Raw genomic sequence first — 72,089 nt, 5'->3', positions numbered from 1 at the left:
GAAATTATGCTGAATTTGTTTAAATAGACAGCCTGTGTGTGTATGTGAAACTGACTGTAACCAGACTACCATCCATGAACACTGCAAAGCACAGATATACTGTAAATACAATGGGGAGAACAAGTATTTGATACACTGCCGATTTTGCAGGGTTTCCTACTTACAAAGCATGTAGAGGTCTGTAATTTTTATCATAGGTACACTTCAACTGTGAGAGACGGAATCTAAAACAAAAATCCAGAAAATCACATTGTATGATTTTTAAGTAATTAATTTGCATTTTATTGCATGACATAAGTATTTGATCACCTACCAACCAGTAAGAATTCCGGCTCTCACAGACCTGTTAGTTTTTCTTTAAGAAGCCCTCCTGTTCTCCACTCATTACCTGTATTAACTGCACCTGTTTGAACTCGTTACCTGTATAAAAGACACCTGTCCACACACTCAATCAAACAGACTCCAACCTCTCCACAATGGCCAAGACCAGAGAGCTGTGTAAGTTCAAGATGACGGCCAATCACCCTCGGTCTGGGGCTCCATGCAAGATCTCACCTCGTGGGGCATCAATGATCATGAGGAAGTTGAGGGATCAGCCCAGAACTACACGGCAGGACCTGGTCAATGACCTGAAGAGAGCTGGGACCACAGTCTCAACGAAAACCATTAGTAACACACTACGCCGTCATGGATTAAAATCCTGCAGCGCACGCAAGGTCCCCCTGCTCAAGCCAGCGCATGTCCAGGCCCGTCTGAAGTTTGCCAATGACCATCTGGATGATCCAGAGGAGGAATGGGAGAAGGTCATGTGGTCTGTTGAGACAAAAATAGAGCTATTTGGTCTAAACTCCACTCGCTGTGTTTGGAGGAAGAAGAAGGAAAAGTACAACCCCAAGAACACCATCCCAACCATGAAGCATGGAGGTGGAAACATCATTCTTTGGGGATGCTTTTCTGCAAAGGGGACAGGACGACTGCACCGTATTGAGGAGAGGATGGATGGGGCCATGTATCGCGAGATCTTGGCCAACAACCTCCTTCCCTCAGTAAGAGCATTGAAGATGGGTCGTGGCTGGATATTCCAGCATGACAACGACCCGAAACACACAGCCAGGGCAACTAAGGAGTGGCTCCGTAAGAAGCATCTCAAGATCCTGGAGTGGCCTAGCCAGTCTCCAGACCGGAACCCAATAGAAAATCTTTGGAGGGAGCTGAAAGTCCGTATTGCCCAGCGACAGCCCCGAAACCTGAAGGATCTGGAGAAGGTCTGTATGGAGGAGTGGGCCAAAATCCCTGCTGTAGTGTTCAAACCTGGTCAAGACCTACAGGAAACGTATGATCTCTGTAATTGCAAACAAAGGTTTCTGTACCAAATATTAAGTTCTGCTTTTCTGATGTATCAAATAGTTATGTCATGCAATAAAATGCAAATGAATTACATAAAAATCATACAATGTGATTTTCTGGATTTTTGTTTTAGATTCCGTCTCTCACAGTTGAAGTGTACCTATGATAAAAATTACAGACCTCTACATGCTTTGTAAGTAGGAAAACCTGCAAAATCGGCAGTGTATCAAATACTTGTTCTCCCCACACTATACATATAGATTTAAATGCTCAACTGCTCTGATATGCTGTATATCTACTGTCTCGAGGACCTAGATACCACATTGGGCTAGCTGTTGCTTAAAACGTTATTTACAAATGTTCGCTTTCTACAGTATAGCTATTTTGCTTATAGGATAATGATTTATATTTACATAAAATAAACATGCTTTGAACTGATTCGTTTTATAGAATGAAAATAAATGTTCTTGTTCTGTCTGTTAAAACTGCCAAGCATGCATATTTTATGGACTATAAAGTGTAATAGTTTATTGTATTCATAAATATTTATATTTTAACTCAGTTGCATTTGTATGTACATAGTGCAAGTGGAGCTTTGCTTTGCTTGTAAGATTTTATTTTCATGTTTTTAATTTACAGTTGGACTATGCATGTAATTTAATATTTGTAAAGCTTCCATAGGGACTGTTTTCACCTTTAAATACTACTGCTTTTGTGATGTACACTTCTGTAACAATAAAAAATAAAATGTCTTTATTTTATTTAACCTTTATTTTATCAGGGAGTCATACTGTGACCAATGTCTATTATACAGATTAGCCCTGAATTACATAAATTACAGAAAATACACTCATCAATATAAATACAAAATGCAAGCAGAAAGAAAAACTGTCATAAAAAACAAAAAAACACAACAAATCAAATGCGCCGAATACAAAAGGTGTAGACATTACAGTGAAATGCTTACTTACAAGCCCTTAACCAACAATGCAGTTTTTAAGAAAATAAAAAATCATTAAAGAGCAGCAGTAAAATAAAATAACAGTAGGGAGGCTATATACAGCGGGTACTGGTACATTTACATTTTACATTTACGTCATTTAGCAGACGCTCTTATCCAGAGCGACTTACAAATAGGTGCATTCACCTTATAGCCAGTGGGATAACCACTTTACCATTTATTTATTTTTTTATTTTTTTGGGGTAAGATAGGGGTAGAAGGATTACTTTATCCTATCCCAGGTATTCCTTAAAGAGGTGGGGTTTCAAATGTCTCCGGAAGGTGGTGAGTGACTCCGCTGTCCTGGCGTCGTAAGGGAGCTTGTTCCACCATTGGGGTGCCAGAGCAGCGAACAGTTTTGACTGGGCTGAGCGGGAACTATGCTTCCGCAGAGGTAGGGGAGCCAGCAGGCCAGAGGTGGATGAACGCAATGCCCTCGTTTGGGTGTAGGGATTGATCAGAGCCTGAAGGTACGGAGGTTCCGTTCCCCTCACAGCTCCGTAGGCAAGCACCATGGTCTTGTAGCAGATGCGAGCTTCAACTGGAAGCCAGTGGAGTGTGCGGAGGAGCGGGGTGACGTGAGATAACTTGGGAAGGTTGAACACCAGACGGGCTGCGGCATTCTGGATGAGTTGTAGGGGTTTAATGGCACAGGCAGGGAGCCCAGCCAACAGCGAGTTGCAGTAATCCAGACAGGAGATGACAAGTGCCTGGATTAGGACCTGTGCCGCTTCCTGTGTAAGGCAGGGTCGTACTCTCCGAATGTTGTAGAGCATGAACCTACAGGATCGGGTCACCGCCTTGATGTTAGCGGAGAACGACAGGGTGTTGTCCAGGGTCACGCCCAGGCTCTTCGCACTCTGGGAGGAGGACACAACGGAGTTGTCAACCGTGATGGCGAGATCATGGAACAGGCAGTCCTTCCCCGGGAGGAAGAGCAGCTCCGTCTTGCCAAGGTTCAGCTTGAGGGGGTGATCCTTCATCCATACTGATATGTCTGCCAGACATGCAGAGATGCGATTCGCCACCTGGTTATCAGAAGGGGGAAAGGAGAAGATTAGTTGTGTGTTGTCAGCGTAGCAATGATAGGAGAGGCCATGTGAGGATATGACAGAGCCAAGTGACTTGGTGTATAGCGAGAATAGGAGAGGGCCTAGAACTGAGCCCTGGGGGACACCAGTGGTGAGAGCACGTGGTGCGGAGACAGCTTCTCGCCACGCCACTTGGTAGGAGCGACCGGTCAGGTAGGACGCAATCCAAGAGTGAGCCGCGCCGGAGATGCCCAGCTCGGAGAGGGTGGAGAGGAGGATCTGATGGTTCACAGTATCAAAGGCAGCAGACAGGTCTAGAAGGACAAGAGCAGAGGAGAGAGAGTTAGCTTTAGCAGTGCGGAGAGCCTCCGTGACACAGAGAAGAGCAGTCTCAGTTGAATGGCCAGTCTTGAAACCTGACTGGTTTGGATCAAAAAGGTCATTCTGAGAGAGATAGCAAGAGAGTTGGCTAAAGACAGCACGCTCAATAGTTTTGGAGAGAAAAGAGAGAAGGGATACTGGTCTGTAGTTGTTGACATCAGAGGGATCGAGTGTTGGTTTTTTGAGAAGGGGTGCAACTCTCGCTCTCTTGAAGACGGAAGGGACATAGCCAGCGGTCAAGGATGAGTTGATCAGCGAGGTGAGGTAAGGGAGAATGTCACCGGAGATGGTCTGGAGAAGAGAGGAGGGGATAGGGTCAAGCGGGCAGGTTGTTGGGCGGCCTGCCGTCACAAGTCGCAAGATTTTATCTGGAGAGAGAGGGGAGAAAGAAGTCAAAGCATAGGGTAGGGCAGTGTGAGCAGGACCAGCAGTGTCATTTGACTTAACAAACGAGGATCGGATGTCGTCAACCTTCTTTTCAAAATGGTTGACGAAGACATCCACAGAGAGGGAGGATGGGGGGGGGGGGGGGATTCAGCAGGGAGGAGAATGTGGCAAAGAGCTTCCTAGGGTTAGAGGCAGATGCTTGGAATTTAGAGTGGTAGAATGTGGCCGTAGCAGCAGAAACAGATGAAGAAAATGTAGAGAGGAGGGAGTGAAAAGATGCCAGGTCCGCAGGGAGTCTAGTTTTCTTCCATTTCTGCTCAGCTGCCCGGAGCTCTGTTCTGTGAGCTCGCAATGAGTCATCAAGCCACGGAGCTGGAGGGGTGGAGGATAGGACATAGAGAGTCAAAGGATGCAGAAAGGGAGGAGAGGAGGGTTGAGGAGGCAGAATCAGGAGATTGGAGGGAGAATGATTGAGCAGAGGGAAGAGATGATAGGATGGAAGAGGAGAGAGTAGCGGAAGAGAGAGAGCGAAGGTTGCGACGGCACATTACCATCTGTGTAGGGGCAGAGTGAGGAGTGTTGGAGGAGAGGGAGAGAGAAAAGGATACAAAGTAGTGGTCGGAGACTTGGAGGGGAGTTGCAGTGAGATTATTAGAACAACAGCATCTAGTAAAGATGAGGTCAAGTGTATTGCCTGCCTTGTGAGTAGGGGGGGACGGTGAGAGGGTGAGGTCAAAAGAGGAGAGGAGTGGAAAGAAGGAGGCAGAGAGAAATGAGTCAAAGGTAGACGTAGGGAGGTTGAAATCCCCCAGAACTGTGAGGGGTGAGCCATCCTCAGGAAAGGAACTTATCAAGGCGTCAAGCTCATTGGTGAACTCTCCAAGGGAACCTGGAGGGCGATAGATGACAAGGATATTAAGCTTAAATGGGCTAGTGACTGTGACAGCATGGAATTCAAATGAGGAGATAGACAGATGGGTCAGGGGAAAAATTTAGAATGTCCACTTGGGAGAGATGAGGATTCCTGTGCCACCACCCCACTGACCAGATGCTCTCGGGGTATGCGAGAACACATGGTCAGACGAGGAGAGAGCAGCAGGAGTAGCAGTGTTTTCAGTGGTAATCCATCTTTCCGTCAGCGCCAAGAAGTCGAGGGACTGGAGGGTAGCATAGGCTGAGATGAACTCTGCCTTGTTGGCAGCAGAACGGCAGTTCCAGAGGCTGCCTGAGACCTGGAACTCCACGTGGGAGGTGCGTGCAGGGACCACCAGGTTAGAGAGGCAGCAGCCACGCGGTGTGAGGCGTTTGTGTAGCCTGTGCGGAGAGGAGAGAACAGGGATAGGCAGAGGCATAGTTGACAGGCTGCAGCAGATGGCTACAATAATGCAGAGGAGATCGGAATGAAATGAACTAAACATCTGGTACAGAGTCAATGTGCTGGGGCACCGGTTAGTCGAGGTAATTGAGGTAATATGTACATGTAGGTAGAGTTACAGTGACTATGCATAAATAATAAACAGAGTAGCAGCAGCGTAAAAGAGGGGGGTGGGGGGAGCAATGCAAATAGTCCGGGTAGCCATGATTAGCTGTTCAGGATTCTTATGGCTTAGGGGTAGAAGCTGTTAAGAAGCCTTTTGGACCTAGACTTGGCGCTCCGGTACCGCTTGCCGTGCGGTAGCAGAGAGAACAGTCTATGACTAGGGTGGCTGGAGTCTTTGATCATTTTTGGGGCCTTCCTCTGACACTGCCTAGTACATAGGTCCTGGATGGCAGGAAGCTTGGCCCCAGTGATGTACTGGGCTGTACACACTACCCTCTGTAGTGCCTTGCAGTCGAAGGCTGAGCAGTTGCCATACCAGGTGGTGATGCAACCAGTCAGGATGCTCTCGATGGTGCAGCTGTAGAACTTTTTGAGGATCTGAGGACCCATGCCAAATATTTTCAGTCTCTTGAGGGGGAATAGGCTTTGTCGTGCCCTCTTCACGACTGTCTTGGTGTGTTTGGACCATGATAGTTTGTTGGTGATGTGGACACCAAGGAACTTGAAGCTCTCAACCTGTTCCACTACAGCCCCGTCGATGAGAAAGTGCTCAGTCCTCTTTTTTTTTTCCTGTTTTTTTCCGAATCTCCTTTTTCTTGATCACATTGAGGGAGAGGTTGTTATCCTGGCACCACACGGCCAGGTCTCTGACCTCCTCCCTATAGGCTGTCTCATCATTGTCGGTGATCAGGCCTACCACTGTTGTGTCGTCGGCAAACTTAATGATGGTGTTGGAGTCGTGCCTGGCCATGCAGTCATGGGTGAACAGGGTGTACAGGAGGGGACTGAGCATGCACCCCTGAGGGGCCCCCGTGTTGAGGATCAGCGTAGCAGATGTGTTGTTACCTATCCTTACCACCTGGGGGCGGCCCGTCAGGAAGTCCAGGATCCAGTTGCAGAGGGAGGTGTTTAGTCCCAGGGTCCTTAGCTTAGTGATGAGCTTTGAGGGCACTATGGTGTTGAACACTGAGCTGTAGTCAATGAATAGCATTCTCACGTAGGTGTTCCTCTTGTCCAGGTGGGAAAGGGCAGTGTGGAGTGCAATAGAGATTGCATCATCTGTGGATCTGTTGGGGCGGTATGCAAATTGGAGTGAGTCTAGGGTTTCTCGGATAATGGTGTTGATAATAAGACCATCAATCAGCTTTATGAATTGCCCTAGAGGCACCAAAACATACAATTTAAGAACATTTTGAAGATTGTTCCACAAATAAGGTGCAAGAAAACTAAAAGCTGATTTACCTACAGTGCCTTGCAAAAGTATTCATCCCCCTTGGCTTTTTTCATATTTTGTTGCATTACAACCTGTCATTTAAATAGATTTTTATTTGGATTTCATGTAATGGACATACACAAAATAGTCCAAATTGGTGACATGAAATGAAAAAAATAACTTGTTTCAAAAAATTCAAAAAAATAAATAACGTAAAAGTGGTGCGTGCATATGTATTCACCCCCTTTGCTATGAAGCCCCTAAATAAGATCTGGTGCAACCAATTACCTTCAGAAGTCACATAATTAGTTTTAAAAAGTCCACCTGTGTGCAATCTAAGTGTCACATGATCTGTCAAATGATCTCAGTATATATACACCTGTTCTGAAAGGCCCCAGAGTCTGCAACACCACTAAGCAAGGGGCACCACCAAGCAAGCGGCACCATGAAGACCAAGGAGCTCTCCAAACAGGTCAGGGACAAAGTTGTGGAGAAGTACAGATCAGGGTTGGGTTATAAAAAAATATCTGAAACTTTGAACATCCCACAGAGGACCATTAAATCCATTATTAAAAAATGGAAAGAATATAGCACCACAACAAACCTGCCAAGAGAGGGCCGCCCACCAAAACTCACGGACCAGGCAAGGAGGGCATTAACCAGAGAGGCAACAAAGAGACCAAAGATAACCCTGAAGGAGCTGCAAAATTCCACAGTGGAGATTGGAGTATCTGTCCATAGGACCACTTTAAGCCGTACACTCCACAGAGCTGGGCTTTACAGAAGAGAGGCCAGAAAAAAGCCATTGCTTAAAGAAAAAAATAAGCAAACACGTTTGGTGTTCGCCAAAAGCCATGTGGGAGACTCCCCAAATATATGGAAGAAGGTACTCTGGTCAGATGAGACTTGAATTTAGCTTTTTGGCCATCAAGGAAAACGCTATGTCTGGCGCAAACCCAACACCTCTCATCACCCGGAGAACACCATCCCCACAGTGAAGCATGGTGGTGGCAGCATCATGCTGTGGGGATGTTTTTCATCGGCAGGGACTGGGAAACTGGTCAGAATTTAAGGAATGATGGATGGCGCTAAATACAGGGAAATTCTTGAGGGAAACCTGTTTTAGTCTTCTAGAGATTTGAGACTGGGATGGAGGTTCACCTTCCAGCAGGACAATGACCCTAAGCATACTGCTAAAGCAACACTCGAGTGGTTTAAGGGGAAACATTTAAATGTCTTGGAATGGCCTAGTCAAAGCCCAGACCTCAATCCAATTGAGAATCTGTGGTATGACTTAAAGATTGCTGTACACCAGCGTAACCCGCTGGAGCAGTTTTGCCTTGAAGAATGGGCAAAATCCCAGTGGCTAGATGTGCCAAGCTTATAGAGACATACCCCATGAGACTTGCAGCTGCAATTGCTGCAAAATGTGGCTCTACAAAGTATTGACTTTGGGGAGGTGAATAGTTATGAACGCTCAAGTTTTCTGTTTTTTTGTCTTATTTCTTGTTTGTTTCACAATAAAAAATATTTTGCATCTTCAAAGTGGTAAGCATGTTGTGTAAATCAAATGATACAAACCCCCAAAAAATCAATTTTAATTCCAAGTTGTAAGGCAACAAAATATGAAAATGAATACTTTCGCAAGCCACTGTAACTCCGTAGAGACCAAAGGAATTTCCAGAGTTAGCCATCCCTTTACTGAAGCGGCAGCTGCGTTCATATAGATGTCGCCATAGTCTAGGACCGATGGGAACGTCGACTGAATAATCTACTTTCTACTATTTAGCGAGAGGCAGGACCTATTTCTATAGAAGAAGCCCATTTTTATTCTCAGCGTCTTAACTAACTCATCAATATGCTTTTTAAAAAGACAGATGCACAGATTTTTGTAAGCAGGGACACAGTCAATATGGACACCATACAAAGTAGATATGCTTAAATCATCAGTTATTTTGATGCGCTCTAGAGAACAACATATACTTAGTTTTACCTGCATTCAATACTAATTTCAGGTCAATAAAGTTTTTCTGTAATACAATGAAGGCAGACTGTAGTTCAGGTAAAGCCTGGTTAACCGTCGTGGCAATAGCATACACAACAGTATCCTCGGCATAAAAGTGCAGACAAGTCGATATTGTTAATGTAAATAGTAAAAAGTACAGGACCCAGAATCGACCCCTGCTAGACACCTTTCATAATATCCAGGAGACCTGCTTTAACACCATCAGTAGATACACATTGAGTTCTATCTAGCAGTAAGTGATCAACAGTATAGAAAGCCTTTGACAGGTCAATGAACATCATTTATAACTAGGGATGCAGCAAAGATAGTGCTATGACCTGGTCTAAAACCCGACTGATGTACATTTAGAATACATTTAAAAGATAAAAAAGATCTTAGCTGAGAATTAATCAAGGATTCTAATATTTTAGCTAGGCAAGAAAGTTTAGAAATAGGGAGATAATTATTTAGGTCATCACCTTTGTGAAGGTGGAGTACATGGGCTGCCTTCCAAACCTTGGGGATAGTACCAGATATAATCGTCAGGTGAAAAATATGGGTTAATGATTCAGCAATCAAGGGGGCAGAGAGCTGCAGCAAAAATGGATCAAGCATATCAGCCCCAGTGGATTCTTTTTAAGGCAAGGCATATAGCACATCACAGATAGTAAATTGTTGAAATGAAAACAAAGATTCACTAGAAGTTGACGGGTTAACCGTAGAGTCAGCTAGAGGCTGGCAGAGGGAAAAGCAGTCGATTGTGTCACGACTTACGCCGAGGCTGCCCCCCCTCCTGGTTCGGGCAGGCTTCGGCGTTCGTCGTCACCGGAGTACTAGCTACTGTCGATCCCATTGTCAATCACACACACCTGGTGCTCATTCCCCTAATTAGTATGTGTATAAGTGTTCCCTCTGTCCCCCTTGTCTTTGTGAGTGATTGTTTTGTTGTGAGAGCGTGTAGCTCGGTTGAGCTACATTTCACTGTGTTATTGCCAAGGTGGATGTTTTCCCTTGTTTTCCCTTGTATAGTTTCGTTTGACGCTTGGGCCGTTTGATTTATGCAAACGGATTAAACTCTGGACTTCCTGAGCCTGACTCCTTCTTTCACACCTCGTCACAGAATCACTCACCTGATCTGATATGGAGTCAGCAGGAGAAGACCGCATGCCTGGAGTTGTGGCAAGGGTCCAGGAGCATTCCTCGATGTTGGCCAGCTTGGGGGAAGCGATGGATCGGGTTCTTCAGGTGGTAGAACGCCTGGAGAGGAGAGGATCCGATCTATCGAGACCAGCTGGTCAACCGGATCCAGCCACCTACACCCCAGCCCCTGGAGGGATCCAGATATCTCGGCCACCGGCGTTTGATGGGACGGCAGCGCGATGTAAGGGATTCCTACTCCAACTGGAGTTGTATTTCTCCAGCATCAGGCCGGAGCCCCGGGAGCGGGAGAAGGTATCCGTCCTCGTTTCCTGCCTTTGTGGGAGAGCCCTGGAGTGAGCCAACGCGGTGTGGAACGAGGGAGGTACCACATTGGAGAACTACGGGGAGTTTGCTCGCCTCTTTCGGGGACGAGGAACGCTCAGGACTACGCGCTGGAGTTCCGGGTGGAACGAGCGGCCCCTGATCGACCATTTCCGGTGCCACCTAAGGGAGGACGTCCTGACGTCCTGACGGGATGCCATGCTATCATTCTCCCAACTGGTGGACATGGCCATCTGGCTGGACAATCTGCTAGCAGCCAGAGGACGTCCTGGTAGGGGTCTGCCTGTTCCCACTCCGGACGACTCTGACCCCGAGCAGATGGAGCTGGGCGTAGCTGCCGGTCGAGAGAGCGCAGGAGGACAGCGACAGTGCCACTCTGGTGGCACGAAGGGACAATCCACTTCACGTCGCAGTCAACGTTCTTTTGGGTCTGGAGGCGGTAGGCAGGGTACTCACACATCACCCCAGGTAACGAACACCCAAATGTGTTCAGAGCCCTTTGCGGCTCACTGTACTTTATCTATCTCCTTTCCCGATCACTTGGTAGGTTCCCAGTGTAAGGCGCTAGTCGATTCAGGCGCAGCTGGGAATTTTATGGACAGGGCATTTGCACACCGTCAAGGCATTTCATTGGTTCCCCTAACCATTCCACTCCCCATCAGAGCACTTGATAGTCGACCATTAGGGTCCGGGTTGGTTAAGGAAGTTACGGTACCCGTCACCATGATTACGCAGGTGACGCATGTTGAGCAGATCACCTTTATGATTATTGAGTCTCCTGCTTACACTGTAGTCTTGGGTATCCCATGGTTAGTCCTTCAATACCCCAACTTCTCATGGCCACAGAGGGTTCTTACGGGGTGGTCGCGTGAGTGTCCGGGTAGGTGTCTAGGTGTTTCCGTTGGTGCGACCACGGTGGAGAGTCCAGACGGTACCCCCACCGTGCGCATTCCCCCCGAAAACCATGATATGGCGCTCGCGTTTTCCAAGACGCAAGCGACTAAATTACCACCTCATCGGGAGGGGGATTGCGCGATAAACCTTCGGGTAGACGCTGTACCTCCCAGGAGTCATGTGTATCCCCTGTCACAGGCTGAAATGGAGGCTATGGAAATATGCGTCACCGAGTCCCTGCGCCAGGGGTATATACGTCCCTCCACTTCACCTGCCTCCTCGAGTTTCTTCTTTGTGAAGAAGAAAGATGGCGGTTTACGTCCGTGCATTGATTATCGACCACTGAATAATGTGACGGTACGATTTAGTTATCCTCTTCCCTTCATTCCTTCAGTGATTTAATCAATGTATGGGGCCCGTTTTTTCACCAAATTAGACTTCAGGAGTGCCTACAACCTGGTGCATATTCGGGAGGGGGATGAGTGGAAAACAGCATTCAGCACAACCTCGGGGCATTATGAATACCTGGTGATGCCCTACAGTTTGATGATGAATGCTCCATCCGTTTTCCAGTCCTTTGTGAACGAGGTGTTTCGGGACATGCTTGGTCACGGTGTTGTGGTCTACATCGATGACATCCTGGTGTATTCCGCTACACGAGCCGAGCATGTGTCCCTGGTTCGCAAAGTACTGGTCCGACTGCTGGAAAATGATCTTTATGCCAAGGCAGAGAAGTGTGAGTTTTTCCAGCAGTCAATCTCCTTCCTTGGATATCGCATTACCACCACAAGTGTGGAGATGGAGGAAGACCGCATTGCAGCCGTGCGTAATTGGCCGACTCCAACCACGGTAAAGGAGGTGCAGCGCTTCCTTGGCTTTGCCAACTACTATCGAAGGTTTATTCGGGGCTTTGGCAAGGTCGCAGCTCCCATTACCTCCTTGTTGAAGGGTGGGCCGTCCCGGCTCCGCGGGTCTGCTGAGGCTGATTTGGCCTTCAGTAGATTGCGGGGTCTGTTCACCTCAGCCCCGGTACTGGCTCACCCCGATCCATCACTACCGTTCGTAGTGGAGGTGGATGCGTCCGAGGTAGGGATAGGAGCTGTCTTATCCCAACGCTCGGGCACGCCACCCAAGCTCCGCCCCTGTGCCTTCTTTTCTATGAAGCTCAGCTCGGCGGAGCAGAACTACAGCGTTAGTGATCGGGAGCTGCTGGCTGTTGTGCGAGCTTTGACGGTGTGGAGACATTGGCTCGAAGGGGCAAAACACCCTTTCCTCGTCTGGACAGACCACCGTAACCTGGAGTACATTCGGGCAGCGAGGAGGCTGAATCCTCGCCAGGCCAGGTGGGCCCTCTTCTTCACCCAGTTTGATTTCACACTCTCATACATTCCGGGTACGAAGAACGTGAAGGCAGACGCACTGTCTCGGCTGTATGACACAGAGGAGAGGCCCAGAGACAACACCCCCATACTCCCGGCCTCATGCATTGTGCCGCCGGTAGTATGGACGATGGACGCAGATATAGCGCAGGCATTATGCACAGATCCATCTCCACCGCAGTGTCCAGCTGGGCTGCAGTACGTGCCTGCGCTTATCCGTGATCGTCTGATCTACTGGGCACACACGTCACCCTCCTCTGGTCATCCAGGTATCGGTCGTACAATGCGCTGCCTGACCGAGAAGTACTGGTGGCCTACCTTGGCTAAGGACGTGAGGGTTTATGTTTCCTCATGCTCAGTGTGCACCCAGAGTAAGGCACCTAGGCACCTCCCAGCGGGTAAGCTACAACCTTTACCAGTTCCACAAGGACCATGGTCTCACCTGAGTATTGATTTTCTCACTGATCTTCCCCCCTCCCAAGGTAACACCACTATCCTGGTCGTTGTGGACCGCTTTTCAAAGTCCTGCCGCCTCCTTCCTCTGCCCAATTCTCCCCACGGCCCTACAAACTGCGGAGGCTCTGTTTACTCACGTCTTCCGGCACTACGGGGTACCAGAGGATATGGTGTCCGACCGAGGTCCCCAGTTCACGTCTAGAGTCTCGAAGCCGTTCATGGAACATCTGGGGGTCTCGGTCAGCCTGACCTCTGGTTTTCACCCCGAGAGAAATGGGCAGGTGGAAAGGGTGAATCAAGATGTGGGTAGGTTCCTGCGGACCTACTGTCAGGACCAGCCGGGGGAGTGGTCGGTGTTCCTGCCATGGGCAGAATATGCTCAGAACTCTCTCCGCCACTCCTCCACTAACCTAACACCCTTCCAATGTGTTTTGGGTTACCAACCGGTCCTGGCACCATGGCCCCAGAGCCAGACCGAGGCTCCCGCGGTGGATGACTGGTTTCGGCGTGCGGAGGAGACTTGGGACGCTGCCCACGTTCGCCTCCAGCGCGCCATGCGTCGTCAGAAGGCCAACACTGACCACCACCGCAGGGAGGCCCCGGTGTTCGTACCGGGGGATCGGGTCTGGCTCTCGACCCGGAATCTGCCCCTCCGCCTGCCCTGCCGGAAGCTGAGCCTGCGGTTTGTGGGGCTGTTTAAAGTCCTGAGGAGAATAAACGAGGTGACATACAGGTTGTTACTCCCCCCTGATTACCGTATTAACCCCTCGTTTCATGTGTCTCTCCTTAGGCCGTAGGTAGCTAGTCCGCTCCAGGAGTCTGAGGTACGGACATTGAGGGGGCCCCGGCGTACTCGTCCGTTTCCCTTGTATAGTTTCGTTTGACGCTTGGGGGCGTTTGATTTATGCAAACGGATTAAACTCTGGACTTCGGTATTTTACCTCCTGCGCCTGACTCCTTCTTTCACACCTTGTCACAGATTGACTGACCAGGGTTAATATACCACAGTTTCTGTCAAATAAAAAGCCTGCAGAGATAAAATGATGATTAAAAGCATCACTTATCCCATTCTCAGTTATGATGCCAGAGTAAGAAAGAACTTGCTTAGGCAGGGAAGAAGAGGAATTTGTACGCTTCAGTGCATTTACATTTTTCCACAATTTTGAAAGATCACCAGAAGATTCAGATAGAGCTTAAAAAGTAGCTTGATTTAGCTTTCTTAATCGAGATAGTACATCTGTTTCTCAGTTGTCTGAAAAATTGCCAGGTCACTGCCCTGCCTCAGGATCAGAACAAGTATTATGAAAGGAGCAAAGACCAGGTAAAAAGTTAGAGGAACACAATCTTCTGAAAACCTAACCCTGGGATAGATTGTTTTTTAAACTGTATTTGAAACTTTATTTTAAATGTACATTTCTATCTTGTTAATTCCTGTAGGAGCCACAATCAAGACCGGTGCCACTAAGACCAGAGCAAGGATATATAAAGTCAGTCAAATTCAGTCACAGAGGAATAAAATATACTAATTTCACCCAAAATAACATAATTGCTGTAGTTATTTTTTGTTGCTCTGTTTGAAGATATCCTTTGCATCAGAGACAGTCTGGATGAGAGCAAATATCTGATGTGTCAGAGTCTGCTACACTGGATGTTTGCTTACAAACCTCATTACTGGCCGCCTCCTCTCTGATGCTCTCCTCTGGATATCCTCCTGTCCAGTAGACATTAAAGCAACCTGGAGCTTCTATATCATGTGCCGTTTCCGGTGTTCTGTTGGATTTGGGTTGACTTTAGACATTCCTATGGGGCTAGTTAGGGACCATCGGTAAATTACACAATGTACATGGGACAATATGTTAAAATTCCAATAGCTCTAAATGTCAATTACTTAACCTCAAAACAACTATAAATTGTAGAAATTCACATACAAATATTGAAAGCATTTAATTAGAAAACTAAAAGGTGTGCAGCATGAAAATATTGTCTCATTTACATTGTGTAATTATCCAAAGTCAAACTAACTTTGCCACAGTCGCACACCAACTTGTTGAAGTTAATTGGAGAAATAATTTGGCTAACTTTTCCCACCTGCGAACACACACAAGAGACACACACATCAAACCCTGAAACCAACTCACGTTTGAATTTATTCATGGCCGCTAGCATTTCTTAACGGGCCTGATTTAAAATGAGGACAAATCAGGAAGTGCAGGAAGTGCAGTCACCCTTTAAGTGTTCAGGAATTCTTCGCTGCTCTGTATGCATTTCATGAATTTGTTAACGGCAAGATTGACTCAGTGAAAGCCTTTATCAAAAAGAAAAAAGTGAGCATATCAATTGATTTGTAATTTGAATTGTAAGATCTTCTCAAAGGTGCTCTCAATAGTTTATTAGATAGTAAAAATTGACACCTGGACCTTTTCACACGCTTCCTTTTTGGGATCTCTCACAACTCTAGCCTGGACCTCCTTCAACACATTCTGGGAAAGACACCCATTAGTTGAGAATGCAACAAAAAGTTGATCGGATATATCAAGATGTTGAAAAGGAAGGACCCCACTGGGCACATATGTCAGTTCAACGTCTAGTTTTGATTTACATTTGGTTGAGTTGTCAACTAACGTGAATTCAACCTGAAATCATGAAAAAAGTAATTGTCATTGGATTTAGATTAAATATTGTGTGGAAAAAAAGACACAATTCCCTTATGTTGACTTTTTACAAATCCAATCAGTTGACCACATTGATTCAAAGTCATCACATTGTCACGCCCTGGCTCTGGGGACTCTTATATGTTGAGCCAGGGTGTGTAGGGTCTATGTTTTGTGTTCTATGTTCAGTTTCTAGTTCATGTGTTTTCTAGGTTGGCCGGGGTGGTTCTCAATCAGAGGCAACGAGAATCAGCTGTTGCTTGTTGTCTCTGATTGGGAACCATACTTAGGCAGCCTGTTGTGCTCTTGTGTTTTGTGGGATCTTGTTCCGTGTAGGTTTGTGTATGACCGAGGACTTTTCGTTTTGTTGTTTTTGTATTTTGTATCGTGTTGCTAGTACACTATTAAAAGAGATGTACGCATATCACGCTGCGCCTTGGTCCGTTCATTATGACGATCGTGACACACATTTAATTATTTTGTTGAAATTACGTGGAAACAACGATGATTCAACTATTTTTTGCCCAGCGGGATCTCTCTCCAGAGAGATGCATCAACCTGATCCACTGTTTGCTTCAACTGAAGGACCACGCTTCACAGGAGAGGCATTTACTTTTAAATTTTTAAATTTTAGTCATTTAGCAGACGCTCTTATTCAGAGCGACTTCCAGTAGTGAGTGCATAATTTTTTTCCATACTGGTCCCCCGTGGGAATCGAACCCACAACCCTGGCGTTGCAAGCACCATGCTTGAACGTTTATTGGGCCGAAATGCCTTCTGGAACATGTGAACATTCATGTGCCTTAATATCAAACTTGTATGCCATCTGTAAATACGAAAAAAATTGTTAAAAATTACTAATCTAGTTGGTTTGGCCACGGAAAAAAGACAGGAACCTTCCCGCCTGTCATGATTGGCTGAGATAATGGATGGGTTGGACATGCTGAGAGATGAGTTCGGATTGGTCTGCCATGTAGCATGCTTCTGTCTATAACGTGAGCTGCTCAGTACGTGAAGATAATCCTTGCTACCGCAGCTTTTTTGAAAGCTATAATGTTACCCATGGACTCTTAAGGCTTAAGAGGGTGTGAACGATGCTGAATGTGTGTAGAAAAAGAAGAGCTCTCTAGTAGGTGTACCAAAACATTTAAGGCCCATTTTCTCAAAAGTTTATCAACTTTCAAAGCAGAATTACTTTCCCATTGTTCCTCAACTGCAGTGTATGATATACAATTTTTTAGCTCTGAGTCTAAAATGTTATCCAATGTAAAAAACACAATTTAAAATGTTGCTACATGAGACCGTATCGAGGCAGTGGGTCACATATGTACCTGATGCCTTTCATGAAGGTTTTCGATTGTGATTTTCTTTTTCATAATCGAAAACCTTCATAAAAGGCATTGTGTATAAATTAGTTAATCCATGAATACGAATATAATTTTACATATACAATGCATTTGGAAATAATTCAGACCCCTTGACGTTTTTCACATTTTGTTACGTTACAGCCTTATTCTAAAATGGATTAAATTGTGTTTTTCCCCATCAATCTACACACAATACCCCATTACGACAAAGCAAAAACAGGTTTTTAGAAATGTGTGCAATATTATAATTTTTTTTATTTTTTTATATGACATTTACATAAGTATTCAGACCCTTTACTCAGTACTTTGTTGAAGCACCTTTGGCAGCAATTACAGCCTTGAGTCTTCTTGGGTATGACGCTACAAGCCTGGCACACCTGTATTTGGGGAGTTTCTCCCATTATTCTCTGCAGCTCTTCACAAGCTCTGTCAGATTGGATGGGGAGCGTCGCTGCACAGCTATTTTCAGGTCTCTCCAGAGATGGTCGATCGGGTTCAACTCCGGGCTCTGGCTGGGCCACTCAAGGACATTCAGAGACTTGTCCCGAAGCCACTCCTGCGTTATCTTGGCTGTGTGCTTAGGGTCGTTGTCCTGTTGGAAGGTGAACCTTCGCCCCAGTCTGAGGTCCTGAGCGCTCTGGAGCAGGTTTTCATCGAGGATCTCTCTGTACTTTAGTCCGTTCATCTTTCCCTCGATCCTGACTAGTCTCCCAGTCCCTGCCGTTGAAAAACATTCCCACAGCATGATGCTGCCACCACCATGATTCAAAGTAGGGATGGTGCCAGGTTTCCTCCAGACGTGACTCTTGGCATTCAGGCCAAAGAGTTCAATCTTGGTTTCATCAGACCAGAGAATGTTGTTTCTCATGGTCTGAGTCCTTTAGGTGCCTTTTGGCAAACTCCAAGCGGGCTGTCATGTGCCTTTTACTGAGGAGTGGCTTCCGTCTGGCCACTCTACCATTAAGGCCTGATTGGTGGAGTGCTGCAGAGATGGTTGTCCTACTGGAAGGTTCTCCCATGGCCACAGACAAACTCTGGAGCTCTGTCAGAGAGACCATCGGGTTCTTGGTCACCTCCCTGACCAAGGCCCTTCTCCACTGATTGCTCAGTTTGGCCAGGAGGCCAGCTCTAGGAAGAGCTCTGGAGCAGGTTTTCATCAAGTAATTGATTCTGTCTATATAAGGTCCTATAGTTGACAGTGCATGTCAGAGCAAAAACCAAGCCATGAGTTCGAAGGAATTGTCCATAGAGCGCAGAGACAGGATTGTGTCGAGGCACAGATCTGGGGAAGGGTACCAAAAAATGTCTGCAGCATTGAAGGTCCCCAAGAACACAGTGGCCTCCATCATTCTTAAATGGAAGAAGTTTGGAACCACCAAGACTCTTCCTAGAGCTGGCCGCCCGGCCAAACTGAGCAATCAGGGGAGAAGGGCCTTGGTCAGGGAGGTGACCAAGAACCTGATGGTCTCTCTGACAGGGCTCGAGAGTTCCTCTGTGGAGATGGGAGAACCTTCCAGAAGGACAACCATCTCCACAGCACTCCACCAATCAGGCCTTTATGGTAGAGTGGCCAGACGGAAGCCACTCCTCAGTAAAAGGCACATGACAGCCCGCTTGGAGTTTGCCAAAAGGCCCCTAAAGGACTCTCAGACCATGAGAAACAAGATTCTCTGGTCTGATGAAACCAAGATTGAACTCTTTGGCCTGAATGCCAAGCGTCTGGAGGAAACCTGGCACCATCCCTACGGTGAAGCATGGTGGTGGCAGCATCATATTGTGGGATGTTTTTCAGCGGCTGGGAGACTAGTCAGGATCAAGGGAAAGATGAATGTAGCAAAGTACAGAGAGTTCAATCTTGGTTTCATCAGACCAGAGATTCTAGCAAATTAGTAAGAACGTCTCACCCCATGTTCAAGAATGGCCTTTTTCCCTTTTTTCAGATTACAACCTCTCACTTTCGGTTATTTGAAAATGAAATAATCTCCAAAATATAGCTATTTTTAAAACAAGCCATAGAATGTTGGTTGCAATTTCAGTTTAATCAACCAGAAAAGACAGAACAAATAATACATTAAATATTGTGGTTAAACTCAAATATACTAATTTATTTTAAAAAACATACATTTTCAATGAAAGGTTTAAAAAATATATAATCTTTGTAAATTATATCATCAATAGGACTGGTGAAGTTATGACACGCATGCAAAAATATATGGAAATGTCTGCTCTATCCAAAATTACAACCAAATAATTGCAGCATTACCGCAAAAATGGAAGAGGCAAGTGGAAGGGGGAGAAAGTAAGGAACTTTTCTGTTGGCCCTGCATTAAAGACCAACATTTGTTAAAGAAAATTGTGATAAATAAAAAAGTATACCAGTTTCATTTAAGGACCAAACAATGTACAGCTGTGCCATATAGATTGCAAAATAGTTGGGAAGGGATTTTTGATGTACAGAATCCATGGCACATGGTTTATGAACTGATACACAAAACAACACTGTATTCAAAACTTAGTTTTTCTATTTAAATTATTATACAAAATTCTTGCAACCAATAGAATGTTATATATATGGGGGATACAACCTTCCCAGCTCTGCAGATTTTGCTGCGAAGACACAGAGTCATTAGATCATTTATTTTGGTACTGTCCATATGTAGCTTGTTTTTGGTCACAGGTCCAGGAATGGCTGAAGAATAGCAATATTTACCTGGAGCTAACTCTGGAGATAGCACTACTGGGTGATTTGAAAAGTCATAGTCAATCGATCAATTATATAATAATACTTTTAGCAAAAATGTTTATCTTTAATTTACAATCTGTAGAAACTATGAGAATAGAAAGGTTCAGAACTTTTGTGAAACATCACAGCACAGTTGAGGAATATATGGCAAATAGAAATCCAATATGGATGGTGTTAAGAGATAGATGGGAGGGGTTGAATGGAGCTGAAGGGTGGGACTAATAACATTAAGATATCTAATGTAAAATATACTGTGTCCGTAAAATATATATAGATTCCGAACTTTTGTGAAACAGCACAGTTAAAAATGAGGGTAGAGGAAGGACAGGACTAAAAACAAACAAAATATAACTATTGTAAAATAGATTGTGTCCGTAAATGTATATAGTATGTATAAGCTGGAAGTAGAAGCCTAAGTGTTGTTGTTCATTAGTTTACTCCAATTAGGGGAGGGGTGGTAGGGTTAGTGGAAAATAATAAAGGAAAATATATTTAAAATATATATATTGATAGATAGATACAGTACCAGTCAAAAGTTTGGACACACCTACTCATTCAATGGTTTTTCTTTATTTTTACTATTTTCTACATTGTAGAATAATAGTGAAGACATCAAAACTTTTAAATAACACATATGGAATCATGTAGTAACCCCCCAAAAAAATTAAACAAATCAAAATATATGTTATATTTGAGATTCTTCAAATAGCCACCCTTTGCCTTGATGACAGCTTTGCACAGTCTTGGCATTCTCTTTTAGATCTGACACCCCTATTAGCTCAACAGTCATCTGCCCCTGCACCTGCATCCACAAGCGGCTCCTGACATTATACCTAAAGCGGACATTGCCATTGACTGCACAGAGTCGCATTAACAGAAATCTCATGCAGCCCTGTTTACAAGTTTGAACACTGGAATGTGAGATGTAATCTACACCTTGATTAGGCTGATAGAAATCCTCATTATATCGTTGAAGGATTTTGAATTTGAGCGTCATTATTTCTATATAGCCTACACTTTCTAATTCTGAACTTGTAACGTGAGTAGCATGGGTGTGACTTCGTGACAATGATCAAGAGCAGCTGCTTACCGATTTGACAGATCCAACGCAGTTATACCTCAGACACTGCCAAAACATGATTATTGTCAGTTAAGAAGATTGGGCCTCTCTCTTTTAGATCTGCCACCCCCATCAGCTCAGCTGCAGTCACAGCAGTCCTCTGCTGTGGTATTTAATTTACCGGCTGCACCAGTTCCTACCACACTGGCCGTGAAGGGAGAAACTTTTGAGGATTCCCAGATGGATACAGGTCATTCAGAATTATATTACATACGCTCACTCACTCACACCAACAGATGTGCACACACAAACATGTTGTTGAGCTGTATACTTACTGTCACTTTGTGTATCTCTCTTTCAGCTCTGCCATGCACTACACCACTGCCTGACAGCCTCACCCAGAAGTGTATACACTGGGCCTATCAAGACTGACAAAGCAGAGATGGGTGGCTGACAAGGAAAAATATAACACAACATGCACACACACTCTCTCTCTCTGTCTCTGTCTCACACACACACATTATCCCCAATGTAAATACATTGTAATTACTTGTATGCTCCAACAGGCCAGGTCGCAGTTGTAAATGAGAACTTGTTCTCAACTGGCTTACCTGGTTAAATAAAGGTGAAATAAAAAAACAATACTTTATTTTAAGATTGGAGATATCTACGCCTACATATCCATTATCAATATCTACATAATTACTCTAAATATATATCAAATCAAAGTGTGATTGATAATATTGTAAAATTGTATTGCTTAATGTGTACAGTTTCAGGAAATTCTGTGTGCTTTTTTCTGAGTTGAAAAATGCCTCACTCTCACTCTCTCACACACATTGTTTATTTTATGTATGCTCCATGTTATTTTAGAATCGTGTGCAATAAAGTACATTCACAGTTAAAGCAACAGTTTGGTTTATTGGATATTTCTCTGATTAAAATGAATGACCAAAAGGAAGTCTGCAGTGCAACCCTCTGGGAGTGTGTGCAGGTTCTGTCATCTGGAGCTGAAACAGGGCCCCAACAGCTCTAACATACAGTGCATTCGGAAAGTATTCAGACCCCTTAACTTTTTGTTACGTTACAGCCTTATTCTAAAAATGGATTAAAAAATAATAATCCTCAGCAATCTACACACAATACCCCATAATGACAAAGTGAATATAGGTTTTTAGAATAAATAAAAAAACAGAAATACCTTATTTAGATAAGTAATCAGACCCCAGCATTGAAGGTCCCCAAGAACACGGTGGCCTCCATCATTCTTAAATGGAAGAAGTTTGGAACCACCAAGCAAAGTACAGAGAGATCCTTGATGAAAACCTGCTCCAGAGCTCTCAGGACCTCAGACACGGGCGAAGGTTCACCTTCCAACAGGACAACGACCCTAAGCACACAGCCAAGACAACGCAGGACTGGCTTCTGGACAAGTCTCTGAATGTCCTTGAGTGGCCCAGCCAGAGCCAGGACTTAAACCTGATCGAACATCTCTGGAGAGACCTAAAAATAGCTGTGCAGCAACGCTCCCCATCCAACCTGACAGAGCTTGAGAGGATCTGCAGAGTAGAATGGGAGAAACTCCCCAAATACAGGTGTGCTAAGCTTGTAGCGTCATACCCAAGAAGACTTGAGGCTGTAATCGCTGCCAAAGGTGCTTCAACAAAGTACTGAGTAAAGGGTCTGAATACTTATGTAAATGTCATATTTCCGTTTTTTCTTTTTAATAAATTAGCAAAAATGTCTAGAAACCTGTTTTTGCTTTGTCATTATGGGGTATTGTGTGTAGATTGATGAGGGAAAAAAAACAATTTAATCAATTTTAGAATAAGGCTGTAACCTAACAAAATGTGGAAAATGTCAACGGGTCTGAATACTTTCCGAAGGCATTGTATGTACAGGGTTCCCAGGAGTGGTAAGCAAATATGTTTATTGTCCTGCAAAAGTATTTATAATGTACCAAGGCCATTCCCTGGCTACCCATCCACATCGCTCCGGCCAAACTGACGTTTATTCTCCACAATGAATGTATGTAGCGATTAAAATTCAGTGTGAGTCATCAGGCAACCAAGGCCAAGGAATGGAGAGAGAGAGATGACCTGGAGGGAGTTCCAGACATCAGCTTTTTATGAAGCAGAAAAGCAGAGATGGGTGGCTGACGAGGAAAAAATTAAATACAACATGCACACACACACACACTCCTATCTCTCTCACACAGTCTGTAAATATGTAAATACATTTAAGATATCTAAGCCTACAACTCTCTAGAGTGCAGTAAAAAAGGCTTATCATTAATATCATTAATAACTGACACAATTCTATAATGAATACATATAATAATAATACATCATAGAGTGACCAATAGTTACTGTATTGTGATTGTTTAGTGTTTTAATTACTCAACAAGTAGTGCCCCAAAGTTGGATCGAACCATGTCTCAAAAGCAGCAGAAAAGGTAACAACAATTTCTGTTACGGCTATACACATCTGGCAGTTGCTTTAATCGACATCAGTGCACATGGAACAGTTGTTGGGGGTTAACTGCCTTGCTCAAGGGCAGAATGGCAGATTTTTCCACCTTGAAGGCTTAGGGATTCGAACCAGCAAACACGTCATTGGGTCTAACGGTCATCTCGCGCCGAACTGCGTATTTATTTATTCTAAAAACCAAAAACAACTTTATATCGAAGGAGTACAGTTGAGTTGATTTGACAGCCTGCACGGTTTGTTACTTTCACAAGGTTGGAGTAAAAACATGTTCAACTACTTAAGACATTGGCTCGAATCTAGGATTTGCCTTTAGATTTCAAGAAAATTAACAACTAAGGAATAATTTTTCTCTTCTCTTATTGACTTCCCAAATCCAGGCCTGGTCTGCTTGGTCTCGCGATGTTACGCCTCTGGTTTAGAAACGGTGGTTAAACGATATATTTTATTCGTTCAAATAGCTCAGTTTTTACCCCACCCAGTTGGTGGCGGCAATACACCTTTCTGGATGTAGTCCGTCAATAAAACCTTAAAGAAGAAGAAGATGAAGACCGTTATGACTAGAGGTGAGGCTAAATGTAAGATCAGAGCCTTTTTGATAGATGTGGCAGGAGAGATAGGACTCTGAGCCCAAGGGACGGCATTTCTATGCCCTCCAGACCAACATTCAAAGGTCAGTTTAGGAAGGAATCCTGTAGCTCAGTTGGTAGAGCATGCCGCTTGCAACGCCAGGGTTGTGGGTTCGATTCCCACGGGGGGCCAGTATGATAAAGGTGTGCACTCACTAACTGTAAGTCGCTCTGGATAAGAGCGTCTGCTAAATGACTAAAATGTAAAAAAAAATTGCGTTGTTTAGGAGTGCAAAGGCGAATTGAGTCATTGCACACGCGCATTTCACAGGTTAGGCGGTCCCTAACGGAAATATGCAAATGTATGCTAGAACGGGCAAATAGGATCTCGCTAGCTCGTGCTTTGCTCTGCCCACCTCCTTGCTTGTTCTGGCCACTATGACTCTTCTGTTCCCATTGGAAACGACAGGCGGTGGTCTATCTTGGTTTAGTTATAAAAATCTTTGTGAATGGTTTATGTCTGGAGTGTATGGTCGATGAAACGGTGGAGTATGTTGAAGAGAGGGAAAGATTGAAGTGTAGTGTCCCTGAGGTTGGATGGGTGTGGAAGGGAATTTGGGTAATGGGGGAAGGGTATTTTAGAAGAGCAGGGCTCTTATTTTATTTTATCAGAGGTACTGAGTTAGGTAGGAGGATTTAGAAATGTGGAGCTAATGTTGTAAATTGTAATTGACACCCACACTCCAGCACAGTATGGAGGACTAAAAGTGCCACAATTAAATAAATAAATACACCATTAAATAATTAATTAAATGTGTCATTAATTAATTAAAATTAGAATTAAATACATAAATGTGTTATTAAATGTGTCATTAATTAATTCAAATACCGATTCATTTTATGTAAAATACATATATAATAATTTCACTATTTACATTTACATTTCATGGTCCTGCGTTGGAGTGCTTCCTGAATTACTTAAAACTGTCAAACTGACCCATCAAAAGTTGGTAGGCGGAACCTAACGCCTGATTGGTTACCCTCTGCATCAAGCCAAGACAAATCAATTCCGGATAATGTCAGCAGGTCCTGCTTCTACATCCTCTGCTAAGTTTAAAATGTCTCTAACCAACTCCCTGGAAAGTTCACGGAGATCCTCCATTGTCTCTATCCAGGTTGGCCTACTCTACTTCAGACCAAAGCAATGGATCAGACTAGATTCGCGTTAGCCCCGCCCACTGACTTTGATGGGTCAGTTTGACAGTTTTAAGTAATTCATGAATCACTGCAATGCAGGATCATGAAATGTAAATGTAAATAGTGAAATAATTATATATGTATTTTACATAAAATGAATCGGTATTTGAATTAATTAATGATACATTTAATTACACATTTATGTATTTAATTCTAATTTGAATTAATTAATGACACATTTAAGTAATTATTTAATGGTGTATTTATTTATTTAATTGTGGCACTTTTAGTCCTCCATAGCACAGTAGGTGGCGGCATGCACCTTAAACGTATGTTTGCGGACCGCCATTATACCATAGAAGAAGAAGGTTCTAACTGATAGTCTGTCTGACAAACATTTGACCACATTAAGCAGTCAAAGAAAGTAATCGCTATCGGTCTGTTTTCTGTGTAAGAACTGCTAGCTATAGTTTACACTGTCATGTTGATCATCTGCTGTGGAAAGGAGCACCATCTTTTTTATGGTATTGTTTTTCTATCTCTTGCACCTAGCGTAGCTTGCTAGCTGTCCAGCAGGGTCCATCACTTTTTATCGGTGTATGTTTGTTGTTAGCTAGCTATCTAGTTAGTTAACGTTAGCTGTCATTATGTACCAAGCTAGTTAAAGCTTTATATCGTTCACTTTTCAGCTTGCTAACGTTAGATATGGACTAACAGTCAGTGGTAACTCGCTATCTGTCTGTTCCTTGTGACAACTCTGTCAAGTTTAATAGTTAGCTACTAAGCTAGCTGCTTTTAGCAACGCTAGTATTTACACACTAGCGTTGCTGGGAATTAGCTTGCAAAAAAAACTGAAAAGTCTGCTGGAAACCAGAAGTTAAATAAAATTCAATTTTAACTTACTCTGTCGATTGTGTGTATAGTTGATCATTATGCAGGGGGAATTTGAGAAATACATCTAATGGATAACGTGGGTCTTGTAGTCCCATGCAGTTCCTCAGGGAGGTCAGTTCCTCTCTGTTTACCTAAAGTCAAAGTCCCCCCACAATTGCTTGCTTTTTTTGTGCAGTTATGGCGCACTTGCAGGACTTTTTTTTTACACGAGGTAAGCAGAGAGGAAGTGGGTCTACAACAGACCAATGTTTGGAAAGTCTGTTTAATTTATGTTGTATTATATGCTTTTTCTCAATTTACCCCCTTCATAAGGACCAATCCTATGGACAATCGGCAGAGTAAGTTGATATTACATTTTATTTAACTTCCGGCTATGGAACGCCGTTGGGGTCTTTGCGTGTCAAAAAATATACACTTCAAAACACAATTTGACACGTCAAATAAGACAATTCTATTATAGAATGTTGTGTGTGCTGAATTTGCATGTGCAAGCCAAGCGCCACCACTACGATCAGTAGCACGATCAGGAGATTTTTTTTTGTGCAAATATCTTTGATAAAAATGTTATTAGCAACTTCTGGAGTAGCTAGCTAGCTTTAGCTTGGTACCTAGCCAGTATCAATGCAACCAGCTTGAAAACAATGACCAGTAGAAACTGCAGTCATTTTCAGTATTCTTATCAATGGTTTAGGAATCCATGTGAGTAAGTGTTAGCTAGGTAGCCACTTGTTGTTCTATTGAAATCGAACTTCAGTTAATGAAATAACAAGCTAGCCAGTTACTTAACCCTGTTGCCCAAAGGCCAAAGCTAATGTTATAAACAGCCAGCTAGCTGATCCTGGCGCCGACGAAGATGGCGGCCTTGCGACTAGCTCTTAGGAAACTTTGCAGTATTTTCTTTTTTTATGTATTATTTTTTACATTATTAGCTCAGTAAGTGTTTTGCATCATTACATACAGCTGGGAAAAACCATTGGATATCAAAGCGGCGGTAACTCACCAGCATTATGACCAGGAATACGACTTTCCCGAAGCAGATCCTTTGTTTGCTCTCCCCAGGGCAACTGAACTGATTCCAGCGGCTGACCCAAAACATCGCCGGTGGAGGAGAGGCACTCGGAGCGGCCTGCTGGTCCGACTTAGGAGGCGCGCACACCACCCACCGCTTCCAAGTATTCTACTCGCTAATCTTCAATCTTTAGTTAACAAAGTCGATGAACTACGGGCAAGGATATCTTTCCAGAGAGACATCAAGGCCTGTAACATACTCTGTTTCACGGAAACATGGCTCTCTTGGGATATTCTGTCAGAATCGGTCCAGCCAGATGGGTTCTCAGTTTATCGCGCAGACAGGAATAAATATCTCTCTGGGAAGCAGAAGGGCGGAGGTGTGTGTTTCATGATTAACGACTCGTGGTGTAATTGTAGTAACATAGAGGAACTCGAGTCCTGTTCACCCGACCTAGAATATCTCACAATCAAATGCCGACCGTATTATCTCCCAAGAGAATTTTCTTCGGTTATAGTCACGGCCATGTATATCCCCCCTCAAGCCGATACCACGACGGCCCTCGAACTTCAATGGACCTTATGCAAACTGGAAACCGCATATCCTGAGGCTGCATTTATTGGAGCCGTTGATTTTAACAAAGTAAATTTGAGGACTAGGCTGCCGAAGTTCTATCAACATATCGACTGTTGTACTCGCGCTGCTAAAATCCTCGACCATTGCTATTCAAACTTCATGGATGGTTATAAGGCCCTCCCCCGCCCTCCTTTTGGCAAATCTGACCACGACTCCATTTTGCTTCTCCCTTCCTATAGGCAGAAACTCAAACAGGAAGTACCCGTGCTAAGGACTATTCAACGCTGGTCTGACCAATCGGAGTCCACGCTTCAAGATTGTTTTGATCACGCGCACTGGGATATGTTCCGGGTAGCTTCAGAAAATAATGTAGACATATACACTGAAACAGTGACTGAGTTTATCAGGAAGTGTATAGGTGATGTTGTGCCCACTGTGACTATTAAAACCTACCCTAACCAGAATATGGCAGAATACAAACAGTGTAGCTACTCACTCCGCAAGGCAATTAAACTGGCAAAACATCAGTATAGAGACAAAGTGGAGTCGCAATTCAACGGCTCAGACACAAGACGTATGTGGCAGGGTCTACAGACTAATCACAGACTACAAAAAGAAAACCAGCCACGTCACTGACACCGTCTCGCTTCCAGACAAGCTAAACACCTTATTCGCCCACTTTGAGGATAACACAGTGTCACTGACGAGGCCCACTACCAAGGACTGTGGCCTCTCCTTCTCCATGGCCGACGTGATTAAGACATTTAAGCATGTTAACCCCCGCAAGGCTGCTGGCCCAGACGGCATCCCTAGCCGCGTCCTCAGAGCATGCGCAGACCAGCTGGCTGGTGTGTTCATTGACATATTCAATCTCTCCCTTTCCCAGTCTGCTGTTCCCACATGCTTCAAGAGGGCCACCCTTGTTCCTGTACCCAAGAAAGCAAAGGTAACTGAACCAAATGACTATCGCCCTGTAGCACTCACCTCTGTCATAATGAAGTTCTTTGAGAGACTAGTCAAGGATCATATCACCTCTACCTTACCTGTCACCCTAGACCCACTTCAATTTGCTTACCGCCCCAATAGATCCACAGACGATGCAATTGCCATCACACTGCACACTGCCCTATCTCATCTGGACAAGAGGAATACCTACGTAAGAATGCTGTTCATTGACTATAGCTCAGCATTCAACACCATAGTACCCTCCAAGCTCATCATTAAGCTTGAGGCCCTGGGTCTGAACCCCGCCCTGTGCAACTGGGTCCTGGACTTCCTGACGGGATGCCCCCAGGTGGTGAAGGTAGGAAACAACACCTCCACTTCGCTGATCCTCAACACTGGGGCCCCACAAGGTGCGTGCTCAGCCCCCTCCTGTACTCCCTGTTCACCCATGACTGCGTGGCCAAGCACAACTCCAACTCAATCATCAAGTTTGCAGATGACACAACAGTAGTAGGCTTGATTACCAACAATGACGAGACCGCCTACAGGGAGGAGGTGAGGGCTCTGGGAGTGTGGTGCCAGGAAAATAACCTCTCACTCAACATCAACAAAACAAAGGAGATGATCGTGGACTTCAGGAAACAGCAGAGGGTGCAACCCCCTATCCACATCGACGGGACCGCAGTGGAGAAGGTGAAAAGCTTCAAGGTCCTTGGCGTACACATCACCGACAAACTGAAATGCTCCACCCACGCAGACAGTGTGGTGAAGAAGGCGCAACAGAGCCTCTTCAACCTCAGGAGGCTGAAGAAATGTGGCTTATCACCTAAAACCCTCACAAACTTTTACAGATGCACAATTGAGAGCATCCTGTCAGGCTGTATCACCGCTTGGTACAGCAACTGCACCGCCCGCAACCACAGGGCTCTCCAGAGGGTGGTGCGGTCTGCCGAACGCATTACCGGGGGAAAACTACCCGCCCTCCAAGACACATACAGCACCCAATATCACAGGAAGGCCAAAAAGATAATCAAGGACATCAACCACCCGAGCCACTGCCTGTTCACCCCGCTATCATCCAGAAGGCGAGGTCAGTACAGGTGCATCAAAGCTGGGACCGAGAGAATGAAAAACAGCTTCTATCTCAAAGCCATAAGACTGTTAAATAGCCATCACTAGCACATTAGAGGCTGTTGCTGCCTATTGAAATCACTGGCCACTTTAAGAAATGGAACACTAGTCACTTTAATAATGTTTACATATCTTACAGTACTCATCTCATATGTACAGTGGTGTGAAAAAGTGTTTGCCCCCTTCCTGATTTGTTATTTGTTTGCATGTTTGTCACATTTAAATGTTTCAGATCATCAAACAAATGTAAATATTAGTCAAAGATAACAGAAGTAAACACTAAAGTGAACTTGGGTTTTGCAGCAGGACAATGATCCAAAACACACCAGCAAGTCCACCTCTGAATGGCTGAAGAAAAACTAAATGAAGACTTTGGAGTGGCCTAGTCAAAGTCCTGACCTGAATCCTATTGAGATGCTGTGGCATGACCTTAAAAAGGCAGTTCATGCTCGAAAACCCTCCAATGTGGCTGAATTACAACAATTCTGCAAAGATGAGTGGGCCAAAATTCCTCCACAGCGCTGTAAAAGACTCATTGCAAGTTATCGCAAAATCTTGATTGCAGTTGTTGCTGCTAAGGGTGGCCCAACCAGTTATTAGGTTGTAGGGGGCAATCACTTTTTCACACAGGCCATGTGGGTTTGGATTTTGTTTTCCCTTAATAATAACAACCTTCATTTCAAAACTGCATTTTGTATTTACTTGTGTTATCTTTGACTAATATTTACATTTGTTTGATCTGAAACATTTAAGTGTGACAAACATGCAAACAAATAAGAAATCAGGAAGGGGGCAAACACTTTTTCACACCACTGTATATACTGCATTCTATTCTATAATATTCTTCTGTATCTTAGTCCATGCCGCTCTGTCATTGCTTGTCCAGATATGTATATATTCTTAAATCCCTTTCCTTACTTTTTTGTGCGTATTGGGTATATGTTGTGAAATTGTTAGATATTACTGCACCGTTGGAGCTAGAAGCACAAGCATTTCGCTACACCCGCTATAACATCTGCTAAAAACGTGGATGTGACAAATACAATTGTATTTTATTTGATCTGGCTAGTGAGGCTTGACCGGTTTATTTGTTGTGAAGCTAGCCACAATAAGGATTAGCCACAATAGTGGAATTTGCGTTACGCCTTCAAAATAAAAGTTTATGGTTTACGCAAATATTAGCGTCGTAGCTCTTATTGCGGGACTTTGACTGTGGGAAATCACCTCCCCAGTCAGCCTATTGTGCGTATTGACATTCATATTGCACTGTACAGCCTTACCTAAGGATTGGGGATCAATGAAAAATGTATGCACTCACTAACTGTAAGTCGCTCTGGATAAGAGCGTCTGCTAAATTACTAAAATGTAAATGTATCGGTCTACTCAGTACCCAAGTGCTTTTTTCCCAAAAGCCTCCTCAGAGTTATCAGACTCCAAAACATCCACGTTGTATTGTTTTTCCTCTAGAATAGTGTTCAATACACATAGTAGGTTGACTGGTACAATAAATGTGGCTCAATTCACAGTGGTTTCAGAGTCCCGCAATAAGAGCTACGACGCTAATGTTCTCTGGGTGTCACTGAGTAGACTGATACCCCATGTCATTGATCCACAATCCATAGGTAAGGCTGTACAGTGAAATAGGTATGCCCCAATGCAATTCTAAAGTCTAATAAATCCAGTGTGATTTCAACAGATTTTTGTCAAATTAACAAATTGTCTTTTGTTTAATTTAAATAACAACATTCCGACCTCGTTTAGCATGATCTATGCCATTATGGCATGATTCCACTATTTGTATTCATTTCATCACTTTTAATGAGACTTATTTTGAAGCGAACTGCAAATTCCACTATTGTGGCTAGCTTCACGTAGGTGGGTCTGACCACCATTAATCAAATAAGAACTGTCTTATACATTTGGGGTATTTTAGATGATGACACCTAGCTAGATAGCTAGCTAACTATCTACCTATCTATCTAACTATAGCTACTGAAACAGATTTTCAATTTTGCTATGTTTTTGGGGAAGAACAATGTCAGATAGCTAGCTTTTTTTATGACCAGCACTGTCCAGAGCTTGGGGAAGTGTGTCTGTGCTCTTGCAGCAGCAGCAGGTGCGCGAGACAACTTTACCAGCATCGTAGCATTCGTATCGTGAATCGTTGTGACATATGAAATATGAGTGATTGTGTAATAAGTAATCATGTCTTATGTAACCGTACCAAATGTAACATATCAAACTAATTTGAGTGTCCCGGATTTATATTTACTATGTTACGTCTAGTCTATGAGACCAGGCTGAGCTAACATCTGGCTTGCCACATACGGTGCATTCAGAAAGTATTCAGACCCCTTAACTTTTTCCACATTTTGTTACTTTACAGCCTTATTCTAAAATTGATTAAATCGTTTTTTCCCCTCATCAATCTACACACAATACCCCGTGATGACAAAGCAAAAACAGGTTTTTAGAAGTGTTAGCAAATTTATAAAAAATAAAAAAACTGATCACATTTACACAAGTATTCAGACCATTTACACAGTACTTTGTTGAAGCACCTTTTGGCAGCGATTACAGCCTCGAGTCTTCTTGGGTATGACGCTACAAGCTTGGCACACCTGTATTTGGGGAGTTTCTCCCATTCTTCTCTGCAGATTCTCTCAAGCTCTGTCAGGTTGGATGGGGAGTGTCGCTGCTAAGCTATTTTCAGGTCTCTCCAGAGGTGTTCCATCGGGTTCAACTCCAGGCTCTGGCTGGGCCACTCAAGGACATTCAGAGAATTGTCCCAAAGCCACTCCTGCATTGTCTTGGCTGTGTTCTTAAGGTAATTTCCTGTTGGAAAGTGAACCTTCGCCCCAGTCTGAGGTCCTGAGCGCTCTGGAGCTGGTTTTCATCAAGGATCTCTTAGTACTTTGCTCCGTTCATCTTTCCCTCGATCCTGACTAGTCTCCCAGTCCCTGCCGCTGAAAAACATCCCCACAGCATGATGCTGGCACCACCATGCTTCACCGTAGGGATGGTGCCAGGTTTCTTCCAGAGGTGACGCTTGGCATTCAGGCCAAAGAGTTCAATCTTGGTTTCATCAGACCAGAGAATCTTGTTTCTCATGGTCTGAGGGTCCTTTAGGTGCCTTTTGGCAAACTCCAAGCGGGCTGTCATGTGCCTTTTACTGAGGAGTGGCTTCCGTCTGGCCACTCCTACCATAGAGCCCTAATTGGTGGAGTGCTGCAGAGATGGTTGTCCTTCTGGAAGGTTCTCCACAGAGGAACTCTGGAGCTCTGTCAGAGTGACCATCGGGTTCTTGGTCACCTCCCTGACCAAGGCCCTTCTCCCCTGATTGCTCAGTTTGGCCGGGCGGCCAGCTCTAGGAAGAGTCTTGGTGGTTCCAAACTTCTTCCATTTAAGAATGATGGAGGCCACTGTGTTCTTGGGGACCTTCAATGCTGCAAACATTTTTTGGAACCCTTCCCCAGATCTGTGCCTCGACACAATCCTGTCTCGGAGCTCTACGGACAATTCCTTCGACCTCATGGCTTGATTTTTGCTTTGACATGCACTGTCAACTGTGGGACCTTATATAGACAGGTTTGTGCCTTTTCTAAATCAATTGAATTTACCACAGGTGGACTCCAATCAAGTTGTAGAAACATCTCAAGGATGATCAATGGAAACAGGATGCACCTGAGCTCAATTTCGAGTCTCATAGCAAAGAGTCTGAATACTTATGTAAATAAAGTGTAAATAATCTGTTTTTATTGTTAATTTAATCAATTTTAGAATAAGGCTGTAATATAACAATGTGGAAAAAGTCAATGGGTCTGAATACTTTCCGCTGCACTGTAGGTTCGCCAGTCGTGAATGATGCATACAGGCTAGCTATTTGTTTATCTAGGTAACTAAACTTTAATAAACGACTCGTTTCAGGCATACCACAGATGACCTAAGACATGTACACAAGGAGAAACATGTTTGACGCTTTCAAGGATCAAATATGGGAAGGTAGCTAGCCATCTGCTTTTCTCCATGAAATCATATTGAATCATATTAATCATACTAGCAATGGTAATGTCGTCATGTATACTCTCTTCTATCCTCTCAATGAAGAGTTGGGACCTCTGAACCCAAACTGGTTTGAGGAACTCACTGCTAAAGCTTCCAGTGGGGATCGGGGTGATACAGAGAAAGAGGATCCCAGCACTGCAATATCTTGTGGACAAGATGGCAGTTTCAAATCACCGTTGGAAAAATGTCCCCTGGATAGTGATATGTTCTCTACCCCGACGATCTTCAGGCAGAGAAGACCACAGTCTGCTGAGACATTGACAGAAGACATTTTTTTCCCTGATCAAGGTAGAGATAAATGTACTGTTTGCACTGTTAAAATAGACTATTGTAAATTTTATCGTTGACATGACCTACCCTAGCCCATGACCTACCCTAGCCCTTTAACATCCAAGGACCTACATGTTATGTTCAGAGGTAAAGTGGCTCTGGCAACCAAAACAGACAAATACTCCATCTAAATGTTAATTGATTCTCAATTGCGATACGGTTCTAGAAACATAAGCGTTCTACTTTCATATCACATCAAAATAATTGTACAAATGCATAAAATACACTTACTGTGTACACTGTTTTAACACAGTTGCGGCCGACAGTATTTCTCAGTTACAACACTTTTCTGGCGTCCTTCTTCCGTTGCACACAGGTGTTCAGAGATGCTAGATAGCTAATTGGAACCGGTGGGCGCCTCTCTTCCGTAAACCTTAACATGGAAATATTGCTGTGTGGGAATCGTGTTAAAAAGGTGTGTAGTAATTTTACAATTCGATTTATGAAAATAATTTCTCAATGATATGAAAGTAAAGTTCCAAAGGTTTCCAAAACCGTATCACAAGTGAGGATTATTAACGTGTAGAGACAGCGTCGGGACTGTTGAACAAATTCCTGCTCCGTCGCCAATTCTTCAACTGAGAACCCCTCTTTGTTGAACGAGTGCTAGACCTACCTCTAACTAGAAGGCCTATCTCCTTTTTCCTGATTGTCTATGTTATCCCTGATTACTTCCCTGCGGAATGTGTGCACTGATATTTCCTGTTTTGCTGCGTAGGAAGCTCTGGAACAGAAATAACAGACACAAGCCCATGCTTATTTGGAAAATCAATAGACAGGTGAGAATGTCTGTCTGTTTGTGCTGATACGTTGGTATTTCACAAATGTGCAAATCTAAAAGTACACATTGCTTTGCTGATGCCTGGATCCTGATATTCTGACCTACGGCTCACAATGTGATGTCAGAACACCTGCTCTTGTGATGGTTGATGACATCAGTGGTTCTATTTTTAGCGAGTCCCCCAGTAAATCCTGTAGAACAAGGCTGCATGGAGACAGTTTTGGTAAGCTGACTGGTGACTTTTCAGTATTGATCGATGTTGATATTTATTATATTGGTATTTATTGTTTTGATTTTAAATTTGCACATTTTATTTTCTGTCACGTTTACAGGGCTGCTTGACACACCAAAACACTCTGCGGTAGGTGCACCTGTTCTTGGGGAAATCTTTTAAAAACCAAACTAGTGTTTTAAAAGTTCCATTATACATTTTTTAAATTAAGATCATTTTATTTCAGCAGGCACACTCTTCCAAACGTATATCTGAAAGTCTTGGTGCACAGTTAGACCCTAATATGTCCTGGACCAGTTCTCTCAACACACCTGTCATGTCGCCCACCATCATTTTGAGTAAGTATGAGACTGTATGAATTTGGGTTTTTATTATAATGGTATTTTTACATTGGTTGTCTAAAATGGCATGTCCTCACTCTTTCAGCTAAAAGTGAGGAGCATAGGCCTATGTACCCAGTAAGACTTTCTACTGAAGAGCAGGTTATGGTGAGTATTCCATACAATCCTAGAAAAACTAATCGCAGGTTAAGCATAAACAGATTTTTATTATTCTAATGACGTCTAATGCTATTGCCTTGCTTGAATTTAAAAAACAGTATTAGATAAATAGTACAATATTGCTCCAATACATTGGTGGCCCCTTGATTACACTTGGATAATCTGCCCATGCTCAAGGCATTTATGTGTATCAGACTTGTAGAAAAGGATTTGTCTGCTCTCTCTCATATAGTTTGTGCGAAAGCTTTTCCCCTCGGTCTCCAAGGAGTCTGGAAGCACAGTGCTGTCACCAGAACAGAACGATAGACCTCTCTGTCAACATAATGGTGAGTATTTGTTGAACGGTAACTACAGTAGTAAATATTGTAGAAGTTACTCTGCATAATAACACTGTATAACAGATACAAGTACTGATCATTTCTCTGGAATACCAACAGGACTGGATTGCCACTTGCCTGGTGTGATTGAAATCTCCCCTGGCTCTCAAGACACGTTACCTGTTGACAGTAGCAGCCATTGTATGCAGACATTACCAGATGCTATTGAGGGCGGAGAAATCCGCAGCACAATGGCCAGTGTTCTAGATGGAGCTGAGGATGTCCTCTCCATATTCTTCAGCAACAGCAGTTTGGCTTTACGAAGGGTGAAGACCAAGGAGAGAATCAAAAGGAAGCAAAGCAACTCAACTAAGGAACACGTACCTACTTCTACAATGGAACATGACAAAGTATCCAGTGACAGAGCAGGAGAATACCAACACACCAGGGCAACCTCTGAGCCCCTTGAGTCCAGGACTGACATGAAGTCTGGGGATTTGGGGATTTCTCAGTGGACTCCAATAAATGTACCTGACATTTCAGACTATGATATGGATTCATTTCACCATGAGGGGTCTTCCTCTACTAAACACATAATTCCACAAGATGATGTAAGTGAAACGTTCTGTGACTTCACTGGAAGCCAGCAGCCAGATCGTGGTTCCTCTAAGCAGACTGTCCAGGTGGAGTCTGCCCTTTCCAGAAGAACAGTACCAGGGTCTGTAGTCGAAAGCTCTCTAGAACACACCTTCCCCAGGAAAACAAGGACATTTGTTTACTGTGTCCAAAATCCACTTCCGTCAGTGCAAGGAAAAGATAATGTTACTTGGATGTTACCTGCATCATCTGGAACTGCTCCCAGAGGTAAGATTGTAATCTGGAACTGCTCCCAGAGATTGTCATTTATTTATATTTCTCAGTTCAATGAAATGATTTTGCTTCTATTCTCTTTTATCATTTTAGGTGAAAATCCAAATGTAAAACAAACCAATGAAGATGAGTTTAATAATCTTAACAAAACTGCCTTGGATGGGAAAAAGCCGCTAGTTCAGCAGGAAAGTGCAACTGAAGAAAATATTGTTTCACGAGCACCAACCAAAGACCCTGATCTTGATATGTCACAGCTTTGCAGGGCATTTGCACAAGATTTTAGCCAAGTAGTTGACTCTAGTAAACCATGCAGCAAAAGAACAGACTCTATTAAAAATGGCTTCTCTGCATCAGCTTGTCTCTCAGCAATGAGACTAAGGAACAGAAAATTGTTAACTCAACTAGAATGGGGCCAAAAACCTGAACATCTTAACTCTGGCATCAGTGATGAAATGCATATTCCTGGTTCTCAGTTTAGCAACTCTGCAAGCACGTCTAGAATGGAGAGTGGCTTCCCCCCCTCCACCCTTTCTAATGTCACACAAACAGAATCATCCAACGTTCACCCTAGCTCTGAAAAAAGTTCTGGAAATCAATCATCTAGAGAGTTTAAAACTGGTAACAACTGGATTATCTCTTTGCCTCCAGAAGCAATAAAGAAAGCAAAAGCATCATTAGATGACTTAATTGAGGAAAATATGACTGATGTCGTTACTGCTGCCAGTGAAGTGAAACCGGTGTTGTCATGTGTAACAGGGAGCCGACTGTCCACAGAAATTAAGTTCATCAGTCCACTCAACGTTGCCAAAAGGTCAAAGCAAACCAGCGTAAAATTGAATGGTCAAGTTGTTCAGACCCCTCACAGCGTCAATGTCTCTGTTTCCTCACTCCCTGGGTCTGGTTTCAAAATGGCCTCCAATAAGAAGATAACAAATTATTCAGCAAATCTGGAGAAAGCCAAGGATTTGTTCAAGGAGATTGAGGATGAAATACCTGCAGTCAATATTCCTGAGATAAGCCTTCCTGAGGAAGGTAACATGTCATGTGGATTGGAGCTTGTTGATGGATCTCATTTACAACCTCTACCCTATACACACCAGAGGTCTGTTGAGAGCCAAGGTCTGTTGACAGACTCACAGAGAGCTGATGTTTCAGAATTGTGCAGTCTCTTGGAAGCTGCAGACAGCCAATTTGAGTTCACACAGTTTAAACCAGCAAAGCGGAACTGCTATGTTCCAGATGGGAGCCCCCCTCGTCAATCATCTGAGAAAGAGTTGGATCCTGAATTTCTCACAGGCATAGATTTCAATGACAGTTTTAACTCTGATGTTGAGAAGCAATCCGTGATGATGGCCACCCCTGACAAAAAGACAACTATTCCTCATTGCAAGAAAATTTGCCAAGTAACAACCACCAAAATTAAATCTAGTGGGGCATCACCCAGCAGTTCAACAGAGAAACCCAAAGAACATGTTCTCCACAGAAGAGTACTTAACATTCCCAGTTATAGCTCTGAAAACATAGCTGAGAGTTCCTTTGGTTTGTTGACAAAAACCACAAACAAGAACCATCTGTTTGATATGGAAACGAACATCAGTGGAATGGAGTCTGAAAGCAAAAATCTCCCCAAGTTGGATGTGGGTTTTAAAACTGCTGGAGGAAATGCTATGAGAGTTTCAGAGAAGTGTCTGAGCAAAGCAAGGGCCTTGTTTGCAGATTTGGAGGAAAATCGTGAGATGAACACACCCAAATGTGTAGTAGAAAATACGGAACAAGTTGAAACCTCACCTGTTCAATATAGAGGCGAAGTTGATACAAATGTTGATTCAAATGTGACACATTTTCATGGCCCTGAAAATAAAGTAGACCTGAAGGAACCACGTGATGAATACATTGACAAGATTAAAGTGGACTTTACACATTCTCACAAACATGGGGATGGTGGTTTCCAGACAGACGGTGGTAAAGGAGTGACCGTGTCGGCAAAGGCCCTTCAAAAAACAAATGCAGTCTTCAAAGATTGTGACGTTATGGAAAGTTCAGGTTGTGCATCAGAAAAGCCGAACAAAACAAGTGTATCAGAGACTGGCAGTAATAATTGTGAGATAAACAATTGTGGCTTCAGCACTGCTCGGGGGAAGAGAGTTGATGTTTCTGCAAAATCTCTACTGAAGGCAAGGACTCTCCTTAATGACTGTGATGAATTGGACAATTCTAAGCCAGGGAAAATCCCCAGCTTGAATGCAAAGATACCAAGTCAGAATATTCAGGAGGAAAGTGACTTTGATTTTAAGAAACCCAGTAGTGAAGCAGCCTCCATATCATCAAAGATCCCTTTGACAGCAAAAACTCAGTCTGATGGAGGTGGCAATTCACATGATGTTCTATGGGCAAAGAGCAAAATGCTTGAACCTGAACATTCTCAAACCCATGCTAAAGATCCTTTGAGAAATGGATGTGGTTTTAGCACTGCCAGTGGGAAGAGAGTGTCTGTGTCCGAAGGGGCACTGTTGAAAGCACAGGCTCTTCTGAGTGAATGTAATGTGGATGGAGAGGAACTTTCTATATCGAAGAACAAGATCCGAGTAGACCTTCATACCATTCAGAATCCACCACAGAAGCACGGTGGATTTAAGACTGCGATTGTCAAAGAAGTAACCGTTTCAACTAAGGCCCTTAAGCAAGCAAAGGCTGTTTTCAACAACTGTGATTCCAATATGGACAGCTTAATCAGTGCCGAAGCAAAGCGAGGGAATATAGACGTAAAGTCTACTGATGGTCTGATGAACAATCCAGGGAAAAGCTATTGTGCCTTCATGACAGCTGGTGGAAAGAAAGTGCATGTCTCTGAAAAAGGTATTTTGAAGGCAAAGAGCATTCTGAATGAAAACCTTGATAACTGCACAGACTCAAATGCCATTGAGGAGGCTTGGTTTTCAGATGGTAGATTTCCATTACTCACCGAAGATGGTACAGGTGTCAAAGAAGGAGCAAGGAACAAATCGAATTCTTCTGACCTCAACGGTGAAGAAGATAGCTGTGGTTTCAGCACTGCCAGTGGCAAGACTGTGCATATGTCCGATGGGGCACTCCAGAAAGCAAAGTCTAATCTGAACGAATGTGATGTAATTGAAAATCCACAACCTGAGAATAGCCACAAAGTGGATCTGGAAAATATTCTAACAAAGGAAACGCATGAAATCTCTCATGGTAGCACAGCCAGCGGGAAAGGGGTGTCTATTTCAGAAAATGCTCTTCAAGATGTGAAGTCTGTGTACGTTCTGGGTGAGACTGGTAATGTAAAAGATTCAGTTGGCAGTAATCCAATAGGAAGCCATTGTGGTTTTAGCACAGCCAGTGGTAAAGGAGTGTCTGTTTCAGAGAAGGCACTTCAAGTAGCATGTGACAAATTCAAAGCGTGTGATGATACCCTTGCCAGTGATACTGACCCTCACAAAAGATCTGAAGAAAAAAGGCCACTGAAGGTCCCTACTCCCCATATTCATGATCACCGTATGCCGGTCAAAGCAGTGGGACTGGAGGACCGCGAAGCTATCCAGACCATTGTCGGAATGGCATGTCAGTCTTCATCTGCAGCATGTCAAGCGGAGTCTTCCTTGTTCAATTTTGAATCCCTGGGGTTCAGTGGCTGCTCTGTGACCCAGAAGAGGTACTTTGCCCAGGAGGCCATGGATTGTACCAAGGCTCTTTTAGAGGACGAAGACTTGACCGATCAGAGTCCTGGAACTCCAATCCAAGCTAAGGGGGGTTTTGAGATGAGAAGTGGAATCGGGAAAAGGTTGGCAGAGGATTTAGGGATGACAGGTAAAAGAACAGAAATATGATCAGATATTGTGATTGGGAGGAGCCTAGAGGAGTAATGTTAGACATAATAACTGTTTTTTCTTGCATATGAAAGTTACAGGGTTGTGTGTTTACCAATATAAGAATATAATTCTGAAGAAATTGATTTACAACATTGTCCTTAATGTGATATTATATTCAATAGACCAACCTCCTCTGAAAAGAAGACTCTTGGCCGAATTCGACAGAACTGTGGATTGTAATAGACGTTCAACACTCACTCCAGCTAAAAGCAGTGCAGATGGTAAGACAGTTGACCTTTTCTACAAGTAACAAAATTCCCAGTACAATGAAAATGAACATTGACAAGATGGTTCATCAATGCATGTTTGATTGTTTCAGGTATATTTAAAGACAGGAGAGTCTTCCAATATAATGTGGCTCTTCAACCTAATGTCACCAGGCCGTATCGGTAGGTAATCAATTTAATACTAGAGGATATATAGTTGTTTTGACATAGTTCAAACAACATATGTATCTTGAAATTATTTATCAAATAAAATGCATTCATTCATTCACCTAGCATGAAATCTGTGTGTCATAGATTCTCATCTCCTATGTTTGTCTTTCCAGCGCTAAGCAGAGTTGTGTGAACACAAGGCTGAATAAGACCGAGCCACAGAAGACAACATCAGATCCAACCGCCGAAGACCGTAAACCAGTTGGCTCCAAGACAGCTGTATTCGTCCCCCCATTCCGGAAGAATGTCAAGCTTGAGCCACAGAAGAGCAGTGGGCCTCAGGACAAGACTAGAGCGCCTGGTGTGTTCGTTCCCCCGTTTAGAAAATACAACTGTGTAACCAGGAAGGGTTCCTTTAAGCCTTCAGAAGAGAATCATTCTCTTCTTCTCTTCAAGACCAGCACATCTGTTCCACTTCCTGAGTACAACCACATCCCCATCACTGACACTGGTAGTGATAACGCAAAGGAGTCCATTCAGGAACTGGGCCCAAAAGATATTGACAAAACAGACCCAGGCGACGATAGTGGACATAGCCTTCCTGTCACCACAGGAGGAGGGGATGCCACTGCAGAGGAGTATACCGCAGGTCAGCTAGGCCCTAACAGCATGGGCACCCTTCTAGCTGTTGTTTATGGTACAAATATCATCATTTGTATGACCTTTTAACCAATGCATCTTTGGGATATTGTAGACAATATTAAGTTTCAACATGGTGTGACAATACGTGATTTTTTAAAAATGCTAATCAATTCAATGGCTTGGGACTAAATGTGTGTACTGAATCAGAAAGCAATTAACAAGAAAGCATTTTAATCGGGACTGATGAATTGTAACCGATGTTCATTTATCAGGAGTCGACTTAATGTGAAAAAATAATGTGTGTGTGCAGATACAGAGTGCCTGCAGCTGGCCCGAGACATGCAGGACATGAGGATCAGGAAGAAGAAGCGGCAGACCATTAGACCTCTCCCTGGCAGCCTGTACCTCGCCAAGACATCTGGGGTGGCCAGGCTGACCCTCAGGGAGGCCGTTGGAGGTTGGCACCCTGTACAACACACACACAATCAGGTACTGTAACTAACACACACAAACATATACTGAAACACACAGGTACTGTAACCTACACATACAAACATATACTGAAACACACAGACAAACTGGTAGTGGAACACAGACTGACAAACAGGTCCTAGAACACACACACACAAACAGGTGTTGTTACACACACACACACAGACAGATACTGTAACACAGACAGACAAACAGGTACTGGATTGGTAGAGGTGGAACAGGGCTTTTGAAGTCTGATTTAGAATATGAACAGTGGTGGGGGGCTGGGGGCTTTCCTGTTGAACTTGTTAAGTGTGATGTTTTTTGGGGGGTAATGACTGATGTCCAATCCTCGTTGTGGATATCACTCAGCTGTATAATATAATAATATAATAATATGACGTAGCTGTATGGCTACGGAGTGCACCGGCATGTTTCGGAGATCAGCAGTGAGAGTGCCGAGGCGTTCCGCTTTGTCTGCCGACACTTCTTCAGACCCGAGGCGTTTGTAGAGGGGCGCGTTCAGCTGGCCGACGGGGGCTGGCTCATACCTCACAACGATGGAACTGCAGGGAAACAGGAGTTCCACAGGTAAGGTTTTATTGATTGTTTGGGACACAAAGCATTCATTCCAACTGATGTTATTTTTCAACTTTGCCATTTATTCCCTTGAACACATGTTGTTATTATTAATTTGGATGAATGTATGTATATCACAGGTACAGTTGAAGTTGGAAGTTTACATACGCCTTAGCCAAATACAATTCCTGACATTTAATCCTAGTAAAGATTCCCTGTCTTAGGTCAGTTAGGATCACCACTTTATTTTAAGAATGTGAAATGTCAGAATAATAGTAGAGAATGATTTCTTTCAGCTTTTATTTCTTTCATCACATTCCCAGTGGGTCAGAAGTTTACATACACTCAATTAGTATTTGGTAACATTGCCTTTAAATTGTTTAACGTGGGTCAAACGTTTCAGGTAGCCTTCCACAAGCTTCCCACAATAATTTGGGTGAATTTTGGCCCATTCCTCCTAACAGAGCTGGTGTAACTGAGTCAGGTTTGTAGGCCTCCTTGCTCGCACACTCTTTTTCAGTTCTGCCCACACATTTTATATAGGATTGAGGTCAGGGCTTTGTGATGGCCACTCCAATACCTTGAATTTGTTGTCCTTAAGCCATTTTGCCACAACTTTAGAAGTATGCTTGGGGTCATTGTCCATTTGGAAGACCCATTTGCGACCAAGCTTTAACTTCCTGACTGATGTCTTGAGATGTTGCTTCGATATATCCACATAATTTTCCTTCCTCATGATGCCATCTATTTTGTGAAGTGCACCAGTCCCTCCTGCAGCAAAGCACCCCCACAGCATGATGCTGCTACCCCCGTGCTTCACGGTTGGGATGGTGTTCTTCGGCTTACAAGCATTCCCCCTTTTTCCTCCAAACATTACGATGGTCATTGTGGCCAAACAGTTATATTTTTGTTTCATCAGACCAGAGGACATTTCTCCAAAAAGTACGATCTTTGTCCCCATGTGCAGTTGCAATCTGTAGTTTGTCTTTTTTATGGCGGTTTTGGAGCAGTGGCTTCTTCCTTGTTGAGCGGCCTTTCAGGTTTAATTAAACCGCCTCTTCTCCAGAGCGTTGTGTGACAGCCCTGGTGTTGACCCCAAGCTGATCACTGAGGACTGGGTGTTCAACCACTACCGCTGGGTGGTGTGGAAACGGGCCTGCATGGAGAGGGCATTCCCAGAAGTGATGGGCAGCCTCTGTCTCACACCGGAACAGGTGCTCCTACAACTGAAATACAGGTACGGCAGCAACCAGCAAGTTATCTCTGGTCCAGGGCGTTGGTGCGCTTTCCTTCAATACAGGGCGATAGTCCAGGCTCTGTCGTAGCCGGCCGCGACCGGGAGACCCATGGGGCGGCGCACAATTGGCCCAGCGTCGTCCAGGGTAGGGGAGGGAATGGCCGGCAGGGGATGTAGCTCAGTTGGTAGAGCATGGCGTTTGCAACGCCAGGGTTGTGGGTTCGATAAAATAATGTATGTGCTAACTGTAATTCGCTCTGGATAAGAGCGTCTGCTAAATGACGTAAATGTAAAATGTAAATGTAGTAGAGGAACGCGCACTAATGCCCTGGACCAGAGCTACCAGCAAGTAACCTCTTACTGCCTAAGAACATTAAAATGATGTTGGATAAAGGTTGTGTATGTGTTTTGTGTTATATACATGCCTATTCAGCCTTTTTCGTGACCAGGATATTTCAATTTTTTTATATGGCGATATTTCAATGTTTTTATATGGCGAACACATAACGTACAGTGCAGTGAGGTTAAAGAGAGACTTGCATACATAAACTGCAGACAAAACAAATTATTGTGGGTACTAAATGTAACACACGTATTTGGGTGTTTGCCACATATGTGGCACTGGACCACAGCAACAAGTAGCAAGGTTATTGAAGAACGTGTGTGTGTGTGTGTCAGGTACGACTTGGAGGTGGACCACAGCAGGAGGTCAGCTCTGAGGAAGATCATGGAGAGAGACGACTCTGCAGTCAAGACCATGGTGCTCTGTGTGTGTGGTGTTGTCACCAAAGGCCATAACCCAACAAGGTGAATCAGAGTAGAAAAATAAAATACTTTGTTCAACATGTTCAGTTTGCCAAAATAAGTCGATTTCCTTATTCAAGATTGACTTCATATAGATCTGTTGAAATTGTTCTGTTATTTATTGGTTATAACCTCAGTTCTATTAAGGTCGAGAAGGAAATGCAACACACAGCTATGGAGCATGCTTCCCCATAAGTGTGTTGTATTTTAGTAAGCCGACTGAAAGAGAACCCTTTGTGCATCACACAGGCAGACCTGGAGTGAGACCAAGACCAAAACACCCGGGAGCGCCACAGGGTCTAAAGCGGAGCCGTCCCCTGTAGGTTTGATCTGGCTGACGGACGGCTGGTACGCAATCAAGGCCCAGCTGGACGTCCCACTGACCACCATGCTCCACCGGGGCCGCCTGGCGATTGGGGGGAAGGTGCTGGTCCACGGGGCCAAGCTGGTGGGATCTCAGGACGCCTGCTCCCCACTAGAGGCTCCCGACTCCCTCATGCTGAAGGTAAGAACTGGGTCGTGTTCATTAGGCACCAACTGGAAGAAAGGGGACTGAAACTGGGAGGAACTACTTGCACTTGTCTAATAAGAAACGCTGTTTTCCATTGCGTGCCCTAATTAACTCAAATGTAAATGTATGACGACAATATAGCCAAATGGGCTTAGAAGACACTCAATATTCAGGTTGATATATTTCAACTACATATTACTGCATGTAAATGCACTGTAAATTCGTATAGAATTCAGTCTGACTGCTTCCAGTAGGGCTGGTATGGTAATTGTCTAATCGTGTAACCGACGATTATGGATGAAGACGTCATGAAAATAAAATAACCATCATAACGTTTTTCTTCAACAAAAAATAAATAATGTTTTTATCAACTTCATATTCAAGTCGACAAACTTTACCCAAAAGCGGCAAAGTTAAAAGTAAGCCTGGTTTACATCTAACAGACGATTTTATAAGGCGAGACGAGATGAGGCAAAACTATCCAGTTTTAGAATTAGGTGTTGGTGAAGAAACAGCTGACTGAAGACAGGACGGCCAGGCATTCAAAAAGATGACACGTGCGGTTGTCTGTTTCCACGGTAACATGGTTTCTTTACAACGTGATGAATCTTTGTTGCTCCTTGTTTTAGCAAGGTGTTGTAGCAAACAAGTCTTTGGTTGCCTAGGCAACACCCCCTCCCTGCAGCAGGACATGCAGTCAGGAGCGGAGGAGAGTAGAAAATGTGTGTAAACCAGGCTTACTTTGTTGATAAAAAAATAAATAATAATAATTGCTATTTGAACGATTTTATTACGGTGACCACGGTCATTTAGCTGACAAATAAGTCATCCAAAATTCCAGAACTGTCACAGCCCTAGCTACCAGTAACAGCTAGTACTACTATTATGACTGTAAGTCGCTTTGGATAAAAGCGTCTGCTAAATGGCATATTATATTATATATTATGCTACGGATTTTCCAGGGTCATTTTCAGTAGGGCACACTAGAGCCCTGCACATGCATGATTTTTAAGCCCGAGCCCTACCCATGGCAGCAACGTTCAGGCCCGACCCAGGCCCAATTGCTTCTGCCACATTTAAGGCCTTGCCCCGAAATCAGAAATAACTTCCTCCATTAGTAAATCCATTAGCAGCTGCTCGTCTGTCACTCGCTCCCTCCACGCAGCTCGCTCTGCATGCTCTCTGCTCATGGAGGCTTGGAGTCTGAGTATCCATAGCAACGGCACCACTGGGGCTGCTCTGCTCAATGACAAGACATGAGAGCAGTTAGCTGTTAGCTACCTTTCCTCACTCTAAAATCTGACAACTCAAGGAGCGTTATTATTTTCTGTGAAATAATCTCTCCTGTCTTATAATGTATTTGAGGAGGTTGAAGCCTTTCTGACACCATGTTATGATCTTAGTCAGATATGACTGTACTGTGCAGCAGAGCATGAGCAAATGGCTCCGCTGCAAAATGTTAGTGATCAATTTAGTGATACCCGAGCCCTGCCTAGTTATTAATGCAAAAACAGGCCCTACCTGGCCTTAACCCGATGTATAATGTCGGGCTCGGTTTGAGTAGCAGAGCTCTAGAGCATACTGTAGCAAAACATTTTGCCACTGCAATCGGCGTATGCACTCTAGAGACCCCAATGGTCTAGCAACAAGTTGGGTTGTAGGTTGCAGCCACCCTCCGCAGCCTGTATTTTCCTTGAACAGTGTTTCATTTGGGATTGGGCGTAAACTAAAGCAAAAAAAATTTTGTATTTTTGTTTTGTTTGAGCAGCGATTTTGTAAGCAATTGGCTGCAGCTACCTACCTCCGGGGACAAAAGCAGTTGATAGGCTACAGGAGGCAGCTACAGTGAGGGGGAAAAGGTATTTGATCCCCTGCTGATTTTGTATGTTTGCCCACTGACAAAGAAATGATCAGTCTATAATTTTAATGGTAGATTTATTTGAACAGTGAGAGACAGAAAAACAACAAAAAAATCCAGAAAAACGCATGTCATAAATGTTATAAATTGATTTGCATTTTAATGAGGGAAATAAGTATTTGACCCCCTCTCAATCGGAAAGATTTCTGGCTCCCAGGTGTCTTTTATACAGGTAACGAGCTGAGATTAGGAGCACACTCTTAAAGGGAGTGCTCCTAATCTCAGCTTGTTACCGGTATAAAAGACACCTGTCCACAGAAGCAATCAATCAATCAGATTCCAAACTCTCCACCATGGCCAAGACCAAAGAGCTCTCCAAGGATGTCAGGGATAAGATTGTAGACCTACACAAGGCTGGAATGGGCTACAAGACCATCGCCAAGCAGCTTGGTGAGAAGGTGACAACAGTTGATTATTTGCAAATGGAAGAAACACAAAATAACTGTCAATCTCCCTCGGACTGGGGCTCCATGCAAGATATCACCTCGTGGAGTTGCAATGATCAAGAGAACGGTGAGGAATCAGCCCAGAACTACACGGGAGGATCTTGTCAATGATCTCAAGGCAGCTGGGACCATAGTCACCAAGAAAACAATTGGTAACACACTACGCCGTGAAGGACTGAAATCCTGCAGCGCCCGCAAGGTCCCCCTGCTCAAGAAAGCACATATACAGGGCCTTCTGAAGTTTGCCAATGAACATCTGAATGATTCAGAGGAGAACTGGGTTGAAAGTGTTGTGGTCAGATGAGACCAAACTCGAGCTCTTTGGCATCAACTCAACTCGCCGTGTTTGGAGGAGGAGGAATGCTGCCTATGACCCCAAGAACACCATCCCCACCGTCAAACATGGAGGTGGAAACATTATGCTTTGGGGGTGTTTTTCTGCTAAGGGGACAGGACAACTTCACCGCATCAAAGGGACGATGGACGGGGCCATGTACCGTCAAATCTTGGGTGAGAACCTCCTTCCCTCAGCCAGGGCATTGAAAATGGGTCGTGGATGGGTATTCCAGCATGACAATGACCCAAAACACACGGCAAAGGCAACAAAGGAGTGGCTCAAGAAGAAGCACATTAAGGTCCTGGAGTGGCCTAGCCAGTCTCCAGACCTTAATCCCATAGAAAATCTGTGGAGGGAGCTGAAGGTTCGAGTTGCCAAACGTCAGCCTCGAAACCTTAATGACTTGGAGAAGATCTGCAAAGAGGAGTGGGACAAGATCCCTCCTGAGATGTGTGCAAACCTGGTGGCCAACTACAAGAAACGTCTGACCTCTGTGATTGCCACCAAGGGTTTTGCCACCAAGTACTAAGTCTTGTTTTGCAGAGGGGTCGAATACTTATTTCCCTCATTAAAATGGAAATCAATTTATAACATTTTTGAAATGCGTTTTTCTGGATTTTTTTGTTGTTATTCCGTCTCTCACTGTTCAAATAAACCTACCATTAAAATTATAGACGGATCATGTCTTTGTCAGTGGGCAAACGTACAAAATCAGCAGGGGATCAAATACTTTTTCCCCTCACTGTATAAGATAATGAATTTAACTGTTTGGAAGTGTTTCTTATTGGATAAGTTCCGATGGTACCTCCCCATTTCACTCTGTTTTGGACCTATTTCTTCTGTTTCGTGCCTAATGAACACGACCCTGATGTATCTGGTTTCAGATTGGGGCCAACGGCACCAGAGCAGCGCGTTGGGACACTAGGCTAGGGTTCTACCGCGACCCTAGACCGTTCCTCCTCCCGCTCTCCTCCCTCTACAGCAACGGAGGCCCCGTGGGCTGTGTGGACATTGTGGTGCTGAGGAGCTACCCTACCCAGGTGCGTTTCACGGTACACGTTAGCTCTGGTCCAGTGTGTGCGTTTACCATTTAGTGGAGGAACATGCACTTACGACCTGAACCGGAGCTAGGTACACATCATCCACTTAATGAATCCCCTAAGCAGGCATTGCTAGGACCAGGAGTTTTCCCCAGACCACGTAACCTGAACAGGAAAAACTCTGGACCCCTAGCTGTGAGTGGTGTATTTTGAGAGGGCGCGTTTTATATGTATAACTTAGGCCCATGTAACACTCCTGGCCCTTGATGAGAGGTTTATTCAGAGAGGTTGTGTGTCCCTCCAGTGGATGGCAAAGAAGCCGGACGGAGGGTTTGTGTTCCGCTCGGGCCGTGCCGAGGAGAGGGAGGCGCGGCGGCATGGCGACACCAAACACCGAGCCATGGAGATCCTGTTCGCCAAGATCCAGGCCCAGTTTGAGAAGGAGGAGGACGGTAGGAAATCCTAGTCCATAAGGAATAGGGTGCCCCTGTCACTGTCTATTAGGGTTTGTTGAGGTTAGATAAGGTCTGTCAATCATATTACCAGTTTAATTTACTGCAACCTTTTGGTTTGATTTAGCCTATAGACTTGTTCAGGTTCCTATATTTCAACTACAAATTATTTTAATGTTCCTGCATGTATTATGTATTGCAAATTCTTATAGAATTTTGTCTGACTGTGCTATCAATAACAGCTACTACTTCCTACTATTACTACTAATCTTCCAGAGTCATTTTCAGTAGGGCACACTATAGCAAAACATTTAGCCATGTAAATCTGTGTAAGTTCAGGTCACGCCTCCCGTTTTACTCAGTTTCAAAACCTTTTCCGCCTACTGAATATGACCCAGCAGTTTGTGGTAAAACCAGAGGCCGAAGGCGGACCCTGCGTGGTGGAGACATTGAGACACTGCTGGACGGGGAGGAGCTGTACGACGCGGTGGAGAATGACCCAGTTTATCTGGAGGTGACCATAATCACCCTGTCCAAATCAGTTTGATCAACATTGGTTTAAGTAAAGCATCAGCCTAATGGGCCCTGGTTAAAAGTAGTGCACTAAATATAGAATAGGGTGCCATTTGGGACATATCAGCTGCTAGGAAGGAGTTTTAGTTATGGTTAAGGATACATGACTGATTTGATATTATGCTTTATTTAAATCCCACCAATGTTGATCAAACTGATTTTGGTTTGATGGATGTCCAAAACAAGTGTAAAAAAACAGACAACCAGCCATGATTCTAGAGTGCATGAACAAGATGTCTGATGTTGACAAAACTTGTGTCAATATATCCTCATAACAGTTGAGCAAAACAATAATTTCATTAATTTATTTATACAGTTAAAAACATAAATTGGGAACTTGAGCCCTTCTTTGTAGACCTACTCTCTTTCATATTGTTTTGTGCTAGGGCCGTCTGAGTGAGCAGCAATGGGAGGCGTTGAACAACTACAGGCGTTGTGTTGGTGAGAGGAGGCAGGCCGCGCTGCAGGAGCGGTTCCGCCAGGCTCTGGAGGGCGCCCAGGAGGGCGAGGGCGGGAGCTGTCCCAACCGAGACGTGACCCCCATCTGGAAGCTCTGCGTCGCTGACTCCAGGGCCAAGCTGGGCAGCAATGGTATGTATGGATCTTTGTATATCAATCAGGGATGTAGTGGAACCTTTTTTTCAAACTTTGTTCAGACAAAGGAGAAAGTACAAGGGAGACAGATATGGGACAAGAGGGAAAGTTAGGTTGACACAGGGATTGAACCCTCCGAAGGGGTAGTAGACCGTCCTTGTTTAGTTCTTGGTTCCTCACCCAACACCCTCCTCCTTCCCCCAGTGTACCTGTTGAATATCTGGCGCCCCTCCATGGATCTGCAGTCCTTGCTGAAGGAGGGCTGTCGATACAAGGCCTACCAACTCTCCACGTCGGAGGGCAAGAAACGAGCCGGTAACACCTCCATTCAGCTCACAGCCACCAAGAAAACCCAGTTCCAGAATTTACAGGTAACACTGAACTTATACGACACAGAAGTGTGCGAATACGAATGTAAATTCTAAAATGATCTTTCCCAATCTCAAATCAACCCTAAACTATACCCTAGGCACTTGTGTATACACTCACCGGCCATTTTAGAAGGTACACCCATCAAGTATCGGGTCGGACCCACCCTTTGCCTCCAGAACAGCCTGAATTCTTTGTGGCATGGATTCTACAATGTGTTGGAAACATTCGTTGCTCAATTGGTATCAAGGGACCTAACGTGTGCCAGGAAAACATTCCCCACACCAGTACACCACCGCCTGCACCAGACAGGATGGGTCCAAATCCGTACTCTGCCGTTAGTATGATGGAACAGGAACCGCGATTCGTCAGACCAGGCGATGTTTTTCCACACCTCAATTGTCCAGTGTTGGTGATCGCGTGCTCGCTGGAGCCGCTTCTTGTTTTTAGCTGATAGGAGTGGAACCCGGTGTGGTCTTCTGCTGCAGTAGTCCATCCGTGACAAGGACTGACGAGTTGCGTCTTCCGAGATGCCGTTCTGCACACCACTGTTGTCTGTCTGTTTGGGGCCCGCCTGTTAACTTGCACGAGTCTTGCCATTCTCCTTCGACCTCTCATCAACAAGCTGTTTTTGCCCACAGGACTGCCACTGACTGAATGTTTTTTTTTGTTTGTTGCACCATTCTCAGGAAATCCTAGACACGGTCGTGCGTGAAAAGCCCAGGAGGGCGGCCATTTCTAACGATCAATCGAACAGTAACTGAATCCTCGATGCCTGTCTGCCTGCTTTATATAGCAAGCCAAGGCCACGTGACTCACTGTCGTGAACGGGGTGGTGTATGTAATAAACTGGCCAGTGAGTGTAATAAACTGGCCAGGAAGTATTCACACCCCTTGACTTTTTCCACATTTTGTTGTTCCAAAGTGGGAGTAAGTCTCTAAGCTTTCCATTTTTTTACATTTTACATTTTAGTCATTTAGCAGACGCCATTATCCAGAGCGACTTACAGTTAGTGAGTGCATACATTATTTTTTCATACTGGCCCCCCGTGGGAATCTAACCCACAACCCTGGCGTTGCAAACGCCATGCTCTACCAACTGAGCTACATCCCTGCCGGCCATTCCCTCCCCTACCCTGGACGACGCTGGGCCAATTGTGCGCCGCCCCATGGGTCTCCCGGTCGCGGCCGGCTACGACAGAGCCTAGATTCGAACCAGGATCTCTAGTAGACCACTGCGCCACTCGGGAGATCCTGGTTCGAATCCAGGCTCTGGACAACCATTTTCAGATCTTGCCATAGATTTAAGTCAAACACATTGTAGAAGTCTAGCAGATTTTAAGTCAAAGCTGTAACTCGGCCACTCAGGAACATTCACGGTCTTCTTGGTAAGCAACTCCAGTGTAGATTTGGCCTTGTGTTTTAGGTTATTGTCCTGCTGAAAGGTGAATTCATCTCCCAGTGTCTGGTGGAAAGCAGACTGAACCAGATTTTCCTCTAGGATTTTGCCTGTGCTTAGCTCCATTCCGTTCCTTTTTTATCCTGACAAACTCCCCAGTCCTTAATGATTACAAGCATATATATAACATGATGCAGCCACCACTATGCTTGAAAATATGGAGAGTGGTACTGACTGTGTTGTATTAGATTTGGCCGAAACACAACACTTTCAATTTCAGGACAAAATGTTAATATCTTTGCCACATTTTTTGCAGTATTACTTCAGTGCCTTGTTGCAAACAGGATGCATGTTTTGGAATATTTTTATTCTTTACAGGCTTCCTTTTCACTCTGTCAATTAGGTTAGTATTGTGGAGTAACTACAATGTTAATCCATCCTAGTTATTCCCCTATCACAGCCATTAAACTCTGTTTTAAACTCACCATTGGCCTCATGGTGAAATCCCTGAGCGGTTTCTTCCGGCAACGGAGTTAGGAAGGACACCTATCTTTTTAGTGACTGGGTGTATTGATGCACCATCCAAATTGTAGTTAATAATTTTACCATGCGCAAAGGGATATTCAATGTCTTTAAAAATATAAATATATATATATATATATATATATAAATTATTATTTTTACCAATCTACCAATAGGTGCCCTTTTGAGGCATTGGAAAACCTCCCTGGTCTTTGTGGTTGAATATGTGTTTGAAATTCACTATATGTGTGGGGGGTACAGAGATGAGGTAGTCATTCAAAAATCATGTTAAACGTGCAACTTATTATGTGACTTGTTAAACAAATGTTTACTCCTGAACTCATATAGGCTTGCCATAACAAAGGGGTTGAATACTTATTGACTCAACGCATTTGAGCTTTTCATTTGTAAATATAAAAAATAAAAAAAACATAATTCTACTTTGAAATGATGGGGTATTGTGTGTAGGCCAGTGACAAATCTCAATTTAATCCATTTTGAATTCAGCCTGTAACACAACAAAATGTGGAAAAAGTTCAAGGGGTGTGAATACTTTAAGGTCCTCAAAAGTGCCTAGGGGCAAGGGTTTTAGGGATAGATTTGGAATGGGTTGTTTCGTGTCATTGTCTCCATCACCCAGGCTTCTGCAGGGTGGTTGTGTGAGCGTTTCCAAGCCCGAGAGGCGGTCGGCTTTCGCGTTCTCCTGAACCTGGACTTTCAGCCACTCTGTGGAGAGGTGGATCTGGTGGGCTACGTCATCTCCATCACAGACAGACAAGGTGGGCTGGGTCCTGTTCATTAGGGCACACAACTGAAAATGTTTTGAAATGTTTTGCAACGAAAATGAGCGTTTCTTATAGTCCCACCAGTCCCTCCCTGTTTCAGTCCGTTTTCTTATTTCTGGTTCCTGATGGACACGACCCTGTTTGGTCTGTAAAGAGTTGTTCAGTTCTCAACTGGGTTATTCAGTTCAATTGATTTTATTCATCCCCCAAGGGGCAATTATAGCTGGGCTTAAAAAGTGACAGGCAGACTAAATATAACAATAGGACAAATCAGACCTGGGTTCAAATGCATGCATATTTAAAGATCCAAATGCAGCCTTTTTTTATATCAAATAATTTTTGGGTAACAATGAAGTACCTTAATGTGATTGTTTTGAATTAAAATGGTCAAAAGCAACAAATAGCTTTTTAGCAAAGAGCAATTTCTCAAGCAAGAATTTTGGTAGGACTGTCTGGGAGTGGTCTGAGTGGGCAGGGGAAAACTGAAAACTAGCTGTTATTGGCAGAGATGTTTGGAACTCTCTTATTGGACTATTAACTAATTTACTGCCTGGTGATGTCAGCAGGCCGGCCAAAACTCCATCCCACCAAGACAGGCTAACATTTCACAGCTCTTAATCTAAAAAGGCATCGTCATCATTTCACAGTATTATTGTTAATATAATATAATAATATAATTAGTATTATTGCAACCTCATAGTGTGGAAATATATGTAAAACACAGGAAAATCACGTTTTTGAATGCACTGGGCCTTTACGTACTTACGTATTTTAAATGCACTTTTCTGTGTGTTTGAGTATTTTAAAATGTTTAGAATAGAATTAGTTGTAAATACAAGCCAATACTTTCAATGTGTTTTTTTCCAAACACATTCCAATGTTCATCTACTTGTATTTTCAAATAAACTTTGTCTAAATACTTACTTCAAAATGTATTTTAAGGTAATTTAAATAAATAGTATTTGAACAGAGGTCTGGGATAAATACATAACCAACAACATATGGCATATCAAGACAGAACAGATACACACTTCAGGAATGAAGTCCAGCAATGTGGCAAGGCTGTGGATAGGACTAACTCCATTGACATGCTGTGCCTGCAGGTCATTCTCCAGTGGTGTATCTAGTGGATGGCCGGCTGGACTTTGTCAAGGTGCGCTGCTGCAGCAGTCTGGTCCAGCAGGGCTTGGAGGAGCTGGTCAAGCCTCTGGCTCTGGTGGCCCTCAGTAACCTTCAGCTCAGAGCCCAGCGCTCCTCCTCCCCCATCCGCAGCGCCATCCCTGGCCTATACGCTGGAGATCTGGCCGTGTTTTCCACCAACCCTAAGGAGCCACATCTACAGGAGGCTGCCGCTGAACTCAGGACCCTTGTCCAGGTAGCTAGGGATTGAGGGCGTTTGAAGGTTTCGAAATGTTACAATCAAACCTGGAGTGGGATAGTGACAGAAAATATGTTATACAGGGAAATTGGCTACCTTATTCCTGTGAGGTCAATATTTGTCTTCCTCGTTGCCACTGATTTGAGGATATTTGCAACAAACTGATGTGTGTGTTTTGAGCAGGGCCAGGAACACTTCTTCAGGACTGCAGAGGAGAGGTTATCTAACTTAGTCCAGGGCTCTGTCCCGTGTCCTGCTCCGCCGCCAAGGACTCCAGGCTCGAAAGCAGATGCCAAACCAGATGCAAGGACTACCGTGAGTTTTTGTTGGTTGCCCAATCAGACAACTATTCTGGTGAAGCTGGAATGTACATTCCTATGTACACAACACAAGTCTGTATCAATGTTATTCACCACTACACATCAAGTCACATCTACACATGGCCTATTGTACATTAAATTAACAAAGAGTGTGTGTCAGGGTTCACACAAGGTGCTTGAGGTGCTTAAAGTACTTGAATTTGTCACTCTGAAATTCAAATACTGGAATACCTTGAAAATCAGACATTTTCTCAAGTTGGTACTTTAATTTAAATGCGTTTGAGCCAATCAGTTGTGTTGTGACAAGGTATACAGAATATAGCCCTATTTGGTAAAAGACCAAGTCCATATTATGACAAGAACAGCTCAAATCTGCAAATAGAAACGACAGTCCATCGTTACTTTAAGACATGAAGGTCAGTCAATACGGAAAATGTCAAGAACTTTGAAAGTTTCTTCAAGTGCAGTTGCAAAAACCATCAAGCGCTTTGATGAAACTGGCTCTCATGAGGACCACCACAGTAATGGAAGACCCATATTGACCTCTGCTGCAGAGGATAAGTTCATTAGAGTTACCAGCCTCAGAAATTGCAGCCCAAATAAATGCTTCCGAGTTCAAGTCACAGACACATCTCAACATCAACTGTTCAGAGGGGACTATGTGAATCAGGCCTTCATGGTCGAATTGCTGCAAAGAAACCACTACTAAAGGACAGCAATAAGAAGAAGAGACCTGCTTGGGCCAAGAAACACGAGCAATGGACATTAGACCGGTGGAAATCTGTCCTTTGATCTGGAGTACAAATCTGAGATTTTTCGTTCCAACCGCCATGTCTTCGTGGGTGAACGGATGATCTCTGCATGTGTAGTTCCCACCGTAAAGCATGGAGGAGGAGGTGTAATGGTGTGGGGGTGCTTTGCTGGTGACGCTGTCTGTGATTTTATTTAGAATTCAAGGCACACTTAACCAGCATGGCTACCACAGCATTCTGCATCGATACGCCATCCCATCTGGTTTGGGCTTAGTAGAACTATCATTTGTTTTTCAACAGGACAATGACTCAACACACCTCCAGGCTGTGTAAGGGCTATCTGACAAAGAAGGAGAGTGATGGAGTGCTGCATCAGATGACCTGGCCTCCACAATCCCCCGACCTCAACCCAATTGAGATGGTTTGGGATGAGTCGGACGGCAGAGTGAAGGAAAAGCATCGGACAAGTGCTAAGCATATGTGGCAACTCCTTCAAGACTGTTGGAAAAGCATTCCTGGTGAAGCTGGTTGAGAGAATGCCAAGAGTGTGCAAAGCTGTCATCAATGCAAAATATATTTTGATTTGTTTAACACTTTTTTTGGTTACTACATGATTCCATATGTGTTATTTCATAGTTTTGATGTCTTCACTATTATTCTACAATGTAGAAAATAGTAAAAATAAAGAAAAACCCTTGAATGAGTAGGTGTGTCCAAACTTTTGACTGGAACTATATATGTAGTGAAACAATGTATTATTGAGTAGAACTTGTAAGGTAGTGATGAATACTTTAATTTTTTTCATGAGGTTGTGGCGATATACTGCCATCTGGTGGCAACTAGAAACAATTGCATAATACTAACTATTACAAATTGATGGTCCTTGAAAATAAATATTAGTGCTTGACAAAGTACTTGAAAGTCCTTGAATTTGACTTGCCACTATCTGTACTAACCCTAGTGTGTATTGTCTTCCAGATGACACCCCAGCAGTCTGTACAAAGCGTTGGCCCCTTCACCCCGCTGAACAAGGACAAAGACCCCAAGAGCCTAAAAAGAAAGAGGGGCCTAGACTACCTGTGTCGCATCCCCTCTCCCCCTCCACTCTGCCCCCTGGGCACCATGACCTTACCCTCGCCGTGCATCAACAAGACCTTCAACCCCCCTCGCAGGGCCGAGACCCACCGGATCCTAAAGACATCTCTGGCCCCCGCTCCTCGGCATGTCCACCCGCCCCTGGAGGATGAGTGGGTGGAGGATGAAGAGCTGGTCATGATTGACACTCAGGCCCTACACGATGGCATAGGGATAGACACGTGACAGAGAATGTATTGGACTATTATTTTGAACGTTTCAGAAAACATCAGCACAAATTGGTGGCTGGTTAGTTTCTCCAGTCCACATGTTGAATTTGTGTGTTGGGAATCCACCTGGAAAGATGTAGTGCCATTTGTAAGCTACAGGGGGGGGAACAAGCTCCATTTAGAGAGGCTAACCAAGACGTGATTGGTGCCATGTGAATGTTAACACTAGTAAAATGTTGGAAAGTGATCATATGGAGTTGATGTGTTCGTAACATCAGGCTGAATCAAGTTAGGATTTGGTCCATCTTACCTTTTTGGGCCAAAGTATTGACGCCATCAAGGAGCCCAAGAAAATGCATCGGACAGAAAATACTTGTCTTGGCGAACTCCTGAGCTTTTTTAGTGAGGCTGCTTCAGTGTTTTCTGAAATGGCATTAGAAGAACTGACACGAACTGTATAATATGAATGCAAAAATACTGTAACATTGTTGTCCTTGTGTTTATGACCTCTTTTCGCTGACATCTGCATGTTCACAATAAATGTAATAATTTATTAGTCAATATAAGGATGTTGTGTAATTTATAAGCAGGATTTTACTGGTGTGGTAAAACACTTAAACCGCAACCGCAGGTGGCGATGTCGCTGCGAAACTGCCTCCATTGTTTCACACAGACAGTCGGACTTCCTGTTAACTTCCGTAAACAAAATGTTAGCTAGCTAATTCAAAATCATGAAAATGTATTATGATAACATGTAATGCTTCAACTTCATCACTTTATGGTAAGTAGCTAATTTATTAGCAAAATACCCATAGGCAGCCGTCAAAGTTATCAGTTATCAAAATATTGCCAAGCGATAACTTCGCAAGACTTGCTTTGACATTGGCTAGCTTGCTAATGTTTGTAGCTATACTCCGTTGTATACTCTTAGTTTCATCTAGATTGTATATTTTGAATTGCTTTATAATAATACAAAAATAAGTTTGCTAATGTTGGCTTGCTAGCCATCTATTTAGCGTTGTTTAGTTCGTTTTAAAGAATAGCAGGTATAGTTAAAGCTTGCTGCTGGTAAATGAAGTGCAGCAATATTGTTTCTTTAAAAAGTATCAACGTTTTGGCACTGATTTCAGCTTCACTGCCAAGCTAACTTGCTAGCTAAGGATTGCTAATCAAACCCATTAACTATGATGTGCAGTAGAGGGATTTTTGATTTGTCATTGAGGTCTTGTCTTATTACCTTCATAGCATGTTTATTCAAAGGATTTACCCCACCATCTCGATGTCTCATGGAAATGCGAACTCTGCAACTTCTCTCACTGGAAGAACTGGAGAACTGCTGGAGTGTTCAAAAGCGGAGACAAATGGAGCCTTTGCAACAGACAGAGTGCTGCCAGTGAGAATTAATGGAGGTCCCGGCATAAGAGGCAGAGAACCAGTTCTCAAAAAGCTGGGTACCAGCAGCGCTGCCTTCATTGGACCTGTATGTCGTCCTAAGGCAGTCCAGAGACCTCCCAAGCCGAAAAAAGTAAAGAGACCTTCTAAACCTAACATTGAAGAGACACTGAATGAGTTCTATAAAGAGCTTGAGGAGATTGAACCAAAAGACAGCGTTGATGGTAGCAAGGCCAAAAATGAAGGCTCAGTTGAATTACTCAACGCTTATAACCCACCACCTGCAAGAAAATGGTCAAATGCAAGCCATGACCATAACCAACCTAATAACGCGCCTTGCCCACACTGGTATGACAACAAGCCATACCAGCCCAGGAGACTGATGCCTAGGGGGCCCCGCTTTGGTCCCAACTCAGATCACAATAACTGGCAACCTCCGCCACCTTTCCGCACTCAGCCATACCCCAGGTTCCACAGACCTCCCCACCGCTTCCCACCACCACCTCCCGCAGACCACCAATATCACCCTCAACGAGAGGGCTCCCAGCAGGTCCTACCTTTCCACAGGTTCCCTGTCCCTGATGGGTACAGGAACTCTCCAGACATGGATGACAATGGCTTTCCCCCACAGCACTCTAACAACCGAGACAGAGGGGGCTACGGTTGGAGTGACGACGAGTATGAACAGCAGGGTAATGACCAGCAAGGTTCTTCTAACTGGCAGCAGAGGTTTGACAGAGGACCTGAGCCACCTCAGCCAGAGGATCAGCATCAACCACCAGAAGATACAACATATGACTATGGTCCTTCTCTGGTTCTCATTCTGATGAGGGGAGCCCCGGGATCTGGGAAATCAACACTGGCCAGGTGTGTTTTTATCAGGGAAACATGGTTGGGTAACTAACATGCTATAAAGGGTTTAGAACAAGTATATGAACAGTTTATGAATCAGTAATAAAACAGTTGTAATTGGTTGAAATTATGTGATTTTCTGTTTGACAAGCATCAAAATGACAATCGCACAATTTCAACCAATGAGTCATACGTTAACTATTTACTGCTCATGTTTGAATGTATTTGTCTCTATTTTTAAAGCATTTGTTTTGAGCCATTGCATGTGTGTTACTCTAGGGAACTGCTGTCGACAGGCTCCAGTGGGCTGGTTCTGAGTACAGATGACTACTTCTCCCAGGAGGAAGGCTACCTCTACGACCCCAGTCTGCTGGGGGCAGCACACTATTGGAACCAGAACAGAGGTTGGCTCTCATAGCAGTGTCTTTACAAATTCCAGTTTTTATTTTATTTTGATAGTAGTTATAAATGAAGTCCATCATTGCTATAGTTTTAAAATATATTCCGATTTTATTGAACACCTAGAATGAGAGAATGACAGTAGGAAAGCTAGAAAGAGATTGTGTCAAAGGTTAGTAGCCCTGATTCAAACCTATGCCAATACTGTTGACGCATGTTGGAAGCTGAGGCATTGTTAGACCAGCCAGGCCACCATCGTTGCTATTAATATTATATATTGTTTGATTGGATATAGTGTTTTGTGAACATGTAAAAAGGTGTATATATTAATAATTTTACCTCAATGCTTTATATTCTTTCAGCCGAAGAAGCGATGTATAAACGCTGTTCTCCTGTCATTATTGATAACACAAACATGCAAGCTTGGGAAATGAAGCCATATGTTAAACTGGTAAGTTTTTATCCTTTTATATTGTCTGGGTTGCAGACAGCATTTTTCACTTATCAAAAATGTACCCATTTGATGTACATTTTCATGAATATGATGAATACTTATTTCTCACCATGCAGGCCTTGGAGAGAGGATACAGTATCAACTTTCATGAGCCTCACACCAGCTGGAAATTTGATCCCATCGAGTTAGAGAAGTAAGTCTGTCCATGATTGTCTGCATTAAAAGATACCTGTACTAATGTCATGTAAGATACCATGCCCATTTATTTGGAGAATATACGTTGTACAAATTATATAAGGTACATCGAGGGGCGTTCACTCACTGCTCTAGAAAGCAGGGGAAAACGGGTCAATTTAAGAGGGTGCTACTAAATTAATGTCAACGTAGTTATCTTTGCCCCATGTCGTCATAAATCATATACAATTATTCATTAGATTATTCTCTACAATATTGTAACCTTAATATGCTTGTACTTAACAGTGATTAAATAAGAAAGTTAGTTTTTTGTGACCGTTGCCAATTTAGACTGTGCTGCTCTTGGTTGTGTCGCTTTCATTTTCGGCGTTGGGATGTCGTAACATTTGGAGGCGTTTCCACGCTTTGGACCAATCAAAATCAACTTGATACCCTCGTCAGTTTCATCTCCAGATCATTGGCTTTCATTGGCTATAACCACGATCAATCTATATTGAGGGGCCGTTTCTATGTCGATTTAAACGCCCACACCAGCAGAAATCCAATTTTCTAGCTGAAAGACGATGGCCAGAATTTACCCATGATGTTGTACAACGATTTAAAAATATATATCTGACCATTTTATAAATGGTGTAAATGCGTGATATGATTGAATTTTGTAACCTCGCTCCCCCCATCGCCCCAAGACCAATGGTTTTGATGACTAAAGATTTGCTTCACTACATGCTCAGTTCCACTGCTTTGATTGTGTTTATCCTATAATGAAAAGCCACCCGCGAAAGAAAATTCAAGGAACTTGTTTATCTACACTACATGACCAAAAGTATTTGGACACCTGCTCCTCGAACATCTAATTCCAAAATCATGGGCGTTAATATGGAGTTGGTCCCCCCCCTTTTCTGCTATAACAGCCTCCGTCCTTCTGGGAAGGCTTTCCCCTAGATGTTGGAACATTGCTGCAAGGAAGTGCTTCCATTCAGCCACAAGAGCAATGGTGAGGTCGGGCACTGATGTTGGGCGTTTAGGCCAGGCACGCAGTCGGCGTTCCAATTCATCCCAAAGGTGTTCAATGGGGTTGAGGTTAGGGCTCTGTGCAGGCCAGTCAAGTTCTTCCACACTGATCTCGACAAACCATTTCTGTATGGACCTCGCTTTGTGCATAGGGGTATTATCATGCTGAAACAGGAAAGGGCCTGCCCCAAACTGTTGCCACAAAGTTGGAAGCACAGAATTGTCTAGAATGTCACTGTATGCTGTAGCGTTAATATGTCCCATCACTGGAACTAAGGGGCATAGCCCGAACCATGAAAAACAGCCCCAGACCATTATTCCTCCTCCACCAAACTGTACAGTTGGCACTATGCATTCGGGCAGGTAGCAACATCAGCACAAAAACGGTTAGTCGGGAGCTTCATTAAATAGGTTTCCATGGCCCAGCAGCCACAGGCAAGCCTAAGATCACCATGCGCAATGCAAAGCGTCGGCTGGAGTGGTGTAAAGCTCGCCGCCATTGGACTCTGGAGCATTGGAAACGTGTTCTCTGGCGTGATGAATCATGCTTAACCATCTGGCAGTCTGACGGACGAATCTGGGTTTGGCGGATGCCAGGAGAACGATACCTGCCCGACTGCATAGTGCCAACTGTCCACATACTTTTGGTCATGTAGTGTATTTTTTATAAACCTTCAATGAAAGACTCATTTTATATGTGAACACCCTAATACATTGCCTGTATTTGATATTTTTTGCATGAAGACATATTTATAGAACAACAAATACAATGTTTCTCCTCCCCTCCAGGAGAAACAAGCACAGTGTGTCTAGGGAGAAGATTGGGCAGATGCTGGAGCGGTTTGAGCTGCCCATGTCCCTGGACATTGTGATGAACTCCCAGGAGCCTTTTAGACCCACAAGACATCCCTAACAGCAGCAGAGACACCGTAGGACCACTAGTCCTTATGTCCTGGGGTTGTATTCATCAGTGCACACCGTAGCAAAACGTTCTGAACTGTAGCAAAATGTTTTGCAAAGGAAAACAAAAATAAGTTTCTTATTGGACAAGTTTAAGTAGTCTCTGCTTCATATTTGTACATTTTTGTCATAAAAAATTAAATGGGTATTGTGTTCTTCCAATCTAATTCTGCATGTTGGAGGATTTACCATATTCATATGTAATACCGTTCTTGTGGTATGCATCTATCAATGGTGAAATGCAAGGATCATTCCACTTTGTGAAAATTATTGGATGTTTGCTTTTACCAAAGTAGGCCCACCTGCAGGGGTCACTATTAGACCACTTCAATTTGTCATTCGGCACCACTGTCTAGCCTGACGACTCTAACTGAATTCTTCCGCTGCTCTGTCGAGAACAAACTAACATCCGTGGGCGTGGCATTGTTTGGCCAGAGCAAAACCGACTATCAAAAACTTAACCCTAACCTAATTTTAATACATTCTGAAATTAAATATCGGTTTGGGCGTTAGGCGTGTCCTTATAGCCTTTTCCAGTGTGGGTCGCCAGGCAAACCACTCAACACTGGATTGGTGCAGCTATGGACAAATTGGCGCCATTATGAAACTTAGAGGAGGATCACAGTGGGAGAGGGAAAGACGATTGGCTACAATTCATCAAATAAGGTAGTATTTAATTAAAACCCGATTTATCAATTTGAGTATTGTATTCCAACAAGGCATGAAGTCGATTTTGTACTCCAACGAAGAGGCGACAGATACATTTAAATTGCTATGATTCAAAGGAATGATTTGTAATCCATCTGATTGCGGTGGCTTGCCGGCCTAGGCCTAGCTTGCTTGCTTGCTCCCACTGTCCAGCCAGATAGCTAGCGTGCGTGTGACTGCAGTGTTATTATTGAATTGCTTCAGATTTGCCAGCTAGCCTAGTTCCTCGCCACATACAACACAATCATTGAGTCGTCGCTAGGTAGAAGCTAGCTAGCTGAATAAGAATAGCCTGGTCAATGGTATGGCGTTTGTCTAACCATAATAATCAGACAAAGACGTTCATTACGTCTCTAGTTGGAACCGTGCTATGCCAGAATGTTGACACCGCGAAGCCTGCGCGAGAACTCTGTCTAGGAAAATGTACAGTGGGGAAAAAAAGTATTTAGTCAGCCACCAATTGTGCAAGTTCTCCCACTTAAAAAGATGAGAGGCCTGTAATTTTCATCATAGGTACACGTCAACTATGACAGACAAATTGAGATTTTTTTTCTCCAGAAAATCACATTGTAGGATTTTTAATGAATTTATTTGCAAATTATGGTGGAAAATAAGTATTTGGTCAATAACAAAAGTTTCTCAATACTTTGTTATATACTCTTTGTTGGCAATGACACAGGTCAAACGTTTTCTGTAAGTCTTCACAAGGTTTTCACACACTGTTGCTGGTATTTTGGCCCATTCCTCCATGCAGATCTCCTCTAGAGCAGTGATGTTTTGGGGCTGTCGCTGGGCAACACGGACTTTCAACTCCCTCCAAAGATTTTCTATGGGGTTGAGATCTGGAGACTGGCTAGGCCACTCCAGGACCTTGAAATGCTTCTTACGAAGCCACTCCTTCGTTGCCCGGGCGGTGTGTTTGGGATCATTGTCATGCTGAAAGACCCAGCCACGTTTCATCTTCAATGCCCTTGCTGATGGAAGGAGGTTTTCACTCAAAATCTCACGATACATGGCCCCATTTATTCTTTCCTTTACACGGATCAGTCGTCCTGGTCCCTTTGCAGAAAAACAGCCCCAAAGCATGATGTTTCCACCCCCATGCTTCACAGTAGGTATGGTGTTCTTTGGATGCAACTCAGCATTCTTTGTCCTCCAAACACAACGAGTTGAGTTTTTACTAAAAAGTTCTATTTTGGTTTCATCTGACCATATGACATTCTCCCAATCCTCTTCTGGATCATCCAAATGCACTCTAGCAAACTTCAGACGGGCCTGAACATGTACTGGCTTAAGCAGGGGGACACATCTGGCACTGCAGGATTTGAATCCCTGGCGGCGTAGTGTGTTACTGATGGTAGACTTTGTTACTTTGGTCCCAGCTCTCTGCAGGTCATTCACTAGGTCCCCCCGTGTGGTTCTGGGATTTTTGCTCACCGTTCTTGTGATCATTTTGACCCCACGGGGTGAGATCTTGCGTGGAGCCCCAGATCGAGGGAGATTATCAGTGGTCTTGTATGTCTTCCATTTCCTAATAATTGCTCCCACAGTTGATTTCTTCAAACCAAGCTGCTTACCTATTGCAGATTCAGTCTGTTGCAGGTCTACAATTTTGTTTCTGGTGTCCTTTGACAGCTCTTTGGTCTTGGCCACTGACTGTTTGAGGTTGTGGACAGGTGTCTTTTATACTGATAACAAGTTCAAACAGGTGCCATTAATACAGGTAACGAGTGGAGGACAGAGGAGCCTCTTAAAGAAGTTGTTAGAGGTCTGTGAGAGCCAGAAATCTTGCTTGTTTGTAGGTGACCAAATACTTATTTTCCACCATAATTTGCTAATAAATTCATAAAAAATCCTACAATGTGATTTTCTGGATTTTTTTTCCTCAATTTGTCTGTCATAGTTGACGTGTACCTATGATGAAAATTACAGGCCTCTCTCATCTTTTTAAGTGGGAGAACTTGCACAATTGGTGGCTGACTAAATACTTTTTTTCCCCACTGTACCTCAATCCAGGGATGGGTGCTTAGACATAGAGAAGGGCCCCCTTTTTTATTTTTTATTATTCCATGGGCCAGAGAGATGTGCTGTATTATTACATTTAACATTTTAGTCATTTAGCAGACGCTCTTATCCAGAGCGACTTACACGAGCAATTAGGGTTAAGTGCCTTGCTCAAGGGCACATCGACAGATTTTTCACCTAGTCGGCTCGGGGATTAGAACCAGCGACCTTTCGGTTACTGGCACAACGCTCTTAACCACTAAACTACCTGCCGTATTATAGCTAATCTCATGCTATTTTATGCTCAGGGATTCTTGAAAGATGGGACAATGAACTTTTTTCCCACAAATATTTGTCTTTAATATTTAGGGCATTCACTCACTGCTTTAGAATGTAGTTAAATACCAGTAAATTCAAGAGGGTGCTACTAAATGAAGGTCTAAACCTAGTTTTCTTTAGCCTATGTCATTATGAATGACGTACAATTAGTCATTTAGATTGTTCTCTACAATATTACAACCTTTAATATGCTTGTACTTAACAGTGTTGATTAAATAAGAATGTTAGTTTGCTAGTTTCGACCAAGCAGCTCTTGGTTGTATCTCTTCCATATTTCGGCGTTGGGAGGTGGTAACATTAGGAGGCATTTCCGCGCTTTGGACCAACCAAAATCAACTTGATACATTAATCTCCTGATCCTCTAATCAAGGTCAATCAATGTTGAGAGGGACCATTTCTATGGCAGTTTAAAGGGGAAGACTCAGAAATTCACAATCAGAACAGGAACATATTTTTTTTCGGCGACGGTAGTCAGTCTGTTAGCTTTGTTATTCTGTGGATTTCATTTAGAAAAAGCCCATGTTATCACACACGAACCTGCAGCCACGAGCTAGCTTGTCAGTTGGTGTTTGAAATTGGTGCCATTTTGCCCACCAAGCAATGACAGAGTTCTATTGAGCAGTGACCACTTTTAGACCATGACATTCACTCTAATCATGCTAAATTCACTGAGGAAATAGTCTAACTTTTGAACTATATATGGTAGAGACATAGGGTTTTGACTTTTTGTTTTTCTGGTGCATTTCTCTATTGAAGGAACATTTTCATAAACATTGAATTAAATAATTTTAATGATGAACACCCTATAATATTAACAACATTTGAAATATTTTGATAGACCAAAGTATCAGCTAACACACCAGGTAAAGGAACAACCTAATTTAATTTTGTTAATTAAATGCAACTAACTGGATTTATTTAAACCCCTTCATACACCTTAAAAGGCATTTCATTCCAACAATTGTTTAAAGGCCTTGATTGTTTAACTCTAACAGTATATTATTGAAGTATGTAATACAAATCTACAAACTTATTTTTGTTTTGTTTTATAGCACTATTAAAAGCTCCAGGGCTAATTTCATTAGCATTTTGGCATGATTTTTTATTGTATTTAGAACATATAAAATGTTATAAAGCAAACATTATCCCTTAGGTCTAGCACAGCAAATACCTCAATTGTTTAAGCATATGTTGCAGAACAGTGTTTAAAAATATTTTTCCAGAGTACTGCTCAAACAATATTGTCTCCATCGGTGACGGAGTTGACAAGCCACTGAAGGAGTTGATCAAAACATACATTTTTGTCTCTAAAAATAAAAGTTCAATACAAACATTTGGAAATATGGAAAATGATTCATTTGAAAATACCCAATAAAGACAAGCATTCTGTCAGATCTTTCAGCACTTTGACTGCGTTGATGTTAGACAAAAATCTGACCAAGTTGTTTCACAGTTGTGAAATTAAATTTTTCTTCTTATTTCGAGAGGTATACATTTACATTTTACATTTTAGTCATTTAGCAGACGCTCTTATCCAGAGCGATTTACAGTTAGTGAGTGCATACATTTTTCATATACACAGAAGCAATTTATTATGAACATAAATATAAATGCAACATGCAATAATTTCGAAAATTTTACTGAGTTACAGTTCATATAAGGAAATCCCATTTCTGACACCAATGTAGCAAATTGGGCTTAGTGTCCCTGTCGAATTTGCTACCATATCAATATTGCCAATGGGAATATAGTCACACACCAGATACCGTTGAAGTCGGAAGTTTACAACTCATTTTTCAACCACTCCACAAATTTCTTGTTAACAAACTATAGTTTTGGCAAGTCAGTTAGGACTTGCATGGCACAAGTAATTTTTCCAACATTTGTTTACAGACAGATTATTTCACTTATAATTCACTGTATCACAATTCCAGTGGGTCAGAAGTTTACATACACTAAGTTGACTCTGCCTTTAAACAGCTTGGAAAATTCCAGAAAATGATTCATGGCTTTAGAAGCTTCTGATAGGCTAATTGACATAATTTGAGTCAATTGGAGGTGTACCTGTGGATGTATTTCAAGGCCTACCTTCAAACTCGGTGCCTCTTTGCTTGACATCATGGGAAAATCAAAAGAAATCAGCCAAGACTTCAGAAAATAAATTGTAGATCTCCACAAGTCTGGTTCATCCTTGGGAGCAATTTCCAAACGCCTGAAGGTACCACGTTCATCTGTACAAACAATATTACGCAAGTATAAACACCATGGGACCACGCAGCCGTCATACCGCTCAGGAAAGAGACGCGTTCTGTCTCCTAAAGATGAGTGCAAATCAATCAACAGCAAAGGACCTTGTGAAGATGCTGGAGGAAACAGGTACAAAAGTATCTATATCCACAGTCCTATATCGTCATAACCTGAAAGGCCGCTCAGCAAGGAAGAAGCCACTGCTCCAAAACTGCCATAAAAAAGCCAGACTACGGTTTGCAACTGCACATGGGGACAAAGATCATACTTTTTGGAGAAATGTCCTCTGGTCTGATGAAACAAAAATAGAACTGTTTGGCCATAATGACCATCGTTATGTTTGGAGGAAAAAGGGGAAGGCTTGCAAGCTGAAGAACACCATCCCAACCGTGATGCATGGGGGTGGCAGCATCATGCTGTGGGGGTGCTTTGCTGCAGAAGGGACTGGTGCACTTCACAAAATAGATGGCATCATGAGGAAGGAACATTATGTTGATATATTGAAGCAACATCTCAAGACATCAGTCAGGAAGTTAAAGCTTGGCGCAAATGGGTCTTCCAAATGGACAATGACCCCAAGCATACTTCTAAAGTTGTGGCAAAATGGCTTAAGGACAACAAAGTCAAGGTATTAGAGTGGCCATCACAAAGCCCTGACCTCAATCCTATAGAACATTTGTGGGCAGAACTGAAAAGGTGTGTGCGAGCAAGGAGGCCTACAAACCTGACTCAGTTACACCAGCTCTGTCAGGAGGAATGGGCCAAAATTCACCCAACTTATTCTGGGAAGCTTGTGGAAGGCTATCCGAAACGTTTGACCCAAGTTAAACAATTTAAAGGCAACTTCCGACTTCTGTAGGTCCAGTGAAATGTGTTGTTTTACAGGGTCAGCCATAGTAGTGCATTGCCCCTGGAGCAAATTAGAGTTGAGTGCCTAGCAACCCTTCAGTTACAGGCCAAATGCTCTAACCACTAGGCTACATTGACACTTGTCTCTATCTGGGTCAACTGCTTGGCCCAATTTTTTTAATTTTTAATTTTATTTAATTTTTTTACGCTCAGGCATTCTGTTGGCAATGTAACTCACTAATAAAGCCAGTTTTTGTCATACTCACCATGTTTGGAAACTCTTAATCAGGCTATACAACTATTTAAGTTGTATAGCCTATTTCTTTTTGACAGGAAGCAAGGTAAAGAATAGGTATATCTTTTTTAATCCACCAGAGACTGGCAGATTCACCAAAAAGGCCCTGCAGGAAGTACAAGATATTAGTAATTTAATAATGTATTGGATGCCCACGTTGCCAGTTTGAGGTTGAATATTTCAAAACACTCATCAAGTGATAGTCAATATGTTTTGTGTGGTTATATTCCAGCTAGCAGCCAGAGGAGAGCATGGCTCACTCAAAAGGAAAGATCACCTATCCGCCCGGGGTGAAGGAGATCTCGGACAACATCTCCAAGGAGGAAATGGTCCGCAGGCTCAAGGTGAGTGGAGAAACCATGGGGAATACACAATCTACATGGTACCTCATTCGTCAAATAATCAGGTCAAAATAACTGGGAATACAGGGTAATTGGGCAGTGAATATGAGGAGATTGATTCATTCTCTATCTAGAGTTTACCTATGATGCCATAGATTCAGTATCCTGTACTATGAAATGGTTGATAAAAGGAGATGCAGACAGAGGGAGACCAACCAGCTCAGTGAATAGTATTGTGTTATTAAAGTGTTATTAGTGTTAGTGTCGTTATTGATGTTGTTCACTGTAAAAAGACCAGATGGCTTTTGCAAAAGAAGACCCACAAGAAACAACCAAAATCTTTACCCCTAACAGGCTATACATTTAACAGCCATGAAGGAAAATATGATCAAACACATGGCGGGTGTACACCATCAGCTAACAGAATGCTGTTATCCTAAAAAGGATACAGTTATCAGAACAGGGGTGTGTTGGGAGTGAATGTTGATCCCTGGTTTGTCTCATGTTTTATTTTATTTTTTAACTCTGACATGCATTTCTTTATCCTTGTCATATAGGCTACTGCATCTGCTATACAGAGGCTAATTCATTCATTTTCTGTCACGAACGTTGACTGATGACTCGTGGAACCAAGGCGCAGCGTGATAAGCGTACATTTTATTTAGTACACAACACACGAACAAAATGAACGATACGTGAAGTCCTGAGGTTACAACAACACAAACCTTTACGGAACAAGATCCCACAAACTAACTGGTGCCAACAGGCTGCCTAAGTATGGTCCCCAATCAGAGACAACGAGCTACAGCTGCCTCTGATTGGGAACCACCCTGGCCAACATGGATCTAAACGATCTAGAACAAAAAACATAGAAAACTAAACATAGAAAAATCCACACCCTGGCTCAACATTTAAAAGTCCCCCAGAGCCAGGGCGTGACATTTTCAATCTGAATATTTTTTATAAAGATGAGGATTATATTGTTAGATTATAGGAGTAACTCTGGTAGGCCTGAAACGTTCAACTTTTGTAGAGTTGGAGCGCCGGTCCACACTGCCTTCATATCATAGGCCTGCAGTATGATAGGCTAATAGCCACACCAAACCTTCACAAACATTTCTAAACTTCATTAGAGTAATATCAAAAGCAAGTCAAGCCACTGTTTATAGAGAAAATATGACCAGGATATTATAACTCGGCAAACACAACATTACAGTTGGAACATAATTTGGCCAAAGAAAATGGCTCAACAGAATAAAGCAAAACACTTGCGAACTGGTTTAAACCTTCACAAAAGTTTTGAACAGGCTATATTGCAGCAATTACCAAGAAAGGCTAGTGCCTACCGTACCCAACAAATGACAGCAATAGGCTAATGATATTTATTTTACAACAGGCCAATTTACAGTGCATTCGGAAAGTATTCAGACCCCTTGACTTTTTCCACATTTTGTTACGTTACAGCCTTATTCTAAAATGGATTAAATTGTTTTTTTCCCTCATCAATCTACACACAGTACCCCATAATGACAAAGCAAAAAAGGTTTTTCAAAATTTTTGCAAATGTATTAAAAAACTGAAATGACATTTACATAAGTATTCAGATCCTTTACTCAGTGCTTTGTTGATGCACCTTTGGCAGCGATTATATTCTCAAGTCTTCTTGGGTATTACGCTACAAGTTTAGCACACCTGTATTTGGGGAGGTGTGAATATCTCTGCAGATATTCTCAAGCTCTGTCAGGTTGGATGGGGAGCGTCGCTGCACAGCTAATTTCAGGTCTCTCCAGAGGTGTTCGATTGTGTTCAAGTCTGGGCTCTGGCTGGGCCACTCAAGGACATTCAGAGACTTGTCCCGAAGCCATTCCTGTTCCAAACTTCTTCCATTTAAGAATGATGGAGGCCACTGTGTTCTTAGGGCCATTCAATGCTGCAGAAATGTTTTGGTACCCTTCCCCATATCTGTGCCTCGACACAAACCGGTCTCTGAGCTCTACGGACAATTCCTTCGACCTCATGGCTTGGTTTTTGCTTTGACATGCACTGTCAACTGTGGGACCTTATATAGACAGGTGTGTGCCTTTCCAAATCATGTCCAATCAATTGAATTTACCACAGGTGGACTCCAATGGATCAATGGAAACAGGATGCACCTGAGCTAAATTTCGAGTCTCATAGCAAAGGGTCTGAACACTTATGTAAATGAGGTATTTCTGTTCTTAATTTTTCATACATTTGCAAACATTTCTAAAAACCTGTTTTCGCTTTGTCATTATGGGGTATTGTGTGTAGATTGATGTGGATTTTTATTTATTTAATAAATTTCAGAATATGGCTGTAATGTAACAAAATCTAGAAAAAGTGAAGGTGTCTGAATACTTTCCGAAGATAAGATCTGTAGGACTTTTACGCTCAACATAGCCACTTCATATGCGCAGTTGCTCCGTAATGGGAAAAATATATTTTATATTTTATTCAGGTAAGTTAAATTATATTGTTTTTACTAT

The 72,089-nt window shown here is 43.3% G+C and overlaps 3 protein-coding genes across 10 annotated transcripts in view; all 3 read left to right on the top strand.

The window, feature by feature from the left end:
• Positions 1-151, top strand: part of LOC311106059 (protein furry homolog) — a gene marked incomplete at its 5' end in the record, with an annotated part of 221,548 nt that extends 221,397 nt beyond the window's left edge. Inside the window, one exon of the mRNA XM_084148346.1 lies at positions 1-151. This exon is cut by the window's left edge and continues 926 nt beyond it.
• Positions 152-25,529: 25,378 nt separating this feature from the next.
• On the top strand, positions 25,530-58,096 carry brca2 (BRCA2 DNA repair associated). 8 transcript variants are annotated; one of them, XM_084148340.1, is made up of 29 exons: positions 25,559-25,713; positions 28,555-28,614; positions 33,672-33,746; positions 33,852-34,097; positions 34,858-34,918; positions 35,094-35,143; positions 35,253-35,281; positions 35,379-35,490; positions 35,579-35,640; positions 35,885-35,978; positions 36,090-36,833; positions 36,933-40,664; positions 40,849-40,947; positions 41,046-41,115; positions 41,277-41,800; positions 42,056-42,234; positions 42,623-42,807; positions 43,862-44,032; positions 44,711-44,839; positions 45,086-45,341; positions 48,933-49,088; positions 49,393-49,540; positions 49,939-50,054; positions 50,500-50,704; positions 50,912-51,078; positions 53,638-53,776; positions 54,886-55,157; positions 55,344-55,475; positions 57,211-58,096. In XM_084148340.1, exons 3-29 carry the CDS (start codon positions 33,695-33,697, stop codon positions 57,550-57,552), a joined length of 8,472 nt encoding a protein of 2,823 aa, XP_084004466.1. In that variant the 5' UTR covers positions 25,559-25,713; positions 28,555-28,614; positions 33,672-33,694; the 3' UTR covers positions 57,553-58,096. The 8 variants fall into 8 exon arrangements, with proteins under 8 accessions (XP_084004471.1, XP_084004469.1, XP_084004464.1 ...); XM_084148339.1 differs by lacking the exon at positions 25,559-25,713 and adding an exon at positions 26,383-26,421; XM_084148345.1 differs by lacking the exon at positions 28,555-28,614 and having other exon boundaries at positions 25,530-25,713; positions 41,277-41,752.
• Positions 58,097-58,203: 107 nt separating this feature from the next.
• LOC311105524 (uncharacterized protein) lies at positions 58,204-63,001 on the top strand. Its single transcript, XM_084147700.1, has 6 exons — positions 58,204-58,317; positions 58,782-59,795; positions 60,060-60,184; positions 60,542-60,630; positions 60,750-60,826; positions 62,629-63,001. The coding sequence occupies exons 2-6, from the start codon at positions 58,783-58,785 to the stop codon at positions 62,750-62,752; spliced, it is 1,428 nt and encodes a 475-aa protein (XP_084003826.1). The 5' UTR covers positions 58,204-58,317; position 58,782; the 3' UTR covers positions 62,753-63,001.
• The last annotated feature ends 9,088 nt before the right edge of the window (positions 63,002-72,089 follow it).

Source organism: Coregonus lavaretus (assembly GCF_964263955.1).
Source record: "Coregonus lavaretus genome assembly, chromosome: 30".
NCBI classification, from domain to species: Eukaryota; Metazoa; Chordata; class Actinopteri; order Salmoniformes; family Salmonidae; genus Coregonus; species Coregonus lavaretus.
This window is presented reverse-complemented; position numbering and strand designations above follow the sequence as displayed.

Bases quoted from the DNA above. Each gene is read 5' to 3' on its own strand.
- LOC311105524 (XM_084147700.1), top strand. From the start codon at position 58,783: ATGTTTATTCAAAGGATTTACCCCACCATCTCGATGTCTCATGGAAAT. The intron at 59,796-60,059 runs GTGTGTTTTTAT...GTGTTACTCTAG, and splicing joins GGGAAATCAACACTGGCCAG to GGAACTGCTGTCGACAGGCT. The intron at 60,185-60,541 runs GTTGGCTCTCAT...ATATTCTTTCAG, and splicing joins CTATTGGAACCAGAACAGAG to CCGAAGAAGCGATGTATAAA.
- brca2 (XM_084148338.1), top strand. From the start codon at position 33,695: ATGTACACAAGGAGAAACATGTTTGACGCTTTCAAGGATCAAATATGG. The intron at 34,098-34,857 runs GTAGAGATAAAT...TTTGCTGCGTAG, and splicing joins CATTTTTTTCCCTGATCAAG to GAAGCTCTGGAACAGAAATA. The intron at 35,144-35,252 runs GTAAGCTGACTG...TCACGTTTACAG, and splicing joins GCTGCATGGAGACAGTTTTG to GGCTGCTTGACACACCAAAA.